Source organism: Astyanax mexicanus, chromosome 12, assembly GCF_023375975.1.
Source record: "Astyanax mexicanus isolate ESR-SI-001 chromosome 12, AstMex3_surface, whole genome shotgun sequence".
NCBI lineage: Eukaryota > Metazoa > Chordata > Actinopteri > Characiformes > Acestrorhamphidae > Astyanax > Astyanax mexicanus.
The window spans coordinates 25,352,839-25,419,251 of NC_064419.1; the positions used below are offsets into that span (position 1 = coordinate 25,352,839).

The 66,413-nt window shown below is 35.6% G+C and overlaps 1 protein-coding gene across 2 annotated transcripts; it reads right to left on the minus strand.

Annotated features, from left to right (window-relative positions):
• Window positions 1-47,519: 47,519 nt before the first annotated feature.
• On the minus strand, window positions 47,520-60,149 carry klhl22 (kelch-like family member 22). Of its 2 annotated transcripts, none has more exons than XM_015603161.3 (8): window positions 60,043-60,149; window positions 57,239-57,509; window positions 56,257-56,422; window positions 54,902-55,246; window positions 53,361-53,770; window positions 49,555-49,747; window positions 49,235-49,468; window positions 47,520-48,260 (listed from the first exon to the last, which is right to left on the minus strand). In XM_015603161.3, the coding sequence occupies exons 2-8, from the start codon at window positions 57,463-57,465 to the stop codon at window positions 47,916-47,918; spliced, it is 1,920 nt and encodes a 639-aa protein (XP_015458647.1). In that variant the 5' UTR covers window positions 57,466-57,509; window positions 60,043-60,149; the 3' UTR covers window positions 47,520-47,915. The 2 variants fall into 2 exon arrangements, with proteins under 2 accessions (XP_015458647.1, XP_007239634.1); XM_007239572.4 differs by having other exon boundaries at window positions 57,239-57,542.
• Between the last annotated feature and the right edge of the window lie 6,264 nt (window positions 60,150-66,413).

Consider the following 66,413-nt stretch of genomic DNA (forward strand, 5'->3'; position numbering starts at 1 on the left):
ACCAAAAAATTTTGACCCAAAAAAGTTTGAAAAATTTTGGGACCAAAAAAATTTTGAGTCAAAAAAAAGTTCGAAAAATTTTGGGACCATAAAAATTTTGACCCAAAAAAAACTTCGAAAAATTTTGGGACCAAAAAAAATTTGACCCAAAAAAAAGTTCGAAAAATTTTGGGACCAAACAAATTTTGACCCAAAAAAAAGTTCGAAAAATTTTGGGACCAAAAAAATTTTGAGCCAAAAAAGTTCGAAAAATTTTGGGACCAAAAAAAACTTTGACCCAAAAAAAGGTCGAAAAAATTTTGACCCAAAAAAACTTTTGAGCCAAAAAAAAATTCGAAAAAATTTTGACCCAAAAAAAAGTTCGAAAAATTTTGGGACCAAAAAAATTTTGACCCAAAAAAAAGTTCGAAAAATTTTGGGACCAAAAAAATTTTGACCCAAAAAAAAGTTCGAAAAATTTTGGGACCAAAAAAATTTTGACCCAAAAAAAAGTTCGAAAAATTTTGGGACCAAAAAAAATTTGACCCAAACAAAAGTTCGAAAAAATTTTGACCCAAAAAAATTTTGAGCCAAAAAAAAGTTTGAAAAATTTTGGGACCAAAAAAATTTTGACCCAAAAAAAGTTCGAAAATTTTGGGACCAAAAAAATTTTGAGCCAAAAAAAAGTTCGAAAAATTTTGGGACCAAAAAAATTTTGACCCAACAAAAAGTTCGAAAAATTTTGAGACCAAAAAAATTTTGAGCCAAAAAAGTTCAAAAAATTTTGGGACCAAAAAAAACTTTGACCCAAAAAAAAGTTCGAAAAATTTTGGAACCAAAAAAAGTTTGACCCAAAAAAAATTTCAAAAAATTTTGGGACTAAAAAAATTTTTACCCAAAAAATAGTTCGAAAAATATTGGGACCAAAAAAACTTGTGACCCAAAAAAAAGTTTGAAAAATTTTGGGACCAAAAAAATTTTGACCACAAAAAAAGTTCGAAAAATTTTGGGACCAAAAAAATTTAGACCCTAAAAAAAGTTCGAAAAAAATTTGACCCAAAAAAATTTTGAGCCAAAAAAAAGTTTGAAAAATTTTGGGATCAAACAAATTTTTACCCAAAAAAACACTTCGGAAAAATTTTGACCCAAAAAAATTTCGAAAAATTTTGCGACCAAAAAAATTTTGACCCAAAAAAAAGTTCGAAAAATTTTGGGACCAAAAAAATTTTGACACAAAAAAAACTTCGAAAAATTTTGGGACCAAAAAAAATTTGACCCAAAAAAAAGTTCGAAAAATTTTGGGACCAAAAAAATTTTGAGTCAAAAAAAAGTTCGAAAAATTTTGGGACCAAAAAAATTTTGACCCAAAAAAACTTCGAAAAATTTTGGGACCAAAAAAATTTTGAGTCAAAAAAAAGTTCGAAAAATTTTGGGACCAAAAAAATTTTGACCCAAAAAAAAGTTCGAAAAATTTTGGGACCAAAAAAATTTAGACCCAAAAAAAAGTTTGAAAAATTTTGGGACCAAACAAATTTTGAGCCAAAAAAGTTCGAAAAATTTTGGGACCAAAAAAAACTTTGACCCAAAAAAAAGTTTGAAAAATTTTGGGACCAAAAAAAACTTTGACCCAAAAAAAATTTCGAAAAATTTTGGGACCAAAAAAATTTTGACCCAAAAAAACTTCGAAAAATTTTGGGACCAAAAAAATTTAGACCCTAAAAAAAGTTCGAAAAAAATTTGACCCAAAAAAATTTTGAGCCAAAAAAAAGTTTGAAAAATTTTGGGATCAAACAAATTTTTACCCAAAAAAACACTTCGGAAAAATTTTGACCCAAAAAAATTTCGAAAAATTTTGGGACCAAAAAAATTTTGACCCAAAAAAAAGTTCGAAAAATTTTGGGACCAAAAAAATTTTGACACAAAAAAAACTTCGAAAAATTTTGGGACCAAAAAAAATTTGACCCAAAAAAAAGTTCGAAAAATTTTGGGACCAAAAAAATTTTGAGTCAAAAAAAAGTTCGAAAAATTTTGGGACCAAAAAAATTTTGACCCAAAAAATAGTTCGAAAAATATTGGGACCAAAAAAACTTGTGACCCAAAAAAAAGTTTGAAAAATTTTGGGACCAAAAAAATTTTGACCACAAAAAAAGTTCGAAAAATTTTGGGACCAAAAAAATTTAGACCCTAAAAAAAGTTCGAAAAAAATTTGACCCAAAAAAATTTTGAGCCAAAAAAAAGTTTGAAAAATTTTGGGATCAAACAAATTTTTACCCAAAAAAACACTTCGGAAAAATTTTGACCCAAAAAAATTTCGAAAAATTTTGCGACCAAAAAAATTTTGACCCAAAAAAAAGTTCGAAAAATTTTGGGACCAAAAAAATTTTGACACAAAAAAAACTTCGAAAAATTTTGGGACCAAAAAAAATTTGACCCAAAAAAAAGTTCGAAAAATTTTGGGACCAAAAAAATTTTGAGTCAAAAAAAAGTTCGAAAAATTTTGGGACCAAAAAAATTTTGACCCAAAAAAACTTCGAAAAATTTTGGGACCAAAAAAATTTTGAGTCAAAAAAAAGTTCGAAAAATTTTGGGACCAAAAAAATTTTGACCCAAAAAAAAGTTCGAAAAATTTTGGGACCAAAAAAATTTAGACCCAAAAAAAAGTTTGAAAAATTTTGGGACCAAACAAATTTTGAGCCAAAAAAGTTCGAAAAATTTTGGGACCAAAAAAAACTTTGACCCAAAAAAAAGTTTGAAAAATTTTGGGACCAAAAAAAACTTTGACCCAAAAAAAATTTCGAAAAATTTTGGGACCAAAAAAATTTTGACCCAAAAAAACTTCGAAAAATTTTGGGACCAAAAAAATTTAGACCCTAAAAAAAGTTCGAAAAAAATTTGACCCAAAAAAATTTTGAGCCAAAAAAAAGTTTGAAAAATTTTGGGATCAAACAAATTTTTACCCAAAAAAACACTTCGGAAAAATTTTGACCCAAAAAAATTTCGAAAAATTTTGGGACCAAAAAAATTTTGACCCAAAAAAAAGTTCGAAAAATTTTGGGACCAAAAAAATTTTGACACAAAAAAAACTTCGAAAAATTTTGGGACCAAAAAAAATTTGACCCAAAAAAAAGTTCGAAAAATTTTGGGACCAAAAAAATTTTGAGTCAAAAAAAAGTTCGAAAAATTTTGGGACCAAAAAAATTTTGACCCAAAAAAACTTCGAAAAATTTTAGGACCAAAAAAATTTTGAGTCAAAAAAATGTACGAAAAATTTTGGGACCAAAAAAATTTTGACCCAAAAAAAAGTTCGAAAAATTTTGGGACCAAAAAAATTTTGACCCAAAAAAAAGTTTGAAAAATTTTGGGACCAAAAAAATTTTGAGCCAAAAAAGTTCGAAAAATTTTGGGACCAAAAAAAACTTTGACCCAAAAAAAAGTTTGAAAAATTTTGGGACCAAAAAAAACTTTGACCCAAAAAAAATTTCGAAAAATTTTGGGTCAAAAAAATTTTGACCCAAAAAATCTTCGAAAAATTTTGGGACCAAAAACATTTTGAGTCAAAAAAAAGTTCGAAAACTTTTGGGACCAAAAAAATTTTGACCCAAAAAAAACTTCGAAAAAATTTTGACCCAAAAAAAAGTTCGAAAAATTTTGGGAATAAAAAAATTTTGACCCAAAAAAAAGTTTGAAAATTTTTGGGAACAAAAAAAATTTGACCCAAAAAAGTTAAAAAAATTTTGGGACCAAAAAAATTTTGAGCCAAAAAAAGTTTGAAAAAATTTTGACCCAAAAAAATTTTGAGCCAAAAAAAAGTTTGAAAAATTTTGGGACCAAAAAAATTTTGACCAAAAAAAAATTTTGAAAAATTTTGGGACCAAAAAAATTTTGACCAAAAAAAACTTTGAAAAAATTTTGACCCAAAAAAATTTTGAGCCAAAAAAAACTTCAAAAAAATTTTGACCAAATAAAAGGTTTGAAAAATTTTGGGACCAAAAAAATTTTGACCCAAAAAAAAGTTAGAAAAATTTTGGGACCAAAAAAATTTTGACCCAAAAAAAGTTCAAAAAATTTTTGGACCAAAAAAATTTTGAGCCAAAAAAAAGTTTGAAAATTTTTGGGACCAAAAAAATTTTGATCAAAAAAAACTTCGAAAAAATTTTGACCAAAAAAAAAGTTCGAAAAATTTTGGGACCAAAAAAATTTTGACCCAAAAAAAACTTCGAAAAAATTTTGACCGAAAAAAAAGTTTGAAAAATTTTGGGACCAAAAAAATTTTGACCAAAAGAAAGTTCAAAAAAATTTGGGACCAAAAAAATTTTGACCCTAAAAAAAGTTCGAAAAAATTTTGGGACCAAAAAAATTTTGACCAAAAAAATAGTTCGAAAAATTTTGGGACCAAAAAAATTTTGACCCAAAAAAAAGTTCGAAAAATATTGAACCCAAAAAAATTTTGACCCAAAAAAAAGTTTGAAAAAATTTGGACCCAAAAAAAATTTGAGCCAAAAAAAGTTTGAAAAATTGTGGGACCAAAAAAAATTTGAGCCAAAAAAAAGTTTGAAAAATATTGAACCCAAAAAAATTTTGACCCAAAAAAACGTTTGAAAAAATTTTGACCCAAAAAAAATTTGAGCCAAAAAAAAGTTTGAAAAATTGTGGGACCAAAAACATTTTGACCCAAAAAAAAACTTCAAAAAAATTTTGACCCAAAAAAAAAGTTTGAAAAATTTTGGGACCAAAAAAATTGTGACCCAAAAAAATTTTGAGCCAAAAAAAAGTTTGAAAAATTTTGGGACCAAAAAAATTTTGACCCAAAAAAAACTTCAAAAAATATTGACCCAAAAAAAAGTTCGAAAAATTTTGGGAATAAAAAAATTTTGACCCAAAAAGAAGTTCGAAAAATTTTGGGACTAAAAAAATTTTGACTCAAAAAAAGTTCGAAAATTTTTGGGACCAAAAAAATTTTGAAACAAAAAAACGTTCAAAAAATTTTGGGATCAAAAAAAAATTGACCCAAAACAATTTTGACCCAAAAAAACTTCGAAAAAATTTTAACCAAAAAAAAAGTTCGAAAAATTTTGGGACCAAAAAAATTTTGACCCAAAAAAAGTCCGAAAAATTTTGGGACCAAAAAAATTTTGACCCAAAAAAAAGTTCGGAAAATTTTGGGACCAAAAAAATTTTGACCCAAAAAAAAGTTTGAAAAACTTTGGGACCAAAAAAATTTTGACCCAAAAAAAAGTTCGAAAAATATTGAACCCAAAAAAATTTTGACCCAAAAAAAAGTTTGAAAAAATTTGGACCCAAAAAAAATTTGAGCCAAAAAAAGTTTGAAAAATTGTGGGACCAAAAAAAATTTGAGCCAAAAAAAAGTTTGAAAAATATTGAACCCAAAAAAATTTTGACCCAAAAAAACGTTTGAAAAAATTTTGACCCAAAAAAAATTTGAGCCAAAAAAAAGTTTGAAAAATTGTGGGACCAAAAACATTTTGACCCAAAAAAAAACTTCAAAAAAATTTTGACCCAAAAAAAAAGTTTGAAAAATTTTGGGACCAAAAAAATTGTGACCCAAAAAAATTTTGAGCCAAAAAAAAGTTTGAAAAATTTTGGGACCAAAAAAATTTTGACCCAAAAAAAACTTCAAAAAATATTGACCCAAAAAAAAGTTCGAAAAATTTTGGGAATAAAAAAATTTTGACCCAAAAAGAAGTTCGAAAAATTTTGGGACTAAAAAAATTTTGACTCAAAAAAAGTTCGAAAATTTTTGGGACCAAAAAAATTTTGAAACAAAAAAACGTTCAAAAAATTTTGGGATCAAAAAAAAATTGACCCAAAACAATTTTGACCCAAAAAAACTTCGAAAAAATTTTAACCAAAAAAAAAGTTCGAAAAATTTTGGGACCAAAAAAATTTTGACCCAAAAAAAGTCCGAAAAATTTTGGGACCAAAAAAATTTTGACCCAAAAAAAAGTTCGGAAAATTTTGGGACCAAAAAAATTTTGACCCAAAAAAAAGTTTGAAAAACTTTGGGACCAAAAAAATTTTGACCCAAAAAAAAGTTCGAAAAATATTGAACCCAAAAAAATTTTGACCCAAAAAAACGTTTGAAAAAATTTTGACCCAAAAAAAATTTGAGCCAAAAAAAAGTTTGAAAAATATTGAACCAAAAAAAAGTTTTGACCCAAAAAAAAGTTTGAAAAAATTTTGACACAAAAAAATTTGAGCCAAAAAAAAGTTTGAAAAATTGTGGGACCAAAAAAATTTTGACCCAAAAAAAACTTCGAAAAAATTTTTACCCAAAAAAAAGTTTGAAAATTTTTGGGACCAAAAAAACTTTTGACCCAAAAAAAAGTTCGAAAAAATTTTGACCCAAAAAAAAGTTTGAAAAATTTTGGGACCAAAAAAATTTTGACAAAAAAAAAAGTTCAAAAAATTTTGGACCAAAAAAAATTTTGACTCAAAAAAAAACTACGAAAAAACTTTTGACCCAAAAAAAACTTCGAAAAATTTTGGACCCAAAAAAATTTTGTCCCAAAAATAACTTTGAAAAATTTTGGACTCAGAAAAATTTTGACCCAAAAAAAACTTCGAAAAATTTTGGACCCCAAAAAATTTTGTCCCAAATAAAACTTAGAAAAATTTTTGACCCAAAAAAATTTTGTCCCAAAAATAACTTTGAAAAATTTTGGACCCAAATAAAACTTCAAAAAATTTTGGACCCAAAAAAATTTTGACAAAAAAAAACTTCGAAAAATTGTGGACGAAAAAAAATTTGACCCAAAGAAAACTTCGAAAAATTTTGGGACGAAAAAACTTTTGACCCAAAAAAACTTCGAAAAAATTTTGGACCCAAAAAAATTTTGATCCAACAAAAACTTCGAAAAATTTTGGACGAAAAAAATTTTGACCCAAAAAAAACTACGAAAATTTTGGGACGAAAAAAAAATTTGACCCAAAAAAAACTTTGAAAAATTTTGGGACGAAAAAAAATTTGACCCAAAAAAAACTTCGAAAAATTTTGGACCCAAAAAAAACTTCGATAAATTTTGGACCCAAAAAAATTTTGACCCAAAAAAAACTTCGAAAAATTTTGGACCCAAAAAAATTTTGACCAAAATAAAACTTCGAAAAATTTTGGGACGAAAACAATTTTGACCCCAAAAAAAACTTCGAAAAATTTTGGGACCTAAAAAATTTTGACCCAAAAAAAACTTCGAAAAAAATTTGACCCAAAAAAAAGTTTGAAAAATTTTGAGACCAAAAAAATTTTGGGACCAAAAAAATTTTGACCAAAAAAAAGTTCGAAAAAATTTTGACCCAAAAAAATTTTGAGCCAAAAAAAAGTTTGAAAAATTTTGGGACCAAAAAAATTTTAACCCAAAAAAAACTTCGAAAAAAGTTTGACCCAAAAAAATTTTGAGCCAAAAAAAAGTTAGAAAAATTTTGGGACCAAAAAAATTTTGACCCAAAAAAAAGTTCGAAAAATTTTGACCCAAAAAAATTTGAGCCAAAAAAAAGTTTGAAAAATTGTGGGACCAAAAAAATTTTGACCCAAAAAAAACTTCGAAAAAATTTTTACCCAAAAAAAAGTTTGAAAATTTTTGGGACCAAAAAAACTTTTGACCCAAAAAGAAGTTCGAAAAATTTTGGGACTAAAAAAATTTTGACTCAAAAAAAGTTCGAAAATTTTTGGGACCAAAAAAATTTTGAAACAAAAAAACGTTCAAAAAATTTTGGGATCAAAAAAAAATTGACCCAAAACAATTTTGACCCAAAAAAACTTCGAAAAAATTTTAACCAAAAAAAAAGTTCGAAAAATTTTGGGACCAAAAAAATTTTGACCCAAAAAAAGTCCGAAAAATTTTGGGACCAAAAAAATTTTGACCCAAAAAAAAGTTCGGAAAATTTTGGGACCAAAAAAATTTTGACCCAAAAAAAAGTTTGAAAAACTTTGGGACCAAAAAAATTTTGACCCAAAAAAAAGTTCGAAAAATATTGAACCCAAAAAAATGTGGACCCAAAAAAACGTTTGAAAAAATTTTGACCCAAAAAAAATTTGAGCCAAAAAAAAGATTGAAAAATATTGAACCAAAAAAAAGTTTTGACCCAAAAAAAAGTTTGAAAAAATTTTGACACAAAAAAATTTGAGCCAAAAAAAATTTGAGCCAAAAAAAAATTGAAAAATTGTGGGACCAAAAAAATTTTGACCCAAAAAAAACTTCGAAAAAATTTTGACCCAAAAAAAGTTTGAAAAATTTTGGGACCAAAAAAATTTTGACCAAAAAAAAAAGTTTGAAAAATTTTGGGACCAAAAAAATTTTGACCCAAAAAAAGTTCGAAAAAATTTTGACCCGAAAAAAAGTTTGTAAAATTTTGGGACCAAAAAAATTTTGACCAAAAAAAAACTACGAAAAAACTTTTGACCCAAAAAAAACTTCGAAAAAATTTTGACCCAAAAAAAAGTTTGAAAAATTTTGGGACCAAAAAAATTTGGACCAAAAAAAAAGTTCGAAAAATTTTGGGACCAAAAAAATTTTGACCCAAAAAAAGTTCGAAAAAATTTTGACCCGAAAAAAAGTTTGAAAAATTTTGGGACCAAAAAAATTTTGACCAAAAAAAACGTTCAAAAAATTTTGGACCAAAAAAAATTTTGACTCAAAAAAAACTACGAAAAAACTTTTGACCCAAAAAAAAATTCGAAAAATTTTGGACCCCAAAAAATTTTGTCCCAAATAAAACTTCGAAAAATTTTTGACCCAAAAAAAATTTGTCCCAAAAATAACTTCGAAAAATTTTGGACTCAAAAAAATTTTGACCTAAAAAAAATTTTGAACAATTTTGGGACGAAAACAATTTTCACCCAAAAATAACTTGGAAAAATTTTGAACCCAAAAAAATTTTGACCCAAAAATAACTTGGAAAAATTTTGGACCCAAAAAAATTTTGACCCAAAAAAAACTTCGAAAAATTTTGGACCTAAAAAAATTTTGTCCCAAATAAAACTTCGAAAAATTTTTGACCCAAAAAAATTTTGTCCCAAAAATAACTTCGAAAAATTTTGGACCCAAAAAAAACTTCAAAAAATTTTGGACCCAAAAAAATTTTGACACAAAAAAAACCTTCGAAAAATTGTGGACGAAAAAAATTTTGACCCAAAAAAAACTTCGAAAATTTTGGGACGAAAAAAAAATTTACCCAAAAAAAACTTCGAAAAATTTTCGACCAAAACAAATTTTGACCCAAAAAAAACTTTGAAAAATTTTGGGACAAAAAAAAATTGACCCAAAAAAAACTTTGAAAAATTTTGGGAAGAAAAAAAATTTGACCCAAAAAAAACTTCGAAAAATTTTGGACCCAAAAAAAACTTCGATAAATTTTGGACCCAAAAATATTTTGACCCAAAAAAAACTTCGAAAAATTTTGGACCCAAAAAAATTTTGACCCAAATAAAACTTCGAAAAATTTTGGGACGAAAACAATTTTGACCCAAAAAAAAACTTCGAAAAATTTTGGACCCAAAAAAAGTTTGACCCATAAAAAACTTTGAACAATTTTGGGACGAAAAAAAGTTTCACCCAAAAAAAACTTCGAAAAATTTTGGACCCAAAAAAAACTTCGAAAAATTTTGGACCCAAAAAAAACTTCGAAAAATTTTGGACCCAAAAAAATTTTGACCCAAAAAAAAACTTCGAAAAATTTTGGACCCAAAAAAATTTTTACCCAAAAAAAACTTTGAAAAATTTGGGACGAAAAAACTTTAGACCCAAAAAAAAACTTTGAAAAATTTTGGGACGAAAAAAATTTTGACCCAAAAAAAACTTCGAAAAATTTTGGACCCAAAAAAACTTCGAAAATTTTGGACCCAAAAAAATTTTGACCCAAATAAAACTTCGAAAAATTTTGGGACGAAAACAATTTTGACCCAAAAAAAACTTTGAAACATTTTGGGACGAAAAAACTTTAGACCCAAAAAAAAACTTTGAAAAATTTTGGGACGAAAAAAATTTTGACCCAAAAAAAACTTCGAAAAATTTTGGACCCAAAAAAAACTTCGAAAAATTTTGGACCCAAAAAAAATTTGTCCCAAAAATAACTTCAAAAAATTTTGGACTCAAAAAAATTTTGACCCAAAAAAAACGTCGAAAAATTTTGGACCAAAAAAATTTTTGACCCAAAAAAAACTTTGAACAATTTTGGGACGAAAAAAAAATTCACCCAAAAAAACTTGGAAAAGTTTTGAACCCAAAAAAAATTTGACCCAAAAATAATTTGGAAAAATTTTGGACCCAAAAAAATTTTGACCCAAATAAAATTTTGAAAAATTTTGGAACGAAAAAAATTTTGACCCAAAAAAATTTTGACCCAAAAAAAAACTTCGAAAAATTTTGGACCCAAAAAAATTTTTACCCAAAAAAAACTTTGAAAAATTTTGGGACGAAAAAACTTTAGACCCAAAAAAAAACTTTGAAAAATTTTGGGACGAAAAAAATTTTGACCCAAAAAAAACTTCGAAAAATTTTGGACCCAAAAAAAACTTCGAAAAATTTTGGACCCAAAAAAAATTTGTCCCAAAAATAACTTCAAAAAATTTTGGACTCAAAAAAATTTTGACCCAAAAAAAATTTGAAACATTTTGGGACGAAAAAACTTTAGACCCAAAAAAAAACTTTGAAAAATTTTGGGACGAAAAAAATTTTGACCCAAAAAAAACGTCGAAAAATTTTGGACCCAAAAAAATTTTGTCCCAAAAAAAACTTCGAAAAATTTTGGACCCAAAAAAATTTTGACCCAATAAAAACTTCGAAAAATTTTGGACCAAAAAAATTTTTGACCCAAAAAGAACTTTGAACAATTTTGGGACGAAAAAAAAATTCACCCAAAAAAAACTTGGAAAAGTTTTGAACCCAAAAAAAATTTGACCCAAAAATAATTTGGAAAAATTTTGGACCCAAAAAAATTTTGACCCAAATAAAATTTTGAAAAATTTTGGGACAAAAAAAATTTTGACCCAAAAAAATTTTGACCCAAATAAAACTTCGAAATATTTTGGGACGAAAACAATTTTGACCCAAAAAAAAACTTCGAAAAATTTTGGACCCAAAAAAAGTTTGACCCATAAAAAACTTTGAACAATTTTGGGACGAAAAAAATTTTCACCCAAAAAAAACTTCGAAAAATTTTGGACCCAAAAAAATTTTGACCCAAAAAAAAACTTCGAAAAATTTTGGACCCAAAAAAATTTTTACCCAAAAAAAACTTTGAAAAATTTTGGGACGAAAAAACATTAGACCCAAAAAAAAACTTTGAAAAATTTTGGGACGAAAAAAATTTTGACCCAAAAAAAACTTGGAAAAGTTTTGAACCCAAAAAAAACTTCGAAAAATTTTGGACCCAAAAAAATTTTGACCCAAATAAAACTTCGAATAATTTTGGGACGAAAACAATTTTGACCCAAAAAAAACTTCGAAAAATTTTGGACCCAAAAAAAGTTTGACCCATAAAAAACTTTGAACAATTTTGGGACGAAAAAAATTTTCACCCAAAAAAAACTTTGAAAAATTTTGGACCCAAAAAAAACTTCGAAAAATTTTGGACCCAAAAAAATTTTGACCCAAAAAAAAACTTCGAAAAATTTTGGACCCAAAAAAATTTTTACCCAAAAAAAACTTTGAAAAATTTTGGGACGAAAAAACTTTAGACCCAAAAAAAAACTTTGAAAAATTTTGGGACGAAAAAAATTTTGACCCAAAAAAAACTTCGAAAAATTTTGGACCCAAAAAAAACTTCGAAAAATTTTGGACCCAAAAAAAATTTGTCCCAAAAATAACTTCAAAAAATTTTGGACTCAAAAAAATTTTGACCCAAAAAAAACGTCGAAAAATTTTGGACCCAAAAAAATTTTGTCCCAAAAAAAACTTCGAAAAATTTTGGACTCAAAAAAATTTTGACCCAAAAAAAACTTTGAAACATTTTGGGACGAAAAAACTTTAGACCCAAAAAAAAACTTTGAAAAATTTTGGGACGAAAAAAATTTTGACCCAAAAAAAACGTCGAAAAATTTTGGACCCAAAAAAATTTTGTCCCAAAAAAAACTTCGAAAAATTTTGGACCCAAAAAAATTTTGACCCAATAAAAACTTCGAAAAATTTTGGACCAAAAAAATTTTTGACCCAAAAAGAACTTTGAACAATTTTGGGACGAAAAAAAAATTCACCCAAAAAAAACTTGGAAAAGTTTTGAACCCAAAAAAAATTTGACCCAAAAATAATTTGGAAAAATTTTGGACCCAAAAAAATTTTGACCCAAATAAAATTTTGAAAAATTTTGGGACAAAAAAAATTTTGACCCAAAAAAATTTTGACCCAAATAAAACTTCGAAATATTTTGGGACGAAAACAATTTTGACCCAAAAAAAAACTTCGAAAAATTTTGGACCCAAAAAAAGTTTGACCCATAAAAAACTTTGAACAATTTTGGGACGAAAAAAATTTTCACCCAAAAAAAACTTCGAAAAATTTTGGACCCAAAAAAATTTTGACCCAAAAAAAAACTTCGAAAAATTTTGGACCCAAAAAAATTTTTACCCAAAAAAAACTTTGAAAAATTTTGGGACGAAAAAACATTAGACCCAAAAAAAAACTTTGAAAAATTTTGGGACGAAAAAAATTTTGACCCAAAAAAAACTTGGAAAAGTTTTGAACCCAAAAAAAACTTCGAAAAATTTTGGACCCAAAAAAATTTTGACCCAAATAAAACTTCGAATAATTTTGGGACGAAAACAATTTTGACCCAAAAAAAACTTCGAAAAATTTTGGACCCAAAAAAAGTTTGACCCATAAAAAACTTTGAACAATTTTGGGACGAAAAAAATTTTCACCCAAAAAAAACTTTGAAAAATTTTGGACCCAAAAAAAACTTCGAAAAATTTTGGACCCAAAAAAATTTTGACCCAAAAAAAAACTTCGAAAAATTTTGGACCCAAAAAAATTTTTACCCAAAAAAAACTTTGAAAAATTTTGGGACGAAAAAACTTTAGACCCAAAAAAAAACTTTGAAAAATTTTGGGACGAAAAAAATTTTGACCCAAAAAAAACTTCGAAAAATTTTGGACCCAAAAAAAACTTCGAAAAATTTTGGACCCCAAAAAAATTTGTCCCAAAAATAACTTCAAAAAATTTTGGACTCAAAAAAATTTTGACCCAAAAAAAACGTCGAAAAATTTTGGACCCAAAAAAATTTTGTCCCAAAAAAAACTTCGAAAAATTTTGGACCCAAAAAAATTTTGACCCAATAAAAACTTCGAAAAATTTTGGACCAAAAAAAATTTTGACCCAAAAAAAACTTTGAACAATTTTGGGACGAAAAAAAATTTCACCCAAAAAAAACTTGGAAAAGTTTTGAACCCAAAAAAAATTTGACCCAAAAATAATTTGGAAAAATTTTGGACCCAAAAAAATTTTGACCCAAATAAAATTTCGAAAAATTTTGGGACGAAAAAAATTTTGACCCAAAAAAAACTTTGAAAAAGTTCGGGACAAAAAAAATTTTGTTCCAAAAATAACTTCGAAAAATTTTGGACCCAAAAAAAATTTGACCCAAAAAAAACTTCAAAAAATTTTGGACCCAAAAAAATTTTGTCCCAAATAAAACTTCGAAAAATTTTGGACCCAAAAAAAGTTTGACCCAAAAAAAACTTCGAAAAATTTTGGACCCAAAAGAATTTTGACCCAAAAAAAACTTCTAAAAATGGTGGACGAAAAAAATTTTGACCCAAAGAAAACTTCGAAAAATTTTGGACCCAAAAAAACTTTTGACCCAAAAAAAATGTAAAAAAATTTGGGACGAAAAAATTTTTGACCCAAAAAAAACTTTGAAAAATTTTGGGACGAAAAAAATTTTGACCCAAAAAAAACTTTGAAAAATTTTGGACCCAAAAACATTTTGACCCAAATAAAACTTCGAAAAATTTTGGGACGAAAAAAATTTTGACCCAAAAAAAACTTTGAAAAAGTTCGGGACGAAAAAAATTTTGACCCAAAAAAAACTTCGAAAAATTTTGGACCCAAAAAAACTTTTGACCCCAAAAAAATGTAAAAAATTTTGGGACGAAAAAAATTTTGACCCAAAAAAAACTTTGAAAAATTTTGGGACGAAAAAAATTTTGACCCAAAAAAAACTTCTAAAAATGGTGGACGAAAAAAATTTTGACCCAAAGAAAACTTCGAAAAATTTTGGACCCAAAAAAACTTTTGACCCAAAAAAAATGTAAAAAAATTTGGGACGAAAAAATTTTTGACCCAAAAAAAACTTTGAAAAATTTTGGGACGAAAAAAATTTTGACCCAAAAAAAACTTTGAAAAATTTTGGACCCAAAAACATTTTGACCCAAATAAAACTTCGAAAAATTTTGGGACGAAAAAAATTTTGACCCAAAAAAAACTTTGAAAAAGTTCGGGACGAAAAAAATTTTGACCCAAAAAAAACTTCGAAAAATTTTGGACCCAAAAAAACTTTTGACCCCAAAAAAATGTAAAAAATTTTGGGACGAAAAAAATTTTGACCCAAAAAAAACTTTGAAAAATTTTGGGACGAAAAAAATTTTGACCCAAAAAAAACTTTGAAAAATTTTGGGACGAAAAAAATTTTGACCCAAAAAAAACTTTGAAAAATTTTGGACCCAAAAACATTTTGACCCAAATAAAACTTCGAAAAATTTTGGGACGAAAAAAAATTTGACCCAAAAAAAACTTTGAAAAAGTTCGGGACAAAAAAAATTTGACCCAAAAAAAACTTTGAAAAACTTTTGGACCCAAAAAAATTTTGACCCCAAAAAACTTTGAAAAATTTTGGACCCAAAAAAATTTTGATCCAAAAAAAACTTCGAAAAATTTTGGACCCAAAAAAATTTTGACCCAAAAAAAACTTCGAAAAATTTTGGGACGAAAAAAAATTTGACCCAAAAAAAATTTTGAAAAATTTTGTATGTAAAAAAATTTTGACCAAAAAAAAACTTTGAAAAAGTTTGGGACGTAAAAAATTTTGACCCAAAAAAAACTTCGAAAAATTTTCAACCGAAAAAAAGTTTGACGCAAAAAAAAATTCGAAAAATTTTGGGACAAAAAAAATTTTGACCCAAAAAAAATTTTGACTAAAAAAAACTTCGAAAAATTTTGGGATGAAAAAATTTTTTTCAAAAAAAAAAATCGAAAATTTTGGGACCAAAAAAATTTTGACACAAAAAAAACTTCGAAAAATTTTGGGATGAAAAAAACCTTCGAAAAATTTTGGGACCCAAAAAAATTTTGACACAAAAAAAATCGAAAATTTTGGGACCAAAAAAATGTTGACGCAAAACAATTTCGAAAAATTTTGGGACCAAACAAATTTTGACCAAAAAAACCTTCGAAAAATTTTGGGACCAAAAAAACTTCAAAAAACTTTGGGTCCAAAAAATATTTGAGCAAAAAAAAACTTCGAGAAATTTTGTGACCAAACAAATTTTGACCCAAAAAACCTTCGAAAAATTTTGGGAACAAAAAAAAATTGACCAAAAAAAACCTTTAAAAAATTTTGGGACCAAAAAAATTTTGACCAAAAAAAAATCGAAAAATTTTGGGACCCAAAAAAAACTTCTAAAAATTTTGGGACGAAAAAAATTGACCCAAAAAAAACTTTGAAACATTTTCGACCCAAAAAATTTTCGACCCAAAAAAAAATTTCGAAGTTTTTTTTGGGTCAAAATTTTTTTGGGTCGAAAATGTTTCAAAGTTTTTTTTGGGTCAACAAAAAACTTCGAAAAATTTTGGGACACAAAAAAATTTTAACCCAAAAAATTTTGACTCAAAAGAAATTTTGACTAAAAAAAACTTCGAAAAATTTTGGGATGAAAAAAATTTTGTCAAAAAAAAAAATCGAAAATTTTGGGACCAAAAAAATTTTGACACAAAAAAAACTTCGAAAAATTTTGGGACGAAAAAAACCTTCGAAAAATTTTGGGACCCAAAAAAATTTTGACACAAAAAAAAATCGAAAATTTTGGGACCAAAAAAATTTTGACGCAAAACAATTTCGAAAAATTTTGGGACCAAAAAAACTTCAAAAAACTTTGGGTCCAAAAAATATTTGACCAAAAAAAAACTTCGAGAAATTTTGTGACCAAACAAATTTTGACCCAAAAAACCTTCGAAAAATTTTGGGACCAAAAAAAAATTGACCAAAAAAAAACTTAAAAAAATTTTGGGACCAAAAAAAAAATCGAAAAATTTTGGGACCCAAAAAAAACTTCTAAAAATTTTGGGACGAAAAAAATTGACCCACAAAAAACTTTGAAACATTTTCGACCCAAAAAATTTTCGACCCAAAAAAAAATTTCGAAAATTTTTTTGGGTCAAAATTTTTTTGGGTCGAAAATGTTTCAAAGTTTTTTTTGGGTCAACACAAAACTTCGAAAAATTTTGTGACCAAAAAAATTTTGACCAAAAAAAAACTTCGAAAAATTTTGGGACACAAAAAAATTTTAACCCAAAAAATTTTGACTCAAAAGAAACTTCGAAAAATTTTGGAACCAAAAATTTTTAACCAAAAAAAAATGCGAAAAATTTTGGGACCAAAAAAAACTTCGAAAAATTTTGAGACCCAAAAAAATTTTGACCCAAAAAAAACTTCGAAAAATTTTGGGACCAAATAAAGTTTGACACAAAACTTTTTGACTAAAAAAACCTTCGAAAAATTTTGGGACCAAAAAAAATTTGACCAAAAAAAAACTTCGAAAAATTTTGGGACCAAAAAAAATCTGACCCATTAAAATTTTATAAAAAAAAAAAAAACTTTTGGGACCAAAAAAACCTTCGAAAAATTTTGGGACACAAAAAAATTTTGACACAAAAAAAATCGAAAATTTTGGGACCAAAAAAATTTTGACCCAAAAAAAAATTCTAAAAATTTTGGGACCAAAAAAGTTTTGACCCAAAACAATTTCGAAAAATTTTGGGACCAAACAAATTTTGACCAAAAAACCTTCGAAAAATTTTGGGACCCAAAAAAAAAATCGAAAATTTTGGGACCAAAAAAAATTTGACCCAAAAAAAACCTTCGAAAAATTTTGTGACCAAAAAAATTTTGACCAAAAAAAAACTTCGAAAAATTTTGGGACCAAAAAAAATCTGACCCATTAAAATTTTATAAAAAAAAAAAACTTTTGGGACCAAAAAAATTTTTACACAAAAAAATTTGGACCTAAAAAAAATTTCGAAAAATTTTGGGACCAAAAAAATTTTGACCCATAAAAAACTTCGAAAAATTTTGGAACCAAAAAAATTTTGACCCAAAAACCTTCAAAAAAGTTTGGGACCAAACAAATTTTGACCCAAAAAATTTTGACCAAAAAAACCTTCGAAAAATTTTGGGACCTAAAAAATTTTGACCAAAAATACCTTCAAAAAATTTTGGGACCACAAAAAAGTTTGACCCAAAAAATTATGATTAAAAAAACCTTCTAAAAACTTTGGGACTAAAAAAATTTTGACCCAAAAAAAAAAACTTCTAAAAATTTTGGGACCAAAAAAAATTTGACCAAAAATATTTTGACCCCAAAAAAACTTTGATAAAAAAAAAAACTTAAAACATCTTTGGGACCAAAATAATTTTGACCCAAAAAAAACAATTGTGGAGTCTACTAAAAGACACACATACTAGTAGACAGTAACAACTTCATTTGCAAACAAAGGTTAAATTTTATTTATTTATTTAAATATACTAATTGTATTTTACTGAATTTTCTAGCAACTTCTACATGGTAAAGAACTCTTTCACTCGTAAAACATATTGAACAAGGGCTGAAACAGTAAATCATATTCAATGTCAGTGCAGTCATAATTCTTATATGATCTCCCTTACAACATAAATTTGAAGCTCATAAGCATTTTCCGTAACTAAAAATAAGCATCCGTTTTTAACACATTTTTATTGATAATTATTGATGAACACTTCACTAGTATAATTTATGACCCCACTTTTCTGTCCCTATAGAGGTAGATCAGAGCTTATTTTTCAACATTTTTTTGTTGATCAGCGTTTAACCGCAAGTATCCCTGTCCCTCTAAAAGGCTCATTATCATTTGGGTCATGATCTCAGACTATGTCTCCTCTGCCGTCATTTGGCTGTACTTCCCGGTTCAGAAGGATCTCATATTGTTATCTTCTAACCTATATTTCACAGTATGTCTTTATCTGGGCATATCAATTATGTCAATTGTTTAATTTACAATATCTTGGACTAAGATATATCTTGGACCAAGATGGCGGCGCGTTAACACGCAGCGGCCGCTCCGGGTCCGTTAAATGGAGCTTTTGTGTTACTATTTGTCGTTTTTTCCGTTTATTTCCTGCAAATATGTGCATCGGAACACCCGTGCACATGTTCTACCACCGCCAGACCCTGCTACAGTGGAGAAATCAGCCAGAAAACACGCTACTGGACGAGGTTCTGCAGACGCTACTTGAGCTTAGCCTGCTAAGAGACCCAGCGGTGCGAGCGTAAGCGCGGAAAGAGTGCCGGGATCCGCGCGAAGCTAAAGGCTAGTCCTAGCCGGCCGGCTATACCATCGCTCTTTCTGGCAAACGTCTGTTCCCTTGACAATAAACTGGACTACATCCGACTCCAGCGAACAACCCAGCGTGAGTTCAGAGACTGCTGTGCTTTGGTTTTTGTGGAATCGTGGCTGAATGACAACATTCCGGACAGCGCCATTCAGCTAGCCGGGCTAACCACGTTCAGAGCGGATAGGAGCGCGGCTCTATCCGGGAAGACCCGCGGTGGAGGCGTGTGTGTTTACATCAACACGGAATGGTGTAACAACGCTGTGACTGTCGCCAAACACTGCTCTCCGCTGGTGGAGTTCCTGATAGTCAAGTGCAGACCTTTTTATTTAGTACGGGAGTTCTCCGCCGTGCTAATAGCTGCTGTCTACATCCCACCCAGCGCTAGCATTGGTGCTAATGCTAAAGAGGCTCTGTGTGAACTCTATCGGTCTATCAGCGATCTGCAGAACAAACACCCAGACGGACTGTTTATTATCGCCGGAGATTTCAACCACGCAAATCTCAAGTCAGTGCTCCCTAAAATCCATCAACATGTGGACTTTGCAACGAGAGGAGCGAGCGCGCTGGATCTTGTTTACACAAACATCCCCAGCGCGTACCGGGCGGAGCCCCGCCCCCACCTCGCTTTCTCGGACCACATGTGTGTTTGGCTGACTCCAACATACACACCACTCATCAGACGCTCCAGACCAGTTCAGAAGCAGGTGAAAACCTGGCCGGCAGGCTCCATCTCTGCCCTTCAGGACTGTTTTGAGTGCACTGCATGGGACATGTTTAGGGAGGCTGCTACTGAAGGCGATTCTGTTGATTTGGAGGAGTATGCAGCATCAGTCACTGGCTACATCAGCAAGTGTATTGATGATGTCACTGTCTCCAAGACCATCACTACACGCCCAAACCAGAAGCCTTGGATGACTGCTGAGATACGTGCGCTGCTGAGGACCCGCGACTCCGCCTTCAGAGTGGGTGACAAGGTGGCCCTGAGGAAAGCGAGAGCCGACCTGTCAAGAGCCATCAGAGAGGCAAAGCGCGCACACGCCCAGAGAATCCACAGCCACTTCAAGGACACGGGTGACGCGCGGCGTATGTGGCAGGGCATCCAGGCAATCACCAACTACAGGACAATGCCACCGTCCTGTGAACGTGATGCCTCCCTCCCTGATGCCCTGAACAACTTTTATGCACGGTTTGAGGCACAAAACAACACGATGGCGAGAAAGACCATGCCCAAGCCGGACAAGCAGGTGTTGTGCCTGACTGCAGTGGATGTGAGGAACACTCTGCGCAGAGTCAACCCAGGAAAAGCTGCAGGACCAGACAACATCCCCGGCAGAGTGCTCAGGGAGTGCGCAGACCAACTGACATATGTTCTCACGGACATCTTCAACATCTCCCTGTGCAGCGCCACTGTCCCAACGTGCCTCAAGTCCACCACCATCGTTCCCGTGCCGAAGAAGTCCACAGTGTCCTGCCTCAATGACTACCGACCCGTTGCACTTACCCCCATCATCATGAAGTGCTTCGAGAGGCTAGTCATGAGGAACATCAAGACACAACTGCCCTCTTCACTGGACCCCCTGCAGTTTGCGTATCGTCCCAAACGCTCCACGGATGATGCCATCACCACCACCCTTCATCTCTCCCTCACCCACCTGGAGAAGAAGGACACTTACGTCAGAATGCTGTTTATAGACTTCAGTTCAGCATTCAACACCATCATCCCACAGAACCTCATCAGGAAGCTAAGCTCGCTCGGCCTCAACACCCCCCTCTGCAACTGGATCCTGGACTTTCTGACGGGGAGACCCCAGTCAGTCCAGTTCGGGGGCAGCACCTCCAGCACCATCACACTGAACACTGGGGCCCCCCAGGGCAGTGTCCTGAGTCCTCTGCTGTTCACCCTGCTGACTCATGACTGTGCTGCAAAACACAGTTCTAACAGCTTTATCAAGTTCGCCGATGATACAACCGTGCTGGGTCTCATCACCAAAGGCGACGAGTCAGCATACAGAGAGGAGGTGCAGCGGCTGACAGACTGGTGTACAGTCAACAACCTTCACCTGAATGTGGACAAGACAAAGGAAATGATTGTTGACTTCAGGAGAGCACAACACACCCACTCTCCACTCAACATCGACGGGTCCTCTGTGGAGATTGTTAAGAGCACCAAGTGCCTTGGTGTCCACTTAGCAGATAACCTCACCTGGACCCTGAACACCAGCTCTACAGCCAAGAAAGCCCAGCAGCGTCTCTACTTCCTCCGGAAGCTGAGAAAGGCCCGTCTCCCTCCACCCATCCTCACACTCTTCTATAGAGGGACCATTGAGAGCATCCTGAGCAGCTGCATCACTGCCTGGTTTGGGACCTGCACCGTCTCTGACCGCAAGACCCTCCAGCGTATTGTGAGGACAGCTGAGAGGATCATCGGCGTCTCTCTCCCCTCCATCACGGACATTTACACCACCCGCAGCATCCGCAAAGCAACCAGCATTGTGAATGACCCCACCCATTCCTCACACGAACTGTTCTCCCTCCTGCCTTCAGGAAGAAGGTACCGCAGCATCCGGTCCAGCACGACCAGATTCTGCAACAGCTTCTACCCCCAAGCCATCAGACTCCTCAACTGCAGAGACTGAACTGATGGTTTTTCTGTACATGCACACACACTCTTACCCCACTTACCCCAGAAAATGGAAACCACTAAAAACCCTACTACCTCACTGGACTCTATTGCACACTGTGTAATAGAGGTAATTACTACCTCACTGGTCTTTTTTGTACACTGCATAATTTGCACACTGTCTTGTTATTTATTATTCTTTGTCTGTATTGTGTTGTATTGTCTGTCTGCACTTTTGTACTGTTGCACTATTGTTCTGTCTACACTGTGTTTATATGCACCATGGTCCCTGGAGGAACGTTGTTTCGTTTCACTGTGTACTCTGTATATAGCTGAAATGACAATAAAAACCACTTTGACTTTGACTTTGACTTTGACTTGACTCTGGACTCTGGGACTGTCCAATTATATACAACTTAAAACTTTCAAAATACACAGAAATATAAAGCTATATGTTAGTGTTCGTTTCTTATCACCAGGGCAAATTTATTAAAATATTAAATATATTAATTCATTAAGGAAATCTGGTCCAGCGCTCAGAAAAGACTGCAGGCATGCGTAGCATGTTTGGCAGCGCATGCGGTGCGGAATTACCTCTGTTTTCTTAAAAAAGTATTTTAATAAATAAGGTCGTATCAAGTGTAGTGAAATTATTGGTATAAACTCACTATATTTACGGATAATTAATCAAAAGAAATCAGGCAAAATGTGCTGCACCTCTCTCTCTCTCTCTCTCTATCTCTTTCGCAGCGCTGAGCTAAATTCAGCGCGAGGCTACAAATAATATAAACTCAGTTTAGTTAAATAAATAGTAAGGACCTGTAAAGTTCGTCAAATATTGTCAAATATAAAGGATAGGTTGAGGTTTTGATGAGCTGTTTCAATGGTTTGAAACTGAAACTAACTGAAACTGAAACTTTTATTATTATGAAAGCCTGTGATTGTTTATATTTTATATTATTTATTTTTAATTCATTTTAATTATTTTAAATATTTTATTGATCAACTTATATTAAAAGAAAAAAATATTATATATATATATATATATATATATATATATATATATATATATATACACACACACATTTATATATTTTTTCCCATGAGTCCCATGTTCTTTTTTATTCATATAAATTTTATAATTTTTTATCATTCTTATTATTTTACTTTATATTCACTACTATTATTTTTTTCTTCATAAGATATAAATTCTTTTTTTATGTATCAATTTTTATGATCTTTTAAAAATGTCCTATTTTTCCTTTTTTACGTATATATTTTAATTGTCTATAGTAAATGTCAGTTTTTATTTCTAATTTTTTAAAAATATTTTTAATCCCTTTTAAACTGTAAATGCTCAGTGGCATTGTAAATGAGGGTCCCCCTCCAGTGTAAAGGATGGTTGATTGCTTGAATAATATTCAATGTTGCAAACCCATTTTTTACATAAACAATTAACAGAATAAAGAATAAAATAACATTACACTTCCCTTTTTTCAGCTGATTCCCTTATTTGAACAGTGTGATGCGCAGTCAGTTTATGCGCTCTTAAAATAGGAATGAACAGAAGTCAGAGCACAGCTGCCTTTGAAAGGGGATGGATACAGACACACTGATTGGTTTATTTCAAGTTATGCCCAAAACACACCCATGAATAATTAAGGGAAATAAAACACGCCCTTTGCGCCGCCTTGGAGCTGCGCAAGGCGTATTTTTTTTGCCCACAAGAGACCAAAGACACAGGACACGCCCCTAAATCTAGCTGCGCAAAGCGCAATTAACTAGTGCGCTATAGATCTTTAAAATAGGGCCCTATGTCTTACAGCCAATGAAAACCCAAATATCAGTGCACAGAAAAAACAACTGGTACATTTGGCAGTGTGCCAAGTCCTGCTGGAAAATGAAATCTGCTTTCCATAAAAGTTGTCAGCAGAGGGAAGCATGAAGTGCTGTAAGATTTTCCGGAAAAACACTGCACTGACCAACACCAGCAGATAACATGTCTCTCCAAACCATCAGTAACCATCAGTAATTTTTTTTTTGAAAATCAAGAGAGCAGAGTCTGGAGGAAGAGTGGAGAGACACAGTCCAAGCTGCTTGAAGTCTAGTGTAAAGTTTCCACAATTAGTGATGGTTTGAATAGTTAAAAGATCAACATTTCAACATTTTATTTCCGCATCTGATATACAGTTCAGAAGATAGCACCTTCTGTTTAAACCCACACGTTTTCTTTAGCTCTGAGCAAAAGTATTGGATCATGTGACCGTCAAGTTTATTTTTTTATTGCTTAGGTGTGCCCTGATGCTTTGACTAGGAGCGGGTTTGATATGGGGGGGTGGGGGGGTGCACATTTGCTAATATGAATCAAAGCCCACCCTTTAGTGTCCTAGAACAACATTTGTGGAGGTATTATTTTTAATCACAAATAATCCCTTTTTTCTCTATTCTATTTATTATCAGTTACATCCAAGTAAAAGTGACTTTACAACCTAGACATGTTAGTACACATTAAATTTACTGTTGTTAGAAAAATTATGCCTGAAATATCTGAATTATAATACATATGACAAAAACTGACCAGTTATCACTTAATATTTAAAATAATATAACATATTTGGTTATTATTATTATTTTATTTTTATTTTTTTTTTATTATTATTATTATTTTTTTATATATGTATGTTTTTATTGGACATTATATTAAGTCACATTGCAAATAATAACAAAAACAGTGTTAACATCCGTTTTCCCATACACAACATTTTCACATTTTCTACAACCCTAGTTAACTAGTTAGCTAAGTGGATTTTCATTTAAACCCTCTGTATGTTCAATAAACTGCAGCTGTGTTAGTCAGTTATCTTAACTTTGGAATTAGATAGATAGGGAGTCAAGGTTTAAGAAAAAATCAACTATAAATGTAATGTTCAACTTGTCCTGTACCTGACCAGCTAATCACTATTTCATTTTCAAAGCCCTTTTTAAAAAAATCATTACTGAGCGTTTAAGTATTTGTTGGGTCATTTGTCTTCAGTGAAATTAATAGCCAAAGGCCAGAGTAAACCTACAGGTCAAATTCAAACATAAACATTGTAATATCTTGTAGTGTAAAGCCCTTAAAATATTTAAAATGAGAACTGATCAGCAAATTATAGTAATGATGGAGGACATTTCAGAAACAATAACAAAACAATATAATACATGATCAACTAAGGAGTGCAGTTTCTGTAGATGATTGCAGCTCAGCTATTGCTATTTCCACAAAATTTTAGCTAAATGAGTTCTGTGGTAATTAAAATTAGTTTCCTTATAGATATTTACACCATATGTTAATGCAATGTAACTGTAACAAGCAAGTGTTGCTCAAACGCGCCTGTGTGTGTGTAAGGGGTCAACCTGCCCTGGTCTCTTGAGGACAGTCAAGAGTCTTTTTTAACAGATCAGCAGGCCAATAATAGGGAGGCGGCAGCCTCTGAAGTCTCGCCTTAGAAGTTAACAATTTCCCCCTGTATGCTAGCCAATAGCTCGTTAGAAAGATAGATGAGAGCTAATGAGGCAGGAGAGGTCTTCTGAGGACGCTCAAGCTTCCTTTTAATAAAAAGATCCTGACTTGACGTAATGACTAAACTGAAGGGGTTAAGTAAGAGGAGCCTGAAGCCCACCTGTGTCCCAGCCCACTGAGAATGTTCAACCCATTTTAATGTATAAAACCTTATGTTTTTGACTCTGTAAGCCCCACCTGTGTCCCAGCCTACCGAGAATGTTCATCCCATTTCTTTTTATGTATAAAACCTAATGTTGTTGACTCTGTAAACTAGAAGACTTGTGGTTCTGATCTGCTTTGTAAGATGGAAACTACCTGCTAAATAAAGCTGTCTTCTCCTTTCTTTTACAACTGATTCCGTCTGTTCTTTAGTCTTAGATTTACTTTCAACAAAGTTGTACTCTTAAAAGAACTTAGACAATTTTAGTAAGCAGTGGTGAGCACTGGTTTCCTCTCGGGGGGAACCATCCTAAGAGACGTATTTAGACGCGACATTTTGGCGCCCGACGTGGGGCTCGAAACGGATCCTGTTATGCTCTGTAAAAATTTCTATGTGAATTTAGTCAATGTTGTGGTCATTGGCTCCCTCTTGTGGTTGTTTTAAAAACTACATTCATTTTTCTTTTTTTTGTAAACTCTAATGCCATTGGTTATAAAGAGTCAGGTGATTTTGGTAGGTCAGCCATTTTGTTTGCTGTAAAAGACCAGTGTCATGCCGTGGTCTCTGCTGTTAGGTTTCAGCTTTGTTTGTGCCTTGGACATCATTGCTTGTAAGTTTATTTTCTTTCTATTATCTTGCTACAGATTATTTAGCACTATGGGAGGGAAATGTTTGTATTTATTTTCATATACCATAAACAGTGTTTGATTAAGCATTTTCTTTGTATGTTTCAGTTTTACAAAAAACGTTATGAATGAAGACAAGACAACAGGAAAGACTTTACTCCAGCTTCTGTCATTTCTTAACTTGTTCGCTACCTGTTGATTTGTGTATTGACACACACTGAGAGCAGGATAGATCCATGCTGACGAATAATCAGGAGAGGTGACACTGTGTGACAGAGAACCATACAAACTTCCACACCGGCATTAATTACAAGGTAAGCAGAGCCTTATTTAAAAATTCTGTATTGAGTGGAATATTGTGTCTTCTCATCACAGTGGTGCCATTTCTCTAAATTGCTCTAATTTTGTTAGCTAAAACAATTAACTCAGCTAGTAATTATTGATAAACTGTGTTGTGAAACATGTATAATTGTTATTAAGAGACTGTTATTAACAAGTTGTTAAAACATTTGAAAGATTAATTAAAGTTGTACAACAGACGAGAAACATGTTTTAAAGAAAGTAAGGTATGAGTAGATATAGAAGGATATACAACCCAACAGTGTATATATACATATATATGTATATATTTATATATACATATATATGTATATATATATATATATATATATATATATGTGCTTTAACAAGCACTAAGGTGTATTAACGCTTTATTTTATACATGCTCAGCACTAAGGTGATTGAAAGCCTGATTTATACGCGTTCTTTGCGGAGGTGCTTAGGCGTTTTTAACGCTTGATTTATTTGTGCTAAATAAGCACTAATACGTGCTCAGCACTAAGGCGATTGAAAGCTTGATTTATACGCGTTCTTTTCGGAGGCGCTAAGGCATTTTTAACGCTTGATTTTATATGTGCTCAGCACTAAGGTGACTGAAAGCCTGATTTATACGCTTTCTTTATGGAGGCGCTACGGCGTAGTAACGCTTGATGTGCTGGTCTTAAGTCACCATGCACCCCGTGCGGTGGAAACGGGAAATGTCATATAGGTGCTGGCGGTAAGTCAGCCCTACGCAGTAGCAGTTAGAAGAAGAGTATTAACCCTTGTGTGGTGTTCGGGTTTGTGGGACCCGTTTTCATTTTTCATCAAATGATACTAAAAAAATATTTTTTCTAACTCAAACTCATTGGCGTTGGCTCATTTTTTGTGAAAAACATATATCAAAACACATTTTCGATAAACACACACACTGTACTATGTTAAATGTTAAATGTTGTGTTTGTCTTTATATTGTCCTGCATATGAATGTGTCAGTGTTGAAATGCTGAGCTTGTGTTGATTGAATCCCGGGAGAATGGTGATTGCTTGTATGTAAATGCTATGAGAAATTGTTAAGCCTGCTATATGTATATTATTGCTGTGTATTACTGCTGTATATAGCTAAAGCTGAATTTCTGTGTAATATTGCTGCATTGTATGAACTAGACTAATTAGCACATCTCTGGACAGAGACGTGTGCTGAGAAGAGTTGTTACAATAGTTATCTTGCCTGGTCTCTGTTAACGTAAAGCCCAACAAGAAGTTTAAGTGCAGAGAGAGAGATAAATAACAGAGATCTCAAGAGAACAGGGAAAAGGTAAATGTTATATGTTTGTTCGTCACTGTCTTTGTTTAAATGCGTATGCTGTGCTTACCATCTTGTTGTTTTTTGTATACAAAGAGCTCTATAAATATGAAAATTGTGCAATGCAAGAAAAATACACACGAATTAAATAGATACAAGGGACACCAGAAAAAGCGCTAAAACAATAAATGTTTGTTTGTTTGTTTGTCTGTCAACTATATGTTTGTCGTTGTGTAAAATGCGATCGCTGTGGGTACCACCTTGTATGACTTTATAGTAATGTTACAGTATCTGTTGAACCATTGGTAAATTTTAAGTGAGTTGTAATTGATATTTAAGTAATTGGTTCATTAGGGAGGGAAATTACTAAATCTATTAAACAAAATTATAGGGTTTGTAAGTGCTGACTAGAGAAGGTACATTTGAGATAAGAATTTGACAGATAATTGTTAGACCTAAAAGCAAAACCGTCTGTGGATGTAATATTAAATGTATAAAATTTCTTACGATTAAATTCAAGAATTGATATATATTTCGTATGCCATAAAAACAATAAGTCAAACACACCATGCAATATAGGTTGGCACACTTAGAATAACTTAAAAGTCAAAGTCAAAGTCAAAGTGGTTTTTATTGTCATTTCACCTATATACAGAGTACACAGTGAAACGAAACAACGTTCCTCCAGGGACCATGGTGCACATAAACACAGTGTAGACAGAACAATAGTGCAACAGTACAAAAGTGCAGACAGACAATACAACACAATACAAACAAAGAATAATAAATAACAAGACAGTGTGCAAATTATGCAGTGTGCAAAAAGTGTGCAAAAAGTGTAGTAGGGTTTTTAGTGCTTTCCATTTTCTGGGGTAAGTGGGGTAAGAGTGTGTGTGCATGTACAAAAAAAACATCAGTTCAGTCTCTGCAGTTGAGGAGTCTGATGGCTTGGGGGTAGAAGCTGTTGCAGAATCTGGTCGTGCTGGACCGGATGCTGCGGTACCTTCTTCCCGAAGGCAGGAGGCAGAACAGTGTGAAGGATGGGTGGGATCATTCACAATGCTGGTTGCTTTGCGGATGCTGCGGGTGGTGTAAATGTCCGTGATGGAGGGGAGAGAGACGCCGATGATCCTCTCAGCTGTCCTCACAATACGCTGGAGGGTCTTGTGGTCAGAGACGGTGCAGGTCCCAAACCAGGCAGTGATGCAGCTGCTCAGGATGCTCCCAATGGTCCCTCTATAGAAGAGTGTGAGGATGGGTGGAGGGAGACGGGCCTTTCTCAGCTTCCGGAGGAAGTAGAGACGCTGCTGGGCTTTCTTGGCTGTAGAGCTGGTGTTCAGGGTCCAGGTGAGGTTATCTGCTAAGTGGACACCAAGGAACTTGGTGCTCGTAACAATCTCCACAGAGGACCCGTCGATGTTGAGTGGAGAGTGGGTGTGTTGTGCTCTCCTGAAGTCAACAACCATTTCCTTTGTCTTGTCCACATTCAGGTGAAGGTTGTTGACTGTACACCAGTCTGTCAGCCGCTGCACCTCCTCTCTGTATGCTGACTCGTCGCCTTTGGTGATGAGACCCAGCACGGTTGTATCATCGGCAAACTTGATAAAGCTGTTAGAACTGTGTTTTGCAGCACAGTCATGAGTCAGCAGGGTGAACAGCAGAGGACTCAGGACACTGCCCTGGGGGGCCCCAGTGTTCAGTGTGATGGTGCTAGAGGTGCTGCCCCCGAACCGGACTGACTGGGGTCTCCCCGTCAGAAAGTCCAGGATCCAGTTGCAGAGGGGGGTGTTGAGGCCGAGCGAGCTTAGCTTCCTGATGAGGTTCTGTGGGATGATGGTGTTGAATGCTGAACTGAAGTCTATAAACAGCATTCTGACGTAAGTGTCCTTCTTCTCCAGGTGGGTGAGGGAGAGATGAAGGGTGGTGGTGATGGCATCGTCCGTGGAGCGATTGGGACGATACGCAAACTGCAGGGGGTCCAGTGAAGAGGGCAGTCGTGTCTTGATGTTCCTCATGACTAGCCTCTCGAAGCACTTCATGATGATGGGTGTAAGTGCAACGGGACGGTAGTCATTGAGGCAGGACACTGTGGACTTCTTCGGCACGGGAACGATGGTGGTGGACTTGAGGCACGTTGGGACAGTGGCGCTGCACAGGGAGATGTTGAAGATGTCCGTGAGAACATCTGTCAGCTGGTCTGCGCACTCCCTGAGCACTCTGCCGGGGATGTTGTCTGGTCCTGCAGCTTTTCGTGGTTTGACTCTGCGCAGAGTGTTCCTCACATCCACTGCAGTCAGGCACAACACCTGCTCGTCCGGCTTGGGCATGGTCTTTCTCGCCATCGTGTTGTTTTGTGCCTCAAACCGTGCATAAATTTGTTCAGGGCATCAGGGAGGGAGGCATCACGTTCACAGGACGGTGGCATTGTCCTGTAGTTGGTGATTGCCTGGATGCCCTGCCACATACGCCGCGCATCACCCGTGTCCTTGAAGTGGCTGTGGATTCTCTGGGCGTGTGCGCGCTTTGCCTCTCTGATGGCTCTTGACAGGTCAGCTCTCGCTTTCCTCAGGGCCACCTTGTCACCCACTCTGAAGGCGGAGTCGCGGGTCCTCAGCAGCGCACGTACCTCAGCAGTCATCCAAGGCTTCTGGTTTGGGCGTGTAGTGATGGTCTTGGAGACAGTGACATCATCAATACACTTGCTGATGTAGCCAGTGACTGATGCTGCATACTCCTCCAAATCAACAGAATCGCCTTCAGTAGCAGCCTCCCTAAACATGTCCCATGCAATGCACTCAAAACAGTCCTGAAGGGCAGAGATGGAGCCTGCCGGCCAGGTTTTCACCTGCTTCTGAACTGGTCTGGAGCGTCTGATGAGTGGTGTGTATGTTGGAGTCAGCCAAACACACATGTGGTCCGAGAAAGCGAGGTGGGGCGGGGCTCCGCCCGGTACGCGCTGGGGATGTTTGTGTAAACAAGATCCAGCGCGCTCGCTCCTCTCGTTGCAAAGTCCACATGTTGATGGAATTTAGGGAGCACTGACTTGAGATTTGCGTGGTTGAAATCTCCGGCGATAATAAACAGTCCGTCTGGGTGTTTGTTCTGCAGATCGCTGATAGTCCGATAGAGTTCACACAGAGCCTCTTTAGCATTAGCACCAATGCTAGCGCTGGGTGGGATGTAGACAGCAGCTATTAGCACGGCAGAGAACTCCCGTACTAAATAAAAAGGTCTGCACTTGACTATCAGGAACTCCACCAGCGGAGAGCAGTGTTTGGCGACAGTCACAGCATTGTTACACCATTCCGTGTTGATGTAAACACACACGCCTCCACCGCGGGTCTTCCCGGATAGAGCCGCGCTCCTATCCGCTCTGAACGTGGTTAGCCCGGCTAGCTGAATGGCGCTGTCCGGAATGTTGTCGTTCAGCCACGATTCCACAAAAACCAAAGCACAGCAGTCTCTGAACTCACGCTGGGTTGTTCGCTGAAGTCAGATGTAGTCCAGTTTATTGTCAAGGGAACAGACGTTTGCCAGAAAGAGCAATGGTATAGCCGGCCGCCTAGGACTAGCCTTTAGCTTCGCGCGGATCCCGGCTCTCTTTCCGCGCTTACGCTTACGCTCGCACCGCTTGCGATGGCACTTCCGCTAATCTCCGGCGTCAGGAAACACCGCGGGCTGGCGGCCTGGGTCTCTTAGCAGGCTAAGCTCAAGTAGCGTCTGCAGAACCTCGTCCGGTAGCGTGTTTTCTGGCTGATTTCTCCACTGTAGCAGGGTCTGGCGGTGGTAGAACATGTGCATGGGTGTTCCGATGCACATATTTGCAGGAAATAAATGGAAAAAACGACAAATAGTAAGACAAAAGCACCATTAACGCGCCGCCATCTTGGGTGGGCTTGAGTGACAATGTGCTTTATTTTTCAGATATATAAAAAAAAATAATAATAATAAAAGTGAATTTTTAGTTAAATAATAGTGAAGTGAAATAAAAACAAATGTTTAGTCGACTTGTCCATTATGTTTTGTTTTTTATTTCTAAAACTCCAGCATTTGAGTGAAAATAAGCATCTGTTAAAATTCTCAAACAGCAGAATGCCTGTGTCTGCTGAAATTAAGTTACAGTTATTAAGTCTGCGTACTGAACGTAAATATAACTCCCTATAACTGTCATGCAGATTTTAGGTATATTTTATTTTTATAGTTAATTGCTGAAGGCTCTGTTTTTTTTTTTACTGTGGTAAGGAAGTGATGGTATGAGTTTTTTTGGAGCGCAGGGCGCAAGGTGATCGTGATTCAGTTTTGGGCGCCAGTGACAGCTGAATTTCGACGTCCTTTCACAGGATCAATCGCGCAACATTTTTCCTTCGCCAAGATAGAAACACAGCAGAATTTTACCTGAACACACGTCATTTCCAGACCACCACGCCTATCAGCGTTGTAGGTGCTGGTGGCATAAATCTCATTAAGTAATCAGTCTCATAAAATTACTTGCACCTTAAAAATATTGTAGTTTTAATTAATATTAAAACTACAATTGTTTTTATAAAGTTATTAATTAAAAAGCCAAAATATCAGGATTTTAATCAATATTTGATATTGCTGACTCAGATTCTGAAGGTTTTAAATGTGAATTCTTTTATATGGTTATTGGCAGCAACCAGCATTCATGAAATCAACACAGACAACTGGTGAAAATAAATGGACATTTATTAACACACAAACTAATCTAAACACAAATATTACAAACAGCAGTCAGTATATTTACAATATGAATAAATGGTTATTTAGCTAAGGGTGTGTGTGTATAAAAGTGAGAGAGAGAGAGAGAGAGAAAGAGAGGGAGAGAGAGATCGTGTGTGTGCGTGTGCGAGAGACGAAAGGGAGTTTTTCGCGTATATGGAGTGTTCTCGCGGGTGCATGCAGAGAAAAGTACAAGTCGGTTTGCTCACAGATTTTAGATTAGAATATAAACAGTTGCAGATTTTATTAATAAAACAACATTTATGTAAAATGTAAAATACAGTAAGTTTAAAGATAAAATGTTCTTTATATAAACTATGCTGTACTTTATCTAAACTATGCCCAGATGTTTTAAAGTTCAGTCTTACGCAATGGATATGTTAGAGATATCCATGTTTTCCGTCCTCACTGGATTGAGGGAATTTTTCAGCCTTCTTGCAATAAGATTTTGACGACGTCCAGGTAACTTCTGGGAATGATTCGTCCTTCTGGCTTTGGATCCAGGAAAAGTTGTACATAGGTAAGAAAAGGGATCTGGCCGCTTTCCTTGTCTTTTCCGAGCTGTGTATCTTGTGCAAGATTGTTTTAAAGAAATAGCCGTGTGGAAACGTTGAACAGACGTTTGGCTAAATTTGTAATCTTTAGGGATGGGCAGTTTGACAGGGATGGGCAGTATTGAAGTCGCAACTATCACGTGACTATGGCATTTGAAGCTTCGAACGCATCAATGTAAACCGGAAATGGGCGGGACTGGTTCAAATGTTTGCCGCTATCCCATGTCTCACCTAATAAAGCAGTAAAGCTCTTGCTGGCCCGTTTGTGTTGTACAGTATCAATATTGAACTTGCAAACAATATGGAATCTTACAGCACCTCTCCCTTAACCAGTGTTGGGAAGGTTACTTTTAAAATGTAATCCCTTACAGATTACTGATTACATCACTCAAAATGTAATTTGTAACGTAATCAGTTACATTACTTCAAGTGTGTAACGTAATCTGATTACTTTGGATTACTTTTTCGTTTTTTTAAGCCTGAATGAATGTAGCAAACACATATTGCATATTATTATTTTATTTTTCTTTCCAGTTAACAAATAGATAAACAAATAAAACAGCCTTTTCAATCACTCTATAAAAATACATATGAAACCATTTCATCAAACAATTTTATAAAACACTTCTATAAATTGATGATAAAATCATTAAAAACCAAACAATGTAACAACAACTGTAAGCTATCTATTTGCAGGTTTGCCACCAGTGTTAATTTTGACAACAAATTTTGATTTAGTCTTAGTCATAGTTTTGTGATGAAAATAGCATTTAGTTTTAGTCACAATTTAGTCATCTGAAATGTTTTTAGTTTTAGTCGACTTAATGTCATAAGAATATAGTCTACTAAAATTACAGTAAATTTATTCGACTAAAATGTAAAGGGTGTAAATGTAAATGCTTTTTCATCAGTTCCCTTGAATTATTAACTATACACTTATACGAAATTAAACGTTTAATAACCACTTAAGTAATATTGTTAATGTTTGAATGTGAAATATATTTATATATGATTTAATGTATATTATTATTATTATTGTAGTTGTGTGACTATATATATTTTACATTTAAAAATTTGTTTTAGAAATCAGGTCATAAAACATCTGAATAGTTAAATTATAGTTTGAACAGAGCTGTGGAAGCAAAAACAACTTTTAAATTATCTAGTTTAATCTCCAGCAGTAACCCAGCACACCTACTGGAGCTACAGTCTATAAATGAGATCAAAAACACACCTTCACACACTGTCCTGTAGAGATGCTCTCAGGATGTACTGAGAGACTTCATGAGTTAAAGTGAGAAACTTATGAGAAAGTGCTGTAAGGAACTTTTGGGTTCATAGATTCACTTATTTTATTGTTTTATTTTCGTTATATTATTGAGTTCCTTTCTGACCTGTTCCTGCTTTAACACTAGCTATATCTTTCCCACTGTGAGACTAAACAGATGATCTGATCTTAATGAGTTAGGGTTCTGTAACAGTTCTGTGTTTTAGTGCACTGCTGAGTTAAACACATCAGCTCATGAAATAACATCAGCATTAAAACGCTGATCTCTGCATGGAGATCTGTGGGACTCTGCTCTGCAGAAGCTGAAAGATTAGTGGCGCTTTTACCGGTCGCTCCACACGGTTTACACGTTATCTTGTTTTTCGCGACGTCAAAGGAGAAATATATCGCCCCTCTCTCTCTCTCTCTCTCTCTCTCTCTCTCTCTCTCTCTCTCTCTCTCTCCCCCTGCTGAACACTGTCGAGTTAACTTCCAGTCGAGCTCCGTAACGACAGGTTAATTCCCGGGTTTGTAACAGCGCGCGGCGCTACTGCAGTGATTGGATCTCTTCCTAACTGGTCCCTACCTTTCACAGAACTAACTCAGTTCTGATTGGATTTCGTCCCTGCCAAACATTTTCGTCTCGTTTTTTTATTCGTCTACGAAAATGTCAGTTAATTTCGTCTCGTTGTGTGTGCGGAGCCGCTGTCTGCCCCTCCTACCGTCTCGCTGCCTGCACGCACACAGACACCGCTGCACACACAAATAGGGAGGAGTGATGGCGTTTTGTCAGTGTTGGATTGGAAGACCAAAAATAGGAAAGTACCGCAATGTAATCCATTTATTTTAGCAGAGTAACTGTAATCTGATTACCATTTATTCAAGCAGTAACTGTAACGGATTACAGTTACTCATAAATTGTAATCTGATTACGTAACGCCGTTACATGTAATCCGTTACTTCCCAACACTGCCCTTAACCAAGCGTTCCATTGCTTGGAAACATTTTGTGAAAATAGCGAGAAATAGGTACTAAATATATTTTAAAATATTATGTTCATTAATATTAACTGTATAATGTGTCATTCTAATGAATGTATTTATATTTTAAAGGCGCGTTGTCAGCTCTATTCCCAGGAGTTGGCATTTAATAATAACACCTTCTCAATGCTGAGACGAGAGCACCACAGCACCGCATTCCTCCAGTGACAAGCTTGGGACATTATTGGTATTTTCATATTTAATAATTGTCAAAATTTTCATTTATTTTAACATGAATTCAATGTAAAAAAAAATGTAAAAAAAAACAGTTTTAATAAACATTTGTGAATCATTTAATAAAAAAGTCACCTTTATGATTTTTTTTGTGAAAAAAACAAATTGCCTAATATACATCTGCATGAGACGTTCAGATGTTTTAGAAATGTAAATCTACATTCAAAGGTTTTTCTTTGTCATACAAATCTATGTGTAAAGTTCAAAGCATTCACGTTGTGTTCACGTTTTACCACACACAATCGTTCAAATACCAGGGTCATATACTGACATAATATTTCTTCTAATCATTTTTTTCTAATAAAAAAAAAAAAAAACATTATATTAATTGTGATTTTTAATAATGACAACAACCAAGTATTTATTGCATCACTTTAATAATAAAAGAGCAGCAGATCAGAACAGATAGTGAGTGAGCAGTAAATCTCACAGGGTTCATTTGCTTCGTGGTAAAGTGCGGGCTGTAATAATTTATTTCAGCCACCAGATGTCACTCTTTCTGAGGCTTCAATGCCTCGAATCTTTTTCGGCACAAAAGTTTCAGTGAGGCTTCATCCGCCCATCACTAGTAATCTTGAAGATGTAGGCCTAAAGGTGTTTTCTTTGTTCTCTGTGTAGAACAAAGGAGAGGCCTTGGTCTTGATGTTCTTGTCTCTTTGTTCAGACGTCTGCCTGTTGTTGGCAAGCTCAAAGAGACCTTCTTCCTGTCTCATGAGTACTTTTGTTCCATGTGAAGCCACACCCCTATTTCTTACTCTGGAGTTGCTTGCATTGTGCATTGCTGGTGGTGCTGCCACCTATTGGCTGGCTGGGGTACCTACAGCGTTAATATATTCCAGAAGTCCATTGCTATTTTAAGGACGTGTGCGCAAGGTGTAAAAATAAACTGTTGACGGGGTGTACGATGGCAACGCGCCACGCTACACGCCTTGCGCGGGTTGTACGATAGGGCCGATAATCATCAACAATAAAAGAAATAAACGCTTAAAATAGATCACTCTGTGTGTAATACATTTACATAATAAATGAGTTTAACATTTTGAACTGAATTACTGAAATAAAGTAATGATGCACTAGTATATTCCTACAACACAAGACTGAAGGTGCTGCACGTGGTTCTTTAAGTGATGCCAGAGAAAAAAAAAACATTTATTTCATAGAAAAACATGTATAAAGGAGACGTGAACAGAGTTTTAAGGACCATTAATCTGGTAAAGAACTTTAACATCATGTGAAGAAGGTTCTAAACAGATTTTTAGAAAGCTGCTGAAGGTTTGAAGTTGAGTGTGACCCTGAGGGTTAGAAGGTCAGTAACACGTTTCTGTGTCTGGAGCTGATGAAAACAACAGTGTGTCCTGGTAATGCTGCACCGCTAGATAAACACAGCGGGGTGAAAGTTGCTGTGATAACGTGTCGGATCAGTGTTGTCTTCCCTGATGGCACGGGCATATTCCAAAACGACAATGACAGGATTCATTGGGCTGGAATTGTGAAAGAGTGAAGAGTTCAGGGAGCATGAGATCATCATTTTCACACATGAATTGTTCACTCCATTTAATCCATTGAGTCCCTTTACTCCATTGAGAATCTTTAGGATGTGCTGGAGAAGGCTTTTTGCAGTGGTCAGACTCTACCATCATCAATGCTGCAAGATCTTGGTGAAAAATTCATTAACACTGGACTGAAATAAATCACTGCAAGGCATTGTAGAAGCTTATGAAAACAATGCCTCAAGGAATGTGTGTCACAATCAAAGCTAAAGGTGGTCCAACAAAATATAAGTGTGTGACCTTTTTTGGTGGGGATTTCTTTTGGCCAGGCAGTGTATACCAAATATTATTAGAGACAATACACAGTATCAGTCAAAAGTTCAATGTTTTTCTTCATTTAATTTATTTTTTCTACATAGTAGATTAATATTAAATATTTGAAACAAATTAAGGGTCAAATATGGAATTGTGTAGTAAATAGTAAATAAGTGTTTGTCCTGAACAATCTCCTGACCTAAACTTGATCAACTGAGATCAACTGATTTGAGGTGATTTGGGATGAGCTGAAGCTTAACAGCGTGAAGGAAAAGCAGCAACTATTGTTCAGCACCTCCAGCAACTCCAAGACGCTGAGAAAACTATTCCCGGTGACTCTACCTCATGAAGACACTGGGATCTCAGATCTGTCCTCAAAGCTAAATGTGATACTTTGAAGAATCTAAACCCCTTTTTTTGTTTACAAAGTAATCCTGCCTGTGTCCTTGTGTAGCTTTAACATAGCTTGAAAGTTACAATGTAAAACATCTTTAAAAAAAAGAAGAAAAGAAAACACATTGAATAAAAAGAGGTTTGTGTTTACACATTTGACTGGTACTGTACAAGTTATGCAAATGTTGTCATTTACAGGGGTTTGACAATGAAACTGAAACACCTGTCATTTTGGTGTTGGAGGTTTCATGGCCAAATTGGACTAGCCTGGTGGCCAATCTTCATTAATTGCACATTGCACTGGTAAGAGCAGAGTGTAAAGGTTCAATTAGCTGGGTAAAGGTGCTTACACACTGCACGCGGTAGGTGCGGCGCGGTACGCTGACCCCCATAGGATTCAATAGTGTCTAGAGCGGTAGAGCGGTGCGTCGCTGCCGCGGAGCAGAGCGGAAAGCGGCGCGTTTCCCCGCCCATAACCACGCCTCCACCGCGCTACCGCTTACCGCGGGCAAAGTTCAACATGGTTCAACTTTGACCTCGCGGCAAGCGGTACCGCGGTGAGAACGCGTGATGTGAACTCACGCGACCAGGTAAATTTTGTAGTACAAACAAGCAAAAAGCATGGGCGAGCGACTGATTTTAACTGTTAGCGAATTCCCTGAGCTGTACAACACGTACAGAGATACCAGGAGAAAGGATCTTATATGGCAGCACATCTCCTCTTTATTTGGTTATCCAGGTATTTTTGGCTAGAGTTACTAAATTTGGTGGTCAGTGTGGTCCACTAGCTAACTGCCAGTATCAGAACCAGAGCCCATTTTTCTGTAAAGCTACTTTGTGACAAAAATTTTTAAACCATATGCTATATTTTGTTCTTAACATTCATTGCACAGTCCAAATGAAATGCTTATGTTTATTAACCTATGCTTTAATACTACTGTATATGATTACTGAGTATATGTTTATAGGTTCTGAGCTGTATCCAAAGTGGCATACTATAACCTATACAACACAATATAAAAACAAAAAGTAACTGGTTGCAATTTACAATGTAATATAACATAAATATATATATATTACTTGGATGGGTAGATATCATTGAATGCAAATAAAAAAAGGCTTTTTTATGAATAAGGAAGTGGCTCTTAAAAGAGCCTTTTATTGGTAATAAGCACAGCAGCAGGTGTGGGTTGCATTGACATCAGGCCTCGGGGTCCCAGGGCATCGCGCCAGCAGCCGAGCAGAAGTAGGTGGTGAAGGCCTCCCGGCTAGCAATGGCTTCCTGTGTGGCATTATTAGTGCCCACCCTCCTTGCAGGTTGCAGAGCTGGGGCATCTTCTGATGAGCCAGGAGGTTCTACTGGGGTGTTCCATCTTTGAAGGTTTGCAGAACCACTGTTGCTTTAACAATGGCATCTACAATTTCAGGGCTCACCCCAATCACTCTTTGGTAGATCCTCCACTGTGCAGTCAGGATACCAAAGGCGTTTTCCACTACTCTTCTTGCACGTGAGAGGCGGTAGTTAAATATTCTCCTACAAAGGGAGAGGTTTCTGCCAGGATAGGGCCTAAGCAAATTCCTCCTACACAAAATAATGGTGATAACAAAAGATACAAGATACACACTTAAACTGTGTAGTTTAAAACAGTGCTGTCCAGAATCAATCAATCAATCAACCATCTATTCATCCATCACTTCCTATTAATTAATTTACCAAATTACCTGAGGGGGAATGCCTCATCTCCCACAAAGACATGGGGTATTGTCCCCAGGTGTTCAGCACCAGGAATGAGCATGTCTTCTGGGAGATCCAGCCTGGCTTCCCTGAGGGCCTCTCCAAATGCAGATGCAGCCAGGGTCCCTCCATCACTGTTCCGCCCGAATGCACCAATATCAACAACCCTAAACAGGTACCGGGCATCCACAACTGCCAGCAGCACAATGGAGAAAGCTCCCTTGTAGTTGTAATATTGGGATCCAGAATTATTGGGGGCCCGCATAACTACATGCTTCCCATCTATTGCTCCCACACAGTTGGGAAACTGCCATGTCTCCATGTAGCCCTGAGCAATTTCCCTCCATTGGGCAGCCTTTGGAACTGGCATGAAGTCTTCCACCAGGCTGTCCCAAATGGCCTTGGAGACCTCTGGGACAATGTTTGCCACTGTGGAGATGCCCACTCGGTAATTGGAAGCAATGGTGGTGTAAGAGTCACCAGTTGCCAGGTACCTGAAAATATGACATTACACTTACAAACATGAAGGCACTCTGATTGCCATGCACAATCTTTATGCATGGCAATATCATTACGCAAAAAAGCATACATACAGACATAGAAAGGAAACTAGGATCTTAGTAAATACTCAGTAGATACATTATGAAACCTTTAATTTAGGGAGCCACAGAGAGAGAATTATATACACTGCTCAAACAAATAAAGGGAACACTCAAATAACACAATATAACTCCAAGTAAATCAAACTTCTGTGAAATTAAACTGTCCACTTAGGAAGCAACACTGATTGACAATCAATTTCACCTGCTGTTGTGCAAATGGAATAGACAACAGGTGGAAATTATTGGCAATTAGCAAGACACACTCAATAAAGGAGTGGTTCTGCAGGTGGGGATCACAGACCACGTCTCAGAACCTATGCTGTCTGGCTGATGTTTTGGTCAGTTTTGAATGTTGGTGGTTCTTTCACACTCGTGGTAGCATGAGACGGACTCTACAACCCACACAAGTGGCTCAGGTAGTGCAGCTCATCCAGGATGGCACATCAATGCGAGCTGTGGCAAGAAGGTTTGCTGTGTCTGTCAGCGTAGTGTCTAGAGGCTGGAGGCGCTACCAGGAGACAGGCCAGTACACCAGGAGACGTGGAGGAGGCCGTAGGAGGGCAACAACCGAGCAGCAGGACCGCTACCTCCGCCTTTGTGCAAGAAGGAACAGGAGGAGCACTGCCAGAGCCCTGCAAAATGACCTCCAGCAGGCCACAAATGTGCATGTGTCTGCACAAACGGTTAGAAACCGACTCCATGAGGATGGTATGAGGGCCCGACGTCCACAGATGGGGGTTGTGCTCACAGCCCAACACCGTGCAGGACGCTTGGCATTTGCCAGAGAACACCAGGATTGGCAAATTCGCCACTGGCGCCTTGTGCTCTTCACAGATGAAAGCAGGTTCATACTGAGCACATGACAGACGTGACAGAGTCTGGAGACGCCGTGGAGAGCGGTCTGCTGCCTGCAACATCCTTCAGCATGACCGATTTGGCAGTGGGTCAGTAATGGTGTGGGGTGGCATTTCTTTGGAGGGCCGCACAGCCCTCCATGTGCTCACCAGAGGTAGCCTGACTGCCATTAGGTACCGAGATGAGATCCTCAGACCCCTTGTGAGACCATATGCTGGTGCGGTTGGCCCTGGGTTCCTCCTAATGCAGGACAATGCTAGACCTATGTGGCTGGAGTGTGTCAGCAGTTCCTGCAAGATGAAGGCATTGAAGCTATGGACTGGCCCGCCCGTTCCCCAGACCTGAATCCGATTGAGCACATCTGGGACATCATGTCTCGCTCCATCCACCAACATCACGTTGCACCACAGACTGTCCAGGAGTTGGTGGATGCTTTAGTCCAGGTCTGGGAGGAGATCCCTCAGGAGACCATCCGCCACCTCATCAGGAGCATGCCCAGGCGTTGTAGGGAGGTCATACAGGCACGTGGAGGCCACACACAACACTGAGCCTCATTTTGACTTGTTTTAAGGACATTACATTAAAGTTGGATCAGCCTGTAGTGTGTTTTTTCACTTTAATTTTGTGTGTGGCTCCAAATCCAGGCCTCCATTGGTTAATAAATTTTATTTCCATTGATGATTTTTGTGTGATTTTGTTGTCAGCACATTCAACTTTGTACAGAACAAAGTATTCAATGAGAATATTTCATTCATTCAGATCTAGGATGTGTTATTTGAGTGTTCCCTTTATTTTTTTGAGCAGTGTATATTCCTAGAATTATATATTATATTATTATATATATTCCTAGTTTCTGCTGGTGTTAATTGATTGTATAGCAACATATACACATATACTCTGCTTGTCATTGTTTTCTTATACATCACCTACCTCAGACAAATTGCCAGGCACTGTGTTGCAGAAATAGGGTCCCGGAAATTTGTCTTCATTCTGTACACCACCGGCCCAACTCTCATAAGCACAAGGTCGAACTGCTCCCTGCTAAGCCTAAAATAAGTTTGAAACCGATCATCGTGGAAACGGAGCTCTTTCACTAATCTAAACTCTCCGAGGTGTTCCCTAGACCTGAGAGTTTCATGCACCCACACCCTCCTCTTTTTTTCACTGCCATCCTCCTCCTTCTTAAAAGAAGGACAAAAATCTGGGTTTTTTTCTGACGGTGAGAAAGATAGCGATACATGTCTACAGATGCTGTAGCCGGCACCACACACCAAAACAATAGTCGCAGGGGTGACGTGTTTTACTAAACCCCGCCTATTATCAGCAGGAGATGCTCAGCGTCAGCAGCAGTGCAACGCACCCGCAACTGACCAGCGTAGAGCAGAGCGGCAGCACAGCGGAATGCCGCGCGGCATACCGCATGCAGTGTGTAAGCACCTTAAGAGCACAGTTTTGCTCAAAAAAATGCAATGCACACAACACAAAAGAGGACAAATTGTTGGTGCACGTCTTGCTGGCGCATCTGTGACCAAGACAGCAAGTCTTTGTGATGCATCAAGAGCCACGGCATCCAGGGTAATGTCAGCATACCACCAAGAAGGACGAACCACATCCAACAGGATTAACTGTGGACGCAAGAGGAAGCTGTCTGAAAGGGACGTTCGGGTGCTAACTCGGACTGTATCCAAAAACATAAAAGCACGGCTGCCCAAATCACGGCAGAATTTAATGTGTACCTCAACTCTCCTGTTTTCACCAGAACTGTCTGTTGGGACAATAAATTATTGTGGTTTCAGTTTCATTGTCCAACCCCTGTATGTTATATCTGGATTTTAACCGTAAGCTATATAGAGTAATGTGCCCACTTTATCACAATAAGAGAAATTCTACCCCAGTTAGTACCAACCCTTCAATATGATTGGCTGAGAGGTGTTCAATGAGTGCCAAAGCTCTCCATGGATTACTCCACCACATACAGGTAACCTAGCAACCATCTTTTAATAAACAGTAACAATGGAACTGTGGTATGATCGCAATAAAACACTCGAAGTTCATGCTACACGTTATGGTACTCCCTCTCGTCTATTATTGCTTAAACATAAATAGGCTGCTCATTTAATTTTTCTTTTTTAATTTGCCACCAATATTCAAAAATGGAAATTCTGTATCAGAAATCCCAACAAACTCATATTCATTTATTTTCTTCTATACAGTCAAATACAAAAAAAGTGTGGGACAAACTCTTTAGAGGTGCAGAATCTGTACGTTTCACAGTTAACGCTAAGAGAGATAAATAATACTGTTGGAAAGTAAAGTGTTAGAAGGTCTAAATCATGTACAGGGTGGGTGAGGGGTCTGCTGGAAGCACATTAGTTTGAAACCCAGACACACTCCCTCACAAACACATGCACTTTTAGGGTCATCTCCTTCTTCCTCGCTAATTGTGTCTAAGCAGAAGGATATTGGGAGGACAGGTAACCATGTTGTATGTCATGGAGTCTGTGGGGGGCTTTTCAAGTGTTTCTCTTAACTTTCCTTTCACACTCCAGCTTTAATGACCTGCCTCTTGCTCATAGGAACTTGACACACACACACACACACACACACACAAAAAGCAAATTGAGACTGCATTTGGGCCAAACAGTCCAGAATGGCTCTTAATTATGTGTGAGCCAGAGTTTTGTGTGTGGGGGGGGGGCTTAATCACTCCCCAGACACAGATCCAGCAGCGTCCCAACATCTTAAGAGGTTCTAACAGCTCCACTGGGTAGCATTACCCCGAGAGAACAGTAATATAATGGAGCTGAAGAGGTTTAAAGCAACATAAAATGCTGCCAATACAGATCTTAGGGGACCATGCATTAAAAAACCTCTCAAGACAGTGTTAAGAGTTATTACTTCTCTTTACTGAGCATTATTATAGTCCATCATGCAATTAATTACAACCCCAAATTGGAAAAAAAACATGGAGATTGTAAGAAGATAAATGTTTTAGGGTGCTTCACTGTGTCTTTGCTATCATAACAACAGAAAAAGTACACCTTGTGTGGCTCAAACTGCGAAAAAGGCATGTACTATATTTTTCACACTATAAGGTGCACTACCAGGTTCCTCCTGGTGAAAGATCTTGTAATACATGACTTTGTGTCACTGATCAGTAGTGACAACAAGTTGTGCTGTGTGAAGGGTACTGACAATCATCAACTCTGAAAGTCATGTAATGTGTATATGGCATTAACGAACAAAAAAATAAATAAAGACGACCAACAGTAGAAATAATAATAACAATAATTACTTAAAAAGGGAAATCTTTAATAATACCAACAAGTAAATGTTACAGCTTTCCTTCTGTACCTTCATTAGTTACATAAAAGAAAATGTAAACAAAACCAGTGGATTGTTCTAATCGTTGTTACAGTCTTACGTATTTGGCCATTAAAACTTAAAAATATGTTACTAAAACACATAAGCTGGCAAGATGAAATTCAGTATAGAGCAACTTTATCCATAACCATGTTAAAAATGACTGCTTTTATCATTTAACATTTATTTGTTATATTGTTACATAACATTGCATTTAGATTCAATTGTGTGAGACAATAATAATTACAGATTAAATTAAGATCAAGTAATGTGACCTTTAAAAAATAAGAGCTAATCCACAAGTCAAATCCCCAAGCAGTGACGTGATAAAGGCAGTAAATTAAGACAACTCACAAGAGATATCCACGTTATACAGTGGAGTTCTGTCTAAAGGTCAAATATTAAACCATCAGTGCTGAGAAATTCATTTACAGGGACAGAAAGTAAAGAAGAAGAAATCAAGGGGAAAGCATCTTCAAAATCACACAATTCTATTCAAGACCCTTCATCTGGACACGCATGCATCGTAAGCTCCTTATTTTCATCCTTAAAAGACCCCAAAGGGGTCATTATCAAAATAATGTGCCTTTAGGCCTTCAACAAAAAATTACACAAAATTATTTTTAATTTATCATATTTATAAGACACAGAAATTATATTTTCCAGCTTAACCACTTTATATTTTCAATGGCATGTATTTGTCCACAATTTTAGTGAAAATGTGCTCCTTTTTACATACTTTTAGTACTTTATTTCTTATAACTATTTATTTTTATTACTTTTTTGCATTTGCATCACTTTTTATTATTTTAATTATAAAAGATTTTTTTTATTGGAGGGAAGTCAGTAGGTGGCAGCAGAATGGACTTGGGCTCTAATGAGAATTTTACTATTTTTTGTTTTTTATTGATTTTCTGAGAACTACTTAGGAAATAAAACTGAAATGAAATTTCTTAAAACTTTTTTTCTTTAACTTGTGCATCAAGTCTTAAATCATTCTGTAAAGCACTTTGAATTGCCTATGTGTTTGAAAGAGGTGCTATACAAATAAACTTGTCTTATCTTAACATTAGCTTAAGTATGGAGACAATATGAGAAATATTAAGAGAAATTAATATTAATTATTGTTGAGCATTAAATTGCACCATGATTCTTCAGTCCTTAAAAAATGGATAGATTGTGATGTCGTTGATGTTAAAATTTACTTTCCTATGTGTCACAAGATTACAGGGTGGATGACCAGAAATCGTGTACACATTTAATAGCTAGATATTTTTATAAAAATAACTCAAATAATTATTGAAATGTATAAATTATTAAAAGCATATTTGTAATTTTAAGAAAACTTTTTTAAAATGATAATTGTGTTTTTATTGATTAAAAATAATTATTCAGCTTTACAAGGCAGAACTTCAGACATGGCAAAAACACAAAGAAGAATGTATAAAATTACAGTAGAAAAAGTTTTTTTTTCAGTGAATATTAATATTCTTCTATATTAGTAATAATGTGTTCATTCAGAGTAAATCTTAAAAAATGTATTGTTACACAACGTTCGTACGAAATCTAAACAAATATGCTGCGGACACAAAAGGCACTTTATTTTGATACTGACACAAAGCTGAAAGGACATGGGATCTTCTCAAGATTCAGTTTGAAATGTCCAAAGTTCCATCTTTGCTTAACCAGCTATGGTTCACTTTTCTCACTTTCTATGTCCAGAACAACTTTGAATTAACCACAACCCCATCATATATTCGGACCTAACAGTAAAATCTCTTTATGGAAAAGAAGGAAAAAAGGCACGCTCAACACAAACCACACAAACTCTTTTAGTTCTGTTAAAGTGCATGAACAGCAGTATTAACACAATCACCTCCATTCAGCTTGACACATTCTCATAAAGTCACTGCTGGTGAAGATATGGACACAGAACAGAAAGCATGATGACGCTCATCGACCACCATGACCACAGGCATTGTTTTGGAGATTGTGGCTTTATAGCACGTTCCCACCTTAAACTGTCCAGATACAGACAATACATTACACACAGCAGCTGAAAGGAAACAGACAAAAACAAACAAAGAGACAGACAGAACATCTTTGTCATAAAGCAGAGTAGAGCCACTGCCCTTATTGCTCTTTAATAAAAGTAATAAATAAATGTAGATTTGATCATGGGAGATAATCGCTGGGAGATGTAGTTATACTTATTTCAGCAGTAACTCATTCAACACATTTAGAATTACAAATTTTAACTTTAATTAATCAAATCCTGAAGAAACATCTGAGTGGGTTTATGGACCAGTTGTAAGACCACTGTCCTATGCCTGTTACAATATTTATGTCTTTGACTTATTGTACAATATTTGGCAATGACCTCTTTTATGGTGTTTACTTAGCGAGGAGAGACCATTAATGCAAATAAGCTGAGGCACTTATTTTTTTATAACAGTGTTATTTGTTTAATTATTTTAATTTTGTTTGGGATATTTTAGCATTTCTTACATCCTAAGTCCAATGTCTAAATAGTCTTACAGTAATTAAACTGCACTGATCATTATTTTTATTTGAACTGTAAACTTAAAAATAAACTAAACTACATAAACTATGTTTTAATAGCTTGCCCATTCAGTACAATTTATTACTTTGGTGTATTTGCATTATTAAGCCATTATATGTTCATAGTCTTTTTTTCTCAAGAAACAAAAATGGTCTTAAAAGGCCAATAATGTTATCACAATTAATTCTGGTACAATATATCGTCTAAAAAAATGATCATGACCTACATTTTAGAATCCCTATTTGTCCTTTTGGAATGTGGCCTCCTGTGTTTGTTACAGCGTCTTTAACAGGGTTCATAAACTTTTCATCCACTAAGTTTCCATGTTTTTTTTTTCATCACTTTTTCATGTCATGACCATATGATTTTTAAAACAACATCAGTGCAGACATGGATAATAACTTTATTTAAAATTTATTTTAGCAGGCCTAAAATGAATCTGATAAAAATGTTAACACACAATCTCTAATAATTAAATGTGTGTCAGATCCTGAGAGCTCCATTGTGTAGGGATAAATTACTGAACTAACTCTGAGCTGATGTATTTTGTTAGCTCAAAATAGATTTTCTTTGTCGATAAATGGAAACACAAGCTTTTGTAGACTAAATTTTCATGACTTTTCCAAAACTTTCTGGGTACAAACATTTTTGGTTTTCTGTAATGTTGTTCCTTAAAGATAAAACAGCTGAACCTCAGCAGGACATCAAAATTAGTCCCAAACACTAGAGTCTAAGTTAAAGCTAGAAGTCGGAATTGATGCTAATCAAAATGCGAAAAACCTGGACAGATGCTAATCAGTATGAATTGCCTGCAGAAAGTCTGTGGAATGTTCTACACTCTATTGAATGCTATTGAAACGCTATTACTATTCAATACCACCCCCATTTAACCCACTACACCTGAAGGAATGATTAGCCATCACCCAAAACTAATAGTTAGAAGTTATTTTGAACAAAAAAAAAGAAAACAAATCCTGGCACGCATGTTGTATGTTTTCTATAATCATAATTGTACATTTGGATTTCTACAATTTGCACTAAATGCATAAAAAGTGTTATATGGATGTTTGCATAAATGTAATAAGAGAACTGGAGTGCTGAAACAGTTTTGAGTCATGCACATGCCGAACATGATTTTGGTAAAAAAAAAAAAAAAAAAAAAAAAAAAAAAAAATATATATATATATATATATATATATATATATATATATATATATATATATATAAACAAAAAACAGTAAACTAGAAGGCCCATTTCCATGTCCGCAAAAAAAATGCAGCTCTTCTCACAACATGTCGGTTCCCAAACAAATACATTTTTATAACACATTACAAATTAAGAGCAAATATTAAGGGCATTTGTTCCAAATATCAGACATAATAAATAGTACAGTCATTACATCAAATAAATCAGTTCTTACCTGATCTGGCCAAAGAATATGTCAGACTTTTGACATCAACAATGCATGTAATCTATCAGACACTCTATCAGACACTGCATTGCACTGAGATTTGGGTAACTCTTACCAGACTGTAGAAACTTGCTGAGAATTGCTGTGAATTTATGAATGTACCGATTTTATAATCCCCCCCCTTCGCCGACTGGTGCGCATCCTGTCAGCCGTCATCGCTGGAGTTGTCTGAATCGTCCCAGTCCACTTCCTCCCAAGACGCTTTGGCTCTCTGCTCCCAGCTCTGGGCCTGAGCCAGGGTGTATCTGGGCACTAGGGCCACGCAGGCCGACAGGCCGGACACGCGTTCGTCCAGAGACGTGCCACTCTGCCAGTGGTCCTCCTCGGGGTCATAGATGTGCACATACTTCATGCGGCTGCCTTTATCATGTGACCTCCCGCCGAGGATGTAGATCCGGCGGTCCAGAACGGCCATGCCTGGCTCTCCGTGGCCGGCCGGCAGCGGACACACCACTGACCATACGTCTGCTGTTGGGTTATAACACGCCACCTGCAGGCATAACAAAAGCAGATGTATAGATGATTATTCATCTATTCTAGACAATTCGGTAACTAATGTAAACTATTCAGTATCTACAGGGTGAATCAAAAGTCGCAGGACATCATTTAAGTTCTAAAACAAAGTATGGTGGCTTTCAAGACGATGTCCATGCTCTAGACATAAAAACGACTTTTGACTCACTCTATCATAAATAATGAAATACTGTATCAAACAAATGTTTCAGTATCAACTACAATCAGATTCAGTAACTGCTAACACTAATATGTACCGTATTTTTCAGACTATAAAGCCCATCGTATTATATGGTCTAGTTTCACACATAACGCATACTGGATTATAAGGTGCCTACGTAAACAAAAATGTACTACTTAAATACAAAAACATTTTTTTTCAAAGTCAAACGAGCGCTGGATGTTAATCTACACAGATTTTTCTCCTGAAAAATGAGTAAAGCACTTCCGTTTATTTAAGCTTAGATTTCCTAAGCTAGCAGCAGCGCTAGGCACGGTTAGCAGCGCTTAGCACTAGTGAATGCTGCTGAGGAACTGAGGAACCCTGAGTGTTATGGTAAGCCAGGGCGTTATCAGCTAGTGGTTCATCCTACGTAGCTTGTTTTAACATGGTAAATACGCAGACTACAGTCTGATAAACCTGCCCCTGAAGGGCGAAAGACCAAGCCCCTGCTCCAGTCCCGATGCTGGAGATACTTTACTGAAACTCCTGTATAACGCTGGACTTACATGGAGTGGCTTTACTGCTCCTTACAACCTGAGTGGTTAAATTCATACACAAGGTGCACAGAATTATAAGGCGCGCTGTCGATTTTTGGGAAAATTAAAGGACTTTAAGTGCACCTTATAGAGAGACAAATATGGTAAGTACGGTATTTAAATCTGCAGGACCTATATACAGTCTACATAAGGAGCACTTCGAAAATATTATAAATAAAACACATTCCGCACCCTGAGGACATCTCGTCTGTATCCGCAGCCATCGTTGCTGCCTCCGATCACATAAGCACGACCGTTCACTGCCGCCATCCCATGCCAGGCTCGCTCCACCGGGCCATCAGAACACACACTCCACCAGTTATCCTGAGGATCGTAGCAGTAAGTCTCCTTCAGATACGCCATTTCTCGACGACCACATGCAATGTAGATCTTTCCGTCCACCACTGCTCCAGAATGGGCGTACACCTGAAGGGGAAGTTTATTTGGTTACAATCGATCATTTGATACGTAATGTGTGTAGCAGGAATTCGTCTAATCAAATTTATTAGTACCTCTCGTTTGAGTGGAGCCACGTATTCCCAGATGTTTGTTCGAGGATCATAGCGCTCAACACAGTCCAACTCATTGCTGTAGTCACGTCCTCCGATGGCGTAGATGTAGTCGCCTACCACGCACACGCAATGGTCTGCGTGCTGCTGCCGTAGGGATTCAATATTACACCAGGAATTGTGGCGAGGATCAAATCTGTTGAGAAGAGCCACTTTTACACATGGTATAAATTCTAGCACTTACAAAAACTGTGTGTAAAATATATATTTTTGATGAATATATATGTTGGTCAACATTTTTCCCATACAGTCAGTTTCCACAGACCATAAATGAGACATTTTAATAACTGGGACTTTAATAAATAAGCCACTGAGCAACTGGTAAGCCATCTGACCTATTACATTAATGTTTTAAAACAAGGGGGAAATGTCAAAATGATTATCTGCCATGAATCTAAAACATAATTCAGATGACACCTTTAATATAGCTCTGGAAAAAAGAGACCACTTAAAAATGAGTTTGTTTGATTTTACCTAACTGAAAACCTCTGGAATATAATCAAGAGGGAGATGGATGATCAGAAGCCATCCAACCAAGCTGAACTTCTTGGATTTTAGCACCAGCAGTGGCATAAAGTTATCCAAAAGCAGTGTGTAAGACTGGTGGAGGAGAACATGCCAAGATGAATGAAAACTGTGGTTAAAAAACTTTTTTTTTCCTGGTTAATGTGATCTTATTTTCTTTGCATTTTTTGAGGTCTAAAAGCTCTGCTTTTTTTTGTTCAGACATTTCTCATTTTCTGCAAATAAATGCTCTAAATGAAATTTTATTTGGAATTTGGGAGAAATGTTGTCCGTAGTTTATAGAATAAAAGAGAAACAGATTCAAAAACTGAAGTGGTCTCTTTTTCCAGAGCTGCATATTATACAACCCCAACCCCAAAAAAGTAGAACTAATACAAAAAAAAAAAAAAAACAGCAGGAAAGAGGGGCAATTTGCAACCTTCTCAAATGAATGGGTATAAAAATAGCATTTTAGAGAGGCATGAGTCTCTCAGAAGCAAAGATGGGCACAAGTTCACCAATTTACAAAAAATGTTCGTCAATGTTATATCCCACTATCTAAAGTACATAATATTATTAAATGATTCAAAGAATCTGGAAAAAAACCCTCAAGCACAATGAACAAAGCAGATGGCCAGTACTGGATGCTCGTGATCTTCAGGCCCTCAGGCTTCAGTACATGATACAGTTGTACTTGTTGTTTAAAAGAAAGAGTGGATGATACACAATAGTAGAAACAGGCTTTCTCTATCACATATACAAATCATTGCACTCTATTTTTGTTTACAACTATTTTAGCCCTACAATTTGCGATAAGGGTTATTACAAACCATTATTAGTTTTTGAGTGGGTTGCTGATTATCAGTACAGCATTTCATAGATGTGAAGAGCTATCGGCATCAGCTACCGTAGCACTAAGAGAGCACAATTGGTCTTGCTCTCTCTGGATGTGTAGATGGCGCTCTCTCCTCACATCACTCCAAAGGGTGATGTCAATCAGCATAAGGTGTCTGTGAGCTGATGTATTGGAACAGAGTTGCTGCACTTTCCTCCGAATGCGCTGTGATGCTACTCAGCAATGTTATATCAGCAGCTGTTCTAAAAGAGGTGGTGGCTGACTTCACATGTATCGGAGGAGGCATATGCTAGTCTTCACCCTCCTGTTGGGGCACCACTAGTTATAGGGGAGTCCTAATGAGTGGGTTGGGTAATTGACCGTGTAAATTGGCGAGAAAATGGGAAAAATTGTAAACAAAAATAGATGTGAAGAGCTTTTTAAGGCTTCCCTCTGAGTACTGCAGACTTCATTATGTCATTCTGAAATCCTGTGAATGCAACCATGTGTGATGTTTGGGTGTGGCAAATCACCATCCCACACCATAAACTCACAACAGGTCCAACCTGTTGTTAAATAAAGAAATGACACTGTGCACTGTGCATTAGGAATAATAGCATGTTTAGTGTGAATTCCTAATTGCTACTGAAGCGTCACTGGCTTTTTAGAGAGGTCTGTGATGTTTTTTTTACCAAGTTGACATATCGGTTATGTCTATATATTGTACAGTAAGTCAATGTAATTATCGTGACAAGCTTAAGTACAGATAATAAATATGTTTACAGTACACTGTACTATTCAAAGGTTTGGACACATCTTCTATCTCCTTTTTTGATTTTTCCCCCCACATTGTAAACTATTACTGAAATCATCCAGAGTATGAACACATAAGGAATCATGTAGTAACTTAAAAGTGTTAAACAAACCAAAATACTTTGTGAAGCATTTAGGTGCTCTTATCTGGGGTGCTTTTGGTAACTTGTGGTTTCTTAGGCTGGTAACACTAATGAACGTATCCTGTGGAACAGAGGGGCATTCCTGATGAGAGCCAGTTTTATCATAACATTTTTGATGTTTTTTTTGTGACTGAACTTCTAAAGTTCTTACAATTTTTCAGATCGACTGATCTTCATTTCTTAAATTCACCTTTTCTTTACTTAGTTGAGGAGTTCTTGCCATAATTACTCAAATATAGCTATTTACTGTATACAAACTCTACTGATGCTCTTAAACACATTAAGATAAAAAAAAATCAAGTAATTAACTATTGATAAGTTCAGCACAGCTGTTAACTGAAAGCCATTCCAGGTCACTATACCTTATAAATCTGACTGAGAAAATCCTGTGATGTGTAAAACTGTCATCTAAGCAAGATGTGCTACTTTCAAGAATCTAAAATACAAAACATATTCCCCTGTGTTTAACTCTTTTTTTGTTTACTAAATAATACAATATGTTTTTCTTCATAGTTTAAATGGCTTAAGGGTTAATCTACAATTCAGAAAAAAAATTAATAATGAAAAACCACCCAGGGTGTGAAAAAGCTCAGTAGCAATGTCGAAAATCCACACATAAATGCCTGTGTTCTTGTAGTGAAATATTCAGGCTTTTAGAAGAGCAGTCTATGTCAGTCCCCTACCATGGTGTAGTGTGGCTGAACTTATGTTCATTCATACTTGAGGTTTAAAGTAGTGGCATTAAGTGCTGTTACATGCATTGTAGATATTGTGTGTTTTTTTGCGGGTGCAGCTGCTGTCGCGCGGAGCTCACCTACTGTCGCGCGGAGCTCACCTACTGTCGCGCGGAGCTCACCTACTGTCGCGCGGAGCTCACCTACTGTCGCGCGGAGCTCACCTACTGTCGCGCGGAGCTTTTTAACGGTAGGTGAGCTCCGCGGGACAGTAGCTGAGTGTTGCGGGACAGCAGCAACAGGACAGGGAAAGTTTTTGCTCTTGCTGCCTCTCCCTATTGAGCTACAGAGAGGCGTGTATTGTCGTGTTGCGGTGTTTGTTGTTGCACCGCTAAAGTATGGAGGATGAAGAAAAAGAAATCCAACCGGTTTTAAAGAATAAAAAAAAAATCGTTTAAAGTGAATATAGAATGTCGAACTGTATGTTCCATGAAACAAGTTGATTTGAGTTTAGCACATGTAACTGACAAATGATGAGCCTCAAACACTGCTATCATGCAAGACAAAACACACAATAAAATGAATAAACCCAGCCATTTGTGTCATAAAAATTAAATGCAATGGTAACTTTCAAGAGAATATAGTCTTGTTGATACTGGAGAGCAGCTCATCACCTCAAGACCCTCCAGCCTGGATACTGTGGCTTTTCATGTGCGGGTGTTCACAGAAAGGGAGCTCGCTCTGGCATTTATTTCAGTGTGTTGAGTTCCGTTAACTCACCTCCAGCAACGGGACTCGGCCCGAAAGCCACTGCTGTTTTTGTCTCCTCCAATCAGGTAAATGAAGTTATTTAAGACTGCAATGCCCATGTTGGACATGCGAGGAGCACGCTCTGCCCCAAGGCTGCGCCACTCTCCCCAGGACGGATGGAACGCTTGAATGCGCTCCTCGTTCTCGGCTGGAGGGCCCGATGAATACATGCCTCCAAATCCCAGAATGCACAGGGAGCTGGAGCGAGGCTGAGTGAGAGAACTCTGCATGACCGGCTGCCACAGCTCCTGACTGTGATAGCGAAGTGCTGCTGAGACAGAATCCCGCAGAGGACAGGGCTTCAGACGGTTGTGGAGACGCTGCAGAAGGGATTTCTCCATCAGACAGAAACGCACTGCTTCCAACATCATCAAAGGTTCCTGACCAGAGGAATACTCAATTACTCAGTTACAAAAAACACTTTATTAAAGTATTAAAATCATTTATCTACAAAGCATCCAAAGCACTTGTTTAACCCTTTTAATATTTAGCGTTGGAATAGTTTTGTTATACATTTTTTAAATATATTTTTCATACTTTTTACTTTGTTTGATTTGAGCAATAATAAAATCAGGGATTTTCATTATATAGACTGCATTTTTAAGAATATATACACTTCTATCAATTATTTAAGCCACTAAAATTTGACTATAAAATTTTACATTTTTCAGTAAAACAGTCCTGTTGTTTGAAAAGATTTACAAACGTAAAATAAAAAAGCATACTACTGACAGACACAGCAAATTGTTGACCAGAACATTAAAGGGTTAAACATTACCAGATTGTTTACTTTTAATATCTTACCACCTTAAGAGAGCCTGCACCTGTTTTAACTTATAATTTTTATTTTAGTTCTTCTCTAAGTTCTTTATTTACTTTATATTTCTTTCCTTATTTTTATTTATTATTATTATTATTATTATTATTATTTTGTTTTAATATATAGTTTTATACTATTGCTTTTTTACTTTTTTTGATTTTTTTATTATTATTACTATTATTATTATTATTATTATTATTATTTTGTTTTAATATATAGTTTTATACTATTGCTTTTTTACTTTTTTTGATTTTTTTATTATTATTACTATTATTATTTGTATTATAATTATTATCTATTTTATTGTATTATGTAAGTTAGTCTTAGCTTAACTTGAACTGTTTTTTATTGTAATAATCTTATCTTCTTTTGATCTTAATTTTCTATCAATTAAAACCAAATTGTATTATTATTATTTTTTTTATTCTATTTTTATTAGTATCTATTCTTATCTTTTGTTTGCTGTTATTTTAAAATGATACATTTTAGTTTTTTTTGTCAATCCTTGTATTTGTAAATGCTCGGCTACACTGAAAATGAGGGTTGCCCTCAACGTACTTCCGAGTCAAAATAACAGTTGATTGACTGGTTGATTGTTTTTTTTCCGGTTAGTCTACAACAGTCTAGATTTCAAAACTGTGTACCTCCTACACTGCACTTCACATCTATGATTTCAAAACTCCTACTGTACCTCGAGAAACACGTCTGCCTTGGTTCCTCCCACCTGAAGGCTCCCCTGATCCAAATCCACCTCCTCAGGACTGAAGTGGTAGTGCAGTGCTGCTTCAAACACCTCATACTCTGAGCTCACCTGGAGCTCATCGCTGGACAGCACTCGAAGAACCTTCTCGGCAGGAAGCTGGCGGTAAGCAGATGTGCGAGAGAAAGTCTGGATGTTTTTCAGAAGATATGAGCGCACCTTCTCCCCTAGCTGGTCTAAGCCATAGATGTCGGCAAGCTTTTCCACCTCCAGGATGTTGTCATCGTCTAGCCAGGAGAAGAGGAACTCACAGCAGAAGCCAATCACATCTCGGACCTTGAATACACGTGAAAAAGAGGCATACAAAACTACAATTAATACTGAAAAAGAATGTATCAATTAGACAAGTTAATTTACCTTAGCATTTCTGTGAGTACTACATATCGTGAATGAATTTGTAGTTCTGCTTAATTTTTTTTTATTCATACTAGGTCTGATACAATAATCACATTATCAAATCACCATACAATAAGGCAATTATTATTTATTATCTCATAAAATAAATAAATAAATGTTCACTGTCCTTTAAAAGATTGTAAGTGAATTATAATAATTATAATTATTATAATACTGTGTTAGCATTTAATATTATCAGCATTATTTTTTATTGACAATAATGTAATTTATCACAATTATTTCTGGGACAATATACTGTCTAAAAATAGCTATAATTACAGGCCTAATTCACACAGATTTGAAAAAGGTCTGTTTGAATTTATTTAGGAATTTTATTAAAGTTTAGTTTATCAGTTTCAATGCCAAAATAACAGATTAGTTTACCCATATAAAATCACATTTTCCATACAGTTGTACAGTTGCTTTGTAAAGCAGGGAAATTAGTAATCCAGTTTAATATAGTTATCCCCAATAATTTCCCAGGAGGCCTACTGATATAGTTACTGCCACAGGAAAGAAATGGGCCAAGTCATCATAGCCAGCATCAGCTCATTAACTCTGCTCTCTCTCTTTTTGATGATCTTTGATTTGGTTTGTGTATATATTGCTGTATACACAGTAAACGGCTGAAATATTTAAATCTCGTAAAATATGATTCTGATTCTGTAGGAAGCAATTAGTGTAATTCCAGCCAAATATAGCAAGATCAAGTAAAGAAATTCTAAACTGAATGAACTGCTGTTAGTATTAATACTTTTAATGTTATAACGGTAGGCCTCTATCAGACCAATAGCAGTGAATTTACAAAGTGTGGAAGCTCTAAATACATTTACTATCTTCAAAAAAGCTGTATTAAATCATTAATTAAGTTCCATGATAATTAATCACACCTGCAGAAGCGTAGCAGCACACAGGACCTCCTGCACTGTTTCCAAATCCAGCTCCAGCTCAGATGTGTAAATGAAGTCCAGAAGTTTGGTCATGGCAGTGTGTGTGACTCCATGAATAGTGATCTCAGTCTGCTGCATCTCTCGCAATCCCCCAGCAAACATACCTCTAGAAGAGAACAGAAAATATTCAGAGAAGACTACAACACAGCATCTGTATGTCAGCTACAATACTCAAAACAATAATACTAATAGTCTGAATAAAAAAAGTACTATTCTACAGGCAATACTTTTCTACAGGGTCTTAGTATTGCAAGCTTAGTATTGGAATTTTGCAGATCTCTGTCAGCAACAGGTGCAACATTAAAGTAGCTAAATGCAATTTTAGAAAGAATATCTACAAAAATTTGGACATATTGTGTATTTTAAAGGTTGAACGTAAATTACACTGATATGCTCTGAAAGTACATATTTAATAAACTGAGTTTTTTTCTACATCTTTTTCTTTATCTTACAACAAATAGACTTAAAAGTAGACACCAAAACAAAAATATATTATTTAACATGAAATGAATAAATTGTGTATAATTTATTACAATTATTTGTGTATAAACATTTGTTGTCAAGTTACAATATTTTTTCTTCAGTTTCTAAAGATATTTGGGATATTTTTAGCTTATTTTTAACATTATACAGCATTCTCAGCTATGTGGATGTGGATGCATCTACAATGTTCTGTGGTGTCCTACAATTGTTTTTTTTTAACTTATGTTAAAAAAAAATCACTTAACAAAGTAGTATTATCTAAAAGTATCAATTTACTATTAAAGAAAGATAATATTAAAGTTTCATTATTAATATGATATAAAATTGCAGCATCACATAAAAAAATGTCTAACACATCCCAGTACAACACAAATTTCAAATGTATTAACCGAAGTAATTAACTCTAATGATGCTCAAACCAAAATGCAGAACTAATAACCTGAAATAGCCACAGGAAGCTGCAAGCAGGATGCGATGAGCTTGAATGGGTCTTCCCTCCACCAGCAGCACCACATCAAAAAGAATACCCCCTTCGCGCAGAGCCAGAAGCCCATCCAGGAGTTCTCGGGAGTGGCTACCGCTGCAGAACTTCTGCCTGGCACACGGCTGCACAGAGTTTACACCTCGCCCTGCCTTGACTGGGCTGGCATCCACATCATCTGCCATTTCTGCACCACCAGACGCAAGGCCTTGTACTGTAGATCACATTACTGAGAAAAGGTTTTCGAGATGAGAAGGGAAAGCTGTAGGTGAAAAAAACAAAAAAACGAATAATCACTTAGTGAATTTTTGTAACCATTTATTACAGCTGAATGCATCAAATATAACAGGCTACTTTATACATAAATGGATTTCAAGATATCATATTCAACACAACTCAAAACCTGCTGCATGACATTATGTTTAACTAAAAAACAGTATGGTCTTTAAATGTATTTTAACCAATTAATGGCAAACAAAAATATACTTGGCATTCTAAAGCAAAAATAAAACTTACTACTCTTACCATTAATCCTCATTCTACTTCACATAAAACAGTATAAAACAGCTAGCTAAATTTTTCTTTTGTAAATATTGAGACTTTCCTCTCTACTAATCACCATTGTACAGATATATGAGCTAATGGGTAAAAAATGCAACACTTTATACTAAACAAATCCAAGTAGTGCTGATACTTTAACACGGAAATTTGGTACAGTTTTGAAGTTTTGAAAAACAGGTGCATTCTTTTTAGGTGTGTATATATAATTCATACAGTAAATAAATTAAATATTTGATTAAGAAATAATAAAGAAACTGAAAGTACAGTGCACTGATCATAGATTTAAGTTTCTATAATCTATAAAGCTAACACTGACACATGTAAATTCACTGGTTGTTTTGGACAGTAATGAAAATGCTGTGGTTGGGTTAGATATTGCAAATCCTGTTTCCATTCACCACCACTTTCAATAAATCTCAGTTAGTGATTTTCTTTACAATTAACTATTTTACACTAAACCAATCACAGTCAATCTGTCTGCTTCTCAACAAGTGAAAATTTCTTTTTTTTTTTTTTTTTAAACTAGATTTAATGCGTAAATGTGTAAAAGAAATACACAATAAGAGAAACACACTGGGCTTTCGAAAGCAAAATCATTACTCTTAACTCTTAACATTAACTGCTACTTTACCTCACATAAAGCCCCATAAGACATACAGGTTTATTGATGGACGGGAGAGACATAAAAACAGAAATTAAAAATATATTTGTGTTGTAGACAGCAATCATCCCCGAATTTCTATCACTGTAAAGAAATATGCATGTTACCCTGAAATTAAATATTTTACACTAAACTAATCTGAGTGACTTTGTTGGTATATCAGTGTCTGGAACAAACTTCTCTTTAAGTGTGTATAATTTGTTATCTTAAGGCGTTCCTCATAACAAATCAATGACACATGTAAATTTACTGGTAAATTTACTTTGGACAGATAATATAATAGCTATATTTGTACTGTAGATACTGAGACATCCAGCTTCACTAATTACCAATGTACAGATATCTGAGCTAGTGGGTTTCTCTAAAATGCAGCATTTTATAATCAACCAATCCAAGTGACATTGTTTGTATTTTGAAGAACAAGTGAAATTATTAATTCTTTAAACACACACAGCCCAGGATAAAAAAAAAAGACCAATTAAAAAAGTTTCTTGGATTTTACCATATTGAAAACCTCTGGAATATAATCAAGAGGAAGATGGTAGATAACAGCCATCAAATCAAGCTAAACTGCTTGGTTTTTTGCACCAGGAGTGGCAAAAGCAGTGTGTAAGAGGAGGTGGAGGAGAAAATGCCAAGATGCATTCGAAATGTGATTAAAAACCATGGTTATTCCACCAAATATTGATTTCTGAACTCTTAAAACTTTATAAATATGAATTTTTTTTTTCTTCTGCATTTTATTGTTATTTCAACCATTTTAGCCCTTTAATATGTTCATACAGTTAACTTAATGTTTGTCTGACTCAGTTAAGAAACTGAAAGTACAGTGCACTGATTACAGATGTTAAGTTTCAACAATCTAACTATAAAGCTAACAATGACACACATTTACTTGTTGTTTTGGACATAAATAAAAATGCTGCAGTTGATTTAGATGTTGCAAATCTTGGTTTCATTCACCACCATTGTAAAGAAATCTCAATTAGTGAGTTTCTCTACAATTTACAATTTAAAACTAAACCAATCACAATCAATCTGTCTGCATCTCAAATAAAAAAAATGGGTGTAATTCCTCTTTTTACTGTAATAATAAATACAATACAATACTTCATGGCTATTGTTTGAGTCAGTAGCTGTAGAAACCGCAGTACTGTCTGCCTGCACTAGTTAACTAACCACCCTAGAGCTACAGAATAAAAACAAATGCACTGATTCCTTAACAACTTAACAAACATCACATGTAACATTAACTAACAAAACTAGGACTACTTTCCGCCAGTTAGTGTAAAATATTATAAATCACAGTAGCTGTATATTTATTTACGGCTGTTTGGCGCAGACTGAGCGAAGACGCTGAAAAACACTTGCACCACTGCAACAAGGTGGCTAAGCTAAGATGCTAACGCTAACGCTGTCTCCGCGCTCCGCTGTAGCACTTGTGCGCTTCATTAACCGCACAGAAAGTGTTATATTACTACAGCACGTCCGTTAAAAGTCGCGTGCATAAATGAATAACTGAAAAAACAATGAAACCTACGGGAACAGCGGCTGACACTCTACAGGAGGCTCTAGAAGGCTGAAAGTCGGCAGGCAGCGCTGTTGACAGTTGACATTTCGCTTTCGACTTTAGCCTAGCGACACACGATTCATGAATCAGTCGGTTCATTTGAACCGGTTCTTTTTTCGTAGGTAGTTGCATAGACATAAGATGTCTTTGGGTAGTAGAACCAAAGTAGCTCGGGCTCATTCAAAACTCATTGGGATAGTAATTTACAAAAACAAGGCAAAGCGAGCTTAACTGTTAAATAAAGTAGCTTTATTTTTAGTGTTTAATTACCCTCTCTTTCTGTGGTTCTAAAAAAAGTTCGAGTAATATAACCTGAGACACAACGGGAAATGAATCACTCTAAGAGTCAATAATAGTCTGTAGTGAAGTCGCTTATGTGTCACAGACCATTTAAAAGCTGTGTTCCTTCCAGCACTTTTTTAGTCATTTTAACTCACGCAGTTTCTAAGTGGCTTAATGAATATCTTCAGAGCATCACTACAGGACAGTGAAAATCTGTGTTTGTTCATCTGAAGTTATTTATTTATTTACTGAATGTAGGACTGGGTTAGTGCTGGAGATCAATTATTAATTGATTATTGATTATTATTAATTGTATTTTTTTTGCTTCTATAGGTCTGTACCAAATCATTTAAAGCACTAAAACCAATCTAAAAGCTTTAGTTAAATGTTTTACGTTCCGTAGAACTAGTTCTGACTTGATTTCTAGAACAACATTTATAAATAGTTTAATACTAATGAAATCTGTTATATTTTTATATCAGGATTTTAACCTTATAATATTTACAGTCACGTGCACACAGTAGTAGTAATAATAATAATAATAATAATAATAATAATAATAATAATAAAATAGGCTCTGGGGTATTATAGAGCATTTTTAATTTAATTTAATATACAGAAACCATGTTAGAATATCACGTTAATCAACCTTAACAAAAAAAAAGCACAAATGCTATTAAAGAGATTCTATTAAAAAAGTATAAGAAATGTACAAGGCTTTTGACGGACTTGTAAGTTTATTCAGAGGATAGCTACAGAACTGAATCATTGACTCAGACAGTTCACATGAATCGGTTCGGTAAACTGAATCAAACATCTCCTCTCTACTGAATATTAGCCTGCTAAGCTAGCGCTATGTTTATGTTCGCCAGCTGGTTCTCACTTCCGGTCACCCCTTTTAAAATACCCTGTACACTGTGAACATAAACACCATGATTAACACTTTTAAACGTTAAAAATGTTATATTGTGACATTGCGTTATGACTATAGAAACAGTAGATTCATTTGGTTTGATTTACTGAGCAACACTGAGCAATTCATTTCTTCTTTGATTTTGCTTATTTTCTTCTCTGTTCTGATCTGCTGCTCCAGATAACATGCACATGTGGGACATGTATGAGTAGCACAACTGCAAAACAAAAACTTCCATGTTGCCCCCAAATATTGAGGGGACTATGCAAGCTTAATATTTACACATTTGTAGTGTATATTGTTAGCCTTTAAACATCTGAAAGCATATTATAACAGTTTGAATGTAAGGGAAACAGGTTTTTTTATTTGTTGACATATACAGCTCTGGAAAAAAATAAAGAGACCACTAAAATGGTTTTAAACTTACATTTTAAACTTTATGAATATCAATCTGTTTTCTTTGCATTATTTGTGGTCTGAAAGCTCTGAATCGTTTTTGTTATTTCAGCCATTTCTCATTTTCTGCAAATGAATGCTCTAAACGACAATATTTTTATTTGAAATTTGAGAAAAATGCTGTCCGTAATTTATAGAATAAAAAAACAATGTTTATTTTGTTTAGACATATACCTATAAATAGCAAAATCAGAGACATGATTCAATAACTGAAGTGGTGTCTTAATTTTTCCACAGCTCTTGGTCTCTTAATTTTTTGTTTTTTATTGTTGTTGTATTTCCTGACACTTCTGTTATGTCCTCTGCACTGTTATAATGTAGCAAATGTCCCTGTTATGGTATTACTTATGTCTTATTTTATGTTTTTTTTTTAATGTAACTTATTTAACTGTATCTTCAGTAAAGCTGAAATGTGCACTTCCTTATTTTAGCCAACAGAGGCCGATGTTGTTCTTGTTAAGTGTTTTCAAATCTGTCGTGTTCCTCACACATCATAGAAAACACATTTAGTCCCATTTTATAGGTCCTTTACACGTGCAGTGTTTGTACAAACCATTTCAGAAGCAGTCAGTAAATCAATAAATAAACAGCCTCGTGAATGTATAGGCTATAGAAACTAAGATTCAATTCACATTTTGCAAAGATTTGATAAGACTTTTGACTAGAATAGACTAAAATAGAAACTGTCCCGTGTTGTTGCATTTGCAGTCTATTGCATTTGCATTGATCTTTAAACCATCTCAAGCAATTGATGTGATTATTTGTCCTGCTCTGTCTCCTCTGCTGCCTGGGTCCCAATGCTTTTATTGCACTCATAACTAATGGGGCATGTTGCTCCTATCAAACAAATGCCTACTCAGACCTGCTGTAAAAGCTGACATATGTCCCACACTAATGACAGGTCAGAAATCAATAAGAACCAGACAGAGCTACAAAAACAAGTCCAGTAAAAAAAAATGCTTCAGTCATTTGTGCTGGCAGAACGACTTTAAAATAGCCTTTTTTCAGCGGTAGGGTACACATGCTGGAAGAGACAATGTCCAGACAGGCCAGGGGTGTCAAGGCTTAGGTCCTGGGGGGCTGCAGCTCTACAGAGATCAGAGTTTTTTCTCTTTTCTCTCTTCAAACACACAGACTTTGCTCCTGTAGCTGATGAGTTGAATGAACGTGTGTTAAATGAGGTGGAACACTGTAGACCCACCAGGCCTGGGGACTTAACACCCCTTTTCTGTCTGGACATTGTGTTCTGTGTTTGCTGTTTCACCTGTTTCAACCTGACTGCTAATGGGAGTCTGTGCATATTAGTTTAGCAGGGCTTAGAGCATGTGAAGGGTCTTAAATCCTGAATGGTTTCTGAATACTGCTGGTGTGCCAGGGAGTTTATGACCTGCACCCTTATATCCTTTTTTCTATATATATAACAAAAGCACATTATCACAAAGGGCACTAGATATACAATACCAGTCAGTGTTTTGTTCTCTTTTTTCATTTAAGCTCTTCAGATACACTCAATATTCAGACATGTTACAAAATCTTGCAGTAAACTGACAGGGTTTCATATATAAGTATGATATGGTATGAGATGATGTAATAACCAAAAAGATGCCATTGAGGGTTAAGAAAAACACATGAGCTAAAACTGAAAAAAGGTTACTTAAGTATTCTTAAAAAACAATTATTAGTATATTGTAAAAGTGATATATTGGTTTAAAAATGTCATTTTACAAAGCCTCTGTCTGTAAAGCAGTGCTGAAACAGAATGTGTTAATGCTGTCTCTACTGCAGCATTTACACACTTATACACATTCACACTTTTATCATACATACTAGAAAAAGACACAGAAACACAGATAACTTAAGAATGTAAGTCTTTTCTTCAGATAAATTACAGATGAAGTCAAAGAGCAGTGAGTACTGTTTCCTACACATTCAAACGACTGGTACTGGAAGAGATCTGTCTGACCGACATGGCAACAGCTTTAGCCTTCAGCTCAGCTTAATATCGAACTTTGTCTCAATTTCAGCAGTGAAGAGAAGAATTGGTCAGACAGGTGAAGTTCAGCAATAAAAAAAGCAGCTTATCTGGGCAATATAGCAGTGCTACTGGACAACACAATAATCTTTAACCGGTCCTGTGTATATCTTTCTCATTCATTGTTACCATTATTTTTTGCACTATAAGCGGCACTCAATAAACATCTATTTTTATACATAAGGCACATTGGATTATAAGGCGCATTGTAATAGATCAGAAACTTCTAATTCAGCAGGTTGTGGGGGGTGAGGGAGGGGTAGCTTACTAAGTTAAGTAACTTTATTAAAAAAAGACTTTCTTTTAAAGTCAAACAAGGGCTGGATGTTAATCTACACAGATTTCTTTCCTGAAAACTGTTTATTTGGGTTAGTAAAGTGCATCGGTTAAGCTTAGAATTAGCATTATTGGCTAACTGCGCCAGCAGTGCTATCCGGGGGTTAGGAGCAGGCTACAGGCCTAAAATACTAACCTCTGAACAGGGAAATAGCGAGTGCAGTTAGTGGGTAATGCTAATGCTGCTCCAGCAGTGCTAACTGGGGTAAGCAGCAGGCTACAGACCGATAATACTCACCTCTTAAAGGGGAAATAGTGGTTAATGCTAATGCTACTCCTCTGTGCTGAAGAACAAAACTGAAACCGAATAACTTAACTGAACTAAAACTGAAAAACACTGCAATTTGCTCCTTAAAACCTGACTGGTAAAATTCATACATAAAAAGCACTGGCTCACTGACATTTTTGGGGAAGATTTGAGGATTTTAAGTGCACCTTATAGTGTAAAAAATGAAGTAAGTTAATTACTTTTTACCAGAAGAAAGTAATGTTATACAAAAACATCTGGTAAACTTGTACATCATCTAAAACGTATTGACATATTTAAGATCATAATATGTGGTGTGCCTGGCAAACAGATAAGAGCCTTTTTTATTATTGTTATTATTAGTGTGATTGCAGTAATGCAATCACAGTATTGATCTTCTTAAGTCTTATTAGTGTGATTGCAGTAATGCAATCACAGTATTGATCTTCTTAAGTCTTATTCTTCTTCTTCTTATTATTAGTGTGATTGCAGTAATGCAATCACAGTATTGTTCTTCTTAAGTCTTATTCTTCTTCTTCTTATTAGTGTGATTGCAGTATGCAATCACAGTACTGTTCTTCTTAAGTCTTATTCTTATTATTATTATTATTATTATTATTATTAGTGTGATTGCAGTAATGCAATCACAGTATTGATCTTCTTAAGTCTTATTCTTCTTCTTCTTATTATTATTATTATTATTATTATTCCACCTGTTTTTTGTCCGGTTAACTAGTGCCGCAGTTTTCGAAATATCGACTTCGTTCAAAAGAGAAAACGTGCGTCTATATCGGGAATGGTGGGCTTGTATACAGCTTTCCGATCGGACTTACGTTTTTCGTAAAAACTTCGTAAGTACGCGTTTTTTTGCCCATTGACAATGAATGGGCAGAACTTTGCACGCCCGTGGACGTCGCAATTTTTGAAATACGAAGATGAAACCAATTGAGGACCTGTAGAACTTATTGAGCTCTTTCCGAAAATATGCGTTACGAAAAGTTACGACGTACGGATTTCGTACGAATGTCGTACGAAGTGGCCCCATTGGAATGAATGGGGCCAATCGGAGGACGGCAGCTAGATCGAAGGACAGGTAGCTAGAACTCCAGTACTGTGTGTAATGGAGCAGCTATGGGATAAAACAGCATTAGGTCAAAAGTTTGGACACCCCGGCCCCCCAGTACTGTGTGTAATGGAGCCACGGGTCAAAAGTTTGGACACCCCGGCCCCCCAGTACTGTGTGTAATGGAGCCACGGGTCAAAAGTTTGGACACCCCGGCCCCCCAGTACTGTGTGTAATGGAGCCATGGGTCAAAAGTTTGGACACCCCAGAGCCCCAGTACTGTGTGTAATGGAGCCACGGGTCAAAAGTTTGGACACCCCAGAGCCCCACTACTGTGTGTAATGGAGCCACGGGTCAAAAGTTTGGACACCCCCGAACGGCCAGAGCAACCTAGCGTGCATAGCTGATTGATGTATTTGCACGTTGCGTAGCAACGTGCAAACACCATTTAATCTAATTTATGCATATAAATCACCTAGCAACCACCTAGAAACACCATAGCAACCACCCCGGATACCATAGCAACACCTTAGCAACCACCTAGCAACTGCTTAGGAGTGACCTACCAACCACTTAGCAACACCATAGCAACCACCCTGGATACCATAGCAACACCTTAGCAACCGCCTAGCAACACCCTAGCAACCACCTAGCAACCACCTAGCAACACCTTAGCAACCACCCCAAATACCATAGCAACACCTTAGCAACCGCGTAGCAACACCTTAGCAACCGCCTAGCAACACCTTAGCAACCACCTTGTAACCACCTAGCAACACCTTAGCAACCACCCCAGATACCATAGCAACACCTTAGCAACCGCCTAGCAACACCTTAGCAACCACCTAGCAACATCTTAGCAACCACCCCGGATACCATAGCAACACCTTAGCAACCCCTTAGCAGATACCAGCCAGCACTGCAATCACACTCGCAGTTTCTGCAGGAACTGCAATCTAGTTAGTGTGATTGCAGTAATGCAATCACAGTATTGTTCTTCTTAAGTCTTATT

Coding starts and splice junctions, on each gene's coding strand:
- klhl22 (XM_015603161.3), bottom strand. CDS start 57,465: ATGGCAGATGATGTGGATGCCAGCCCAGTCAAGGCAGGGCGAGGTGTA. Junction 56,423..57,238: donor GCTTCCTGTGGCTATTTCAG/GTTATTAGTTCT, acceptor GTTCTCTTCTAG/AGGTATGTTTGCTGGGGGAT. Junction 53,771..54,901: donor AGGCAGACGTGTTTCTCGAG/GTACAGTAGGAG, acceptor TCCTCTGGTCAG/GAACCTTTGATGATGTTGGA.